General features: G+C 47.4%; 1 protein-coding gene and 1 long non-coding RNA gene across 5 annotated transcripts; one reads left to right on the plus strand and one right to left on the minus strand.

Moving 5' to 3' along the window:
* Window positions 1-2,066: 2,066 nt before the first annotated feature.
* On the minus strand, window positions 2,067-47,317 carry FA2H (fatty acid 2-hydroxylase). Its single transcript, XM_077890480.1, has 7 exons — window positions 46,979-47,317; window positions 24,041-24,133; window positions 14,084-14,226; window positions 12,972-13,078; window positions 6,622-6,794; window positions 4,948-5,200; window positions 2,067-3,555 (listed from the first exon to the last, which is right to left on the minus strand). The coding sequence occupies exons 1-7, from the start codon at window positions 47,246-47,248 to the stop codon at window positions 3,476-3,478; spliced, it is 1,119 nt and encodes a 372-aa protein (XP_077746606.1). The 5' UTR covers window positions 47,249-47,317; the 3' UTR covers window positions 2,067-3,475.
* On the plus strand, window positions 9,972-17,026 carry LOC144309427 (uncharacterized). 4 transcript variants are annotated; one of them, XR_013375428.1, is made up of 3 exons: window positions 9,972-10,150; window positions 12,913-13,038; window positions 16,732-17,026. It is a non-coding gene; the product is annotated as an uncharacterized LOC144309427 (long non-coding RNA). The 4 variants fall into 4 exon arrangements; XR_013375417.1 differs by lacking the exon at window positions 16,732-17,026 and adding an exon at window positions 15,615-15,633; XR_013375412.1 differs by lacking the exon at window positions 16,732-17,026 and adding an exon at window positions 14,402-14,808.
* Window positions 47,318-71,414: the final 24,097 nt, after the last annotated feature.

Genomic DNA, 71,414 nt, shown 5'->3' on the forward strand with positions numbered 1-71,414 from the left:
GTCCTCTGCCAGGGCACCTGGGTTGTTGCTACAGAATCAATAAGGTAAATTTCGAGGATCACTGAGAGTCAGCTTGGATATCTACACGAATCAGAATTTAAATGGTCTTTTGCCCGAGCAAGCGTTAGACTTTCTTGATGATCTGTGAGTCTTCTCTCACTATAGAAATAAACATATTCAGGGGCGCCTGGGTGGCTCAGTCCATTGAGCATCCAACTCTTGATTTGGGCTCAGGTCATAATCTCATGAGCCCCACTTCAGGCTCCCCGCCCAGTGGGGAGTCTACTCCTTCCTCTCCCTCCCCCTCTGCCCTTCTCCCCCAAGCGCACATGCACTCACTGTCTCTCTAAAATAAATAAACAAGTCTTTAAAACCAAAAAAGCACACGACCTTACCCCCTTCCCCCAAAACATAATCATGTACCTTGAACTCCAGGCTTTCCCATCATGCTGTGTTGGCATTTTGATAATGTCCCATGCTTTCTCAAGCATCTAATCTTTGACTCTCACTTACATCTTTTGCACTTGATAATAAAATTCTCCGACTCTACTAGATGGTCACCGAGTAGAGAGTGCATCGTGAATGCCAACTTGCTTGAGGTTAATGGCCTCATGGCACTTATATTCTTTTCTGTACAGTGAGGCTTACTGTCTTCCAAAGGCTCTGTGGAAATTCCCACTCCCCTGTAAAGTTCTAGTGGACACAACTAGAAGCTCTGGGGGAATCTGTCCAGTGTTCACTGAGTAGAACTTTCATTAATGGCTTGGTTTTACTATTTTTTCCCCCTAAATCTTAGTACCACCCTATAAACTCATTTAGATGTTGGCGTTTCTTACTAGTTCTGTGTCAACCTTTTTATATACAGGGTTTTTTTTCCCCCAATTTTCCAATTAATTTTTTGCTCAAACTTGACCATCTCAGACTTTTCTCTGGTGACTTGTTTACAAATGTTGACATTTACAACTAGTTAATCTCTCCCTTTGCTCCTCCTGTCTCTTCCTAGCTTGGGTGTGATGCTCTGTGGTCAGATTTCCAGCGCCACCTAGGAAGTGGAGGTTGTGACTTCTGCTGCTTGCATGGGCCTGATTCCAGCAGTATGTGGGATGGGCGGCTCAGGCCACACTTAGCTTCAGGCTGGGAGCCACATGGATAAAGCCACCACATGGGTGCTGGAGCCCAGACAGGCAGCAAGGGGCCAGGGCTCCCTCCATGTTGTCAGAGCCTCACCAACATTAGCTTCCTTCCTCTTCTGCTTCTGTATCTTTGGGCAGGCAAATCCAGAGCCCATCTCCATTGGACCTGTTGAATTAGACCTTGAGTGTTGAGGATTGGATCTGTATGTCGACAGGTTCCCCAGGTGGGAAATGACATGGCTGAGAAGACATCTTTAAGAAACTATTTTATCTGGACTGAGCTAGCCTGAAGTTCTAGTCCTCACAGCGGGCATTTGTTATTACAGCCTTCCCCCTTTGTTTCAGGAAAGTCCGTTGGAATCCCAGTTGGGATCTGGTAAATTTCAGAAGAAATGACTCCCCAGGGGTGCATCAAGGCGATTGGCGCAAGTGACAACCCTCCAACCTCTACCCTGCGTGCCAGCAGCAAGGGGAGATGTGGTCTGCAAAAAATTTTATTTTTATTTAAGATTTTATTTATTTATTTGACAGAGACAGAAAGAGCACACAAGCAGAAGGAGCGGCAGGGAGAGGGAGAGGGAGAAGCAGGCTTCCTGCTGAGCAGGGACCCTGACTCAGGGCTCAAGGGTCATGAGTTCAATGTGGGGCTTGATCCTAGGCCCTAGGACTCCGGGATCATGACCTGAGCCAAAGGCAGACACTTAATCGACTGAGACACTCAGGTACCCCTACAGAGAATTTTAAAACAGTAATAAAACCGAGAAGAGGATAGGGGCTGCTTTTTATCATCATGCTGCTCTGCAGGTCTACACAGCTTGATCAGTGATAAAATAAATACTCCTCCCTCCTGGGCCAGCTACTCCCATCCCCCACCTGGCTGCCCCTCCCCAGCCATGAAGTTTGGTGAGGCACCATCAACAAACAGCAGCAAAGTTTTGTTGACTTTTTCAGTGTTTTTATTTTTCAAAATATACAATTTATTTACATCTTTATTTCACAATTGTAGTTTGTATATTTATTCTGAAATCTTTAAATAGCTCCACAGTAAACAATACAAATCACAGGATCCAACACACTGCTTCTTTTTAGCCTTTACACTCATCGAGTTTTCAAAAAAATTCAAGTAGTAACGGTTTGTGGGTAAGAAGGGAACAAAAAGAGGACGCATTTTTTTTACATAAGCCTGACATGCAGGATTAGATAGGGCAGTCTGAGCAGCTACTTGGTCTGGGGCCAGACTAGGGACATTTATGTAGTTTATAAATAAGACCCTCTTATGAGCAGTGAGGGTTTTGGTTATGAGGAAGAAGGGGCGGGCACTCTTCTGCTGGTGGAGGTGCAGGAAAGCAAAAGGGGAGATAAGGCACCGTGTGAGGCTCCTTCTTGGCGTAAGGAGGCAGTACTGGAAGGGTCCTGAGTGAGGGGGGCAGAGGCCTACCTATGCCAGGTGGAGGTCAAGAATGGCCAGATGTGGGGTGGGGTTCCTACCCTTGGAGAGGCCTCTTTAGCCTCCCTTGGGGGAAAAGCTTTGTGATTCTAATGGCAGGGGAGGGGAGGGCCAGAGAAGCTGGTGTTTCCTAAAGAGAGGAACCTGGGCTCCCATCAGCACCCCCCACCCATCTGCACAGGCATGTGAGGGCCACGTGTGTGGGTGCTGGATGTGTTGCAGCCTGAGGCATCTGGCGGTACAGCTGGCATTTGTGATTGGCGGGTCCAAAAGCACTGTCCCGGGAACTGGAGGTGGCCTATGGGAGGCATCATGTTGTCTCTTCTCGCGAGAGCACTTCATCCACCTCTGTGTTCTCCATTCATCAGAACAGCAAAAGCCACCAGATTTCCCCAGGAGAGGAAGGTGAGGAAGACGAGGGACATGGGCCCTGCAGACCCGCTCGTTGCTGTTAATGCTGGCAGCTCCACTGTGGGGGTGTGTCCTAGGAAGTCCAAGGTGCTAAGGCATAGGTGGGACACAGGCCCGGCCCCAGGGGTCAGTTTCCTTCATTCCCCTTGGGAAATTCCCCATTGGCCAGGTCCTGCGCAGTCCTGTGGGCTAAGGCTCAGGTCAGGGATGCTAGTGGAGAGGCCAGGATGACCCAGGAAAGTGCTAGTCCCTGAGACCTACTTGGCTGCTTAGTGGATGTGACCCACCTGTGGTGGGCCAGGATGGCAGTCTCAGGGTCAGCCCCAGTCTTCCTGGTTTCCCCAGCATTCCCCACCAAGCACAAAGGCCTGGCCAAGCCTGTCCTGCCTGGCCAAGCAAACCTCTTTGCAGGGTCTGGATGGGGGCGGGGGTGGGAAAAGGGGCCACGGCTGGGCTGAGGGCCGGACCAGGGGGCTGGGAGTTGTCACTGCATCTTCAGGTGGGGTTCTTCCGGTATAAGGGTGTGGAAGAAGTGATCCCACAATTTACTGCTGATGCCAAATCCTAGAGAGGGGAACAAATGGGAAGAAGATGAGGCACCAGTAAAGATGGGGGAGCGGTTTCCTCAGGAAGGGAGCCTGGGGAGGGCCAGCGCACAGGCAAGGTTTGAACATCTATCCCCACTGGTCTTCCCAGCATTCAGGGCCATCCTGGCAAAAGTCAAGAGCCCGATATTTGTGTCTCTAGTCCCCCAAGGATGCCATTGGAATATACCCAAGTTCCCTATCCAGACTGAGTTCCTGGGAGAACCTGGTCCTGCCTAACTCTTCCCTTCTCTCTCACGCTTTGGCCTCTTCCTTCTCTTTGGAGATGCCAAGTTCATTCCTGCTTCAGAGGCTGGAACAGAAGCTCTGCACCTGTTGCTCCTGGGATGCTCTTTCCCTAGACGTTGGATGCTGGCTGTTCTTAGCTGATGCCCCAGGCTGTAAAGGCACCTTCCCGGACCACTGTCCCTAGTGCTGCGCTGTCTGATGCGGGAGCCCCTGGCCCGTGTGGCTGCTGAGCACTGACCATGTGGCTAGAGCTATGGGGGCACTAGATTCTTAATTTCATTAACTTAAATTTCAGTTTGAAAAACGTACAGTTGATTGAGTTGCCGGAAAACTTTTAAGCACATTTAGGACAACTATGTGAATCTACTTTTTTGGGCTTCTTTTATAGTCAATTTTTATAAACTCTAAATATAGATCAAGTATTTCTAATGAAAACTTAGCACTTGAGTTGAGATGTGCTGTAAGCGCAAAGTACACATCAGATGTCAAAGACTTAATAGACGAAAAAGGATGTACAATATCTCCTTAGTGATTTTTTTATATTGGGTACAGGTTGAAATGATAATATTTTGGTTGTATTTGGCTTAATAAAATATATTATTAAAACTAAATTATATCTGTTTAATTTTACTTGTCAATGTGGCTGCGGGAAAATTTAAAATCACATCTGTGGCTTGCATTATATTTGGTTAGACAGGGATGGATCCTGCCCCACATCCTGTTGGTTTTTTTTCTCTGTGGAACTTATCACTGTCCAATATTATCTTTGCCCAGGGCATCTGGGGGCTCAGTGGTTGAGAGTCTGCCTTCGACTTAGGTTGTGATCTCGGAGTCCTGGGATTGAGTTCCTCATTGGGCTCCCTGCATGGAGCCTGTGTCTCCCTCTGCCTGTGTCTCTGCCTCTCTCTCTCTCTGTATCTCCCATGAATAAATAAATAAAATATTTTTAAAAATTATCTTTGCTCATTACTGGTTTCTTTGTCTCCCAGTGATCAGGGTAGGAGGCCCAGACTTTACTTGCCCTGTATTCCCAGTACCCAGAACAGTGCCTGGCCCTGGTGAGGGGCTCCATAGTGGCTGCCAAATAAATAAACAAATTGAGGCAGGGATGTATTGACCTCACCTGACTTCTGAAATGCAAAGTGATGCTTGGCGTGGTGGGCCTTCATGTGGTACAGGTAGGAGCCCTTGTGTGGCGAGCCGAAGTGCAAGTAGTAATGGATCATGTCATAGATGACATAGCCCAGAAGGCCCCCGACAAACAGAACACCCCCCACTGCCTCGGGCAGGAGGAGCCGTAGAATAAGGTAGAATAAGGCAATCCCCAAAGAAGCTGGCACAGGGGGGAAGACAAGGCGGGAATCATCAAAGGGTGCCTGTGGATAGAGAAGTTCAAGGTCAGAAGATAGTCGGGTCCACCTGTCTGGAGTCACAGCATGGCAGCGGATGGGATGGAGCAGTCCCCACACATCCCAGCATGGTGACAGCAACCTGTCGTGGGCGGGCTTGGCACCTTCAGTGGATTTGGGGAGGGCAGGCCACCACCCCTGAAAGCCCTTGAAAGACTGTCCTGCTCTGGATTTCCAAACCAGGATGGGACCTGGAAGCCTGTCCAAGAACATGGTGGTGGATGTGACATGGGTGGGGTGTTCATGGCTCAGAGTCCTGCTTTATGCTCACGAGGCTGCTTTGGCTCTGGAATTTGTAAAGTGCTAGAGAGGAGCCCCAGCACCAAATACCACCAGGGTCCCTGGACTGAGGCCTGATGTTGACTGGGAGGGCAGCACAGCAGCAAGCTGAGGGGAATGCAGGCTCACAGGGTCGATGCTACTGGGAGTGTTTCTGGATACGCTGCTCTCCTCATCCCCACATCCTAATAGGAACCCTTCTTGGTTCCGAGGGGGTGTGGTCACAGTGAGCCAGACCAAAGAGCCAAGTCCAGGGCTCTGGAGCTTCAAAAGCTAAGGGCCTGGTATTAGAGGCAAGATTTTAGAGATGCCTTGGTGAGTATTCTAAGAGATAGGCCCTCTCTGGGCTTAGGGGGGAGAGAAAGCAGGTGATAGCCACAGAGCAATGTGCTGATGCGTCCCACCCCCCAGCAGCTCCTAGCAGGAAGCAGGAACGGAGGGAGGGGAGGAGGGAGGGAAGAACAAAGGGATGCCCTGGGAGAGGTTGAGAACTGCATGGTGCAGGAACGGAGAAGCAGCTGGCGGGGTGGGGGGTGGGGTGCAGCCTCCTGGGTCAGCCCTGGCTTCTGCTCCCAGCCTCTGGGTGGCATACTGTCTCCGAAGAGCCCCAGGGTGGTGGTGGATGGCTGAGAGCACAGACTCTGGAGTTCATAGAATGGGGCATGACCTCCTGGCTGTGCCAGGTGTGACTTTGGGCAAGTCCCTCAGTTACTTAATCTCTCCAAGCCTCAGTGTGCCGCTCTGTGGAATGTAGAGAACTGTAGCACCATCTTCAGAAGGAAGCTGCACAGGGGCAGTGACTTTTTTACTGTTTTGTTCAATGCTGTTTAGAACAGTGCCTGCACATGGTGAGCACTCGGTGGTGAACACTGGTTGAAGAGATGAATAAATGAACTCGTTGCTGTGAAGATGAAAGATGACTCTGAAATGCACCTGCAGCAGGCCTGGTGTGCGGGCACGCACCCTCACTCTGTCCACGCCCAGTTCAGATTAGGATCCGGTCACCCCTCTGAGCAACATCGAATGCCCCAATTGCCTCCTGTTCCCACCCCGACTCCCACAAAGATCAGCAGCCCCCCTGCATTGGTTACGGAGCCGGCCCTGCTCACCTTGTGGTGTTGGCCATGCAAGACGAAGTGCAGCATGATGAGGTAATAGCTGTTGCTGGGGGGCTTCATGTGGAACAGGAAGCGATGGATGAGGTACTCTAAGAGGCTCCAGAGGAACAGCCCCATTATGAAGAGGCCCGGGAACACAGACTCAGGCATGGCTACTGAGTACTCTGCAGAATGGCAGGAGAGAGGCCAAGTCAGGGCGGCCCCCCATGGGCAGCGATGCCTGGTGGCTCCAGACGTCCCATCTTGCTGTCTGGTCACCTTGGGAGCTGCTGCTCTACATCTAGCAGCTCTGGGGCTGGCCACACTGATGGGGCTCTTGGGTCAAAATGGGCAGGAGGCTGTGAGGATCTGTGCTAGGCTTGGAGGGGTCCTCTCGGGGAACAATGGGGCTGCTGGCAAGAGGTCTGAGATCTCCCTTAGGAGGGCTAAGGGGAGCAGCTGTTGCCAGTGCTGGAACTCTCCCCGGTGCTGGTCTCAAAGTGTCCGCCTCCAAATTCTTACATGAACTGAAACCTCACTGCCAATGTGAGGGTATTGGAACATGGGGCCTTTAGAGGGTGATTGGGTCATGAGGGTGGAGCTGTCCTGAACAGGACCTGCGCTCCCATAAAAGAGACCCCGCTGAGCTTCATGTAAGGATACAATGAGAAGTTTGGGACCTACAGGGGGGCCCCTCACCGGACCAGGATGGCATCCTGATCTTGGACTTCCAGTCTTTGGAACTGTGGGCAATAAATTTCTGTTTTTTATAAGCCACTTGGTCTGTGATGTCCTGTTAAAGCAATCCAAATGGCTGACACGTCTGGTGGGGGGCGGGGACCTTGCATCAGTGGCACAGGAAAGAGGGAAGGATGATCCCAATGAAGCGTAGAGCCAGAGGATTATTGAGGAAAATGTCAGCAACCAAGGATGGCAGAGGGGGCGGGCAGGAAGGACAGAAAAATCCAAGTAGAGAAACATTAACAGACAAGACTTGAAGTCATAGCGTAAGAGGGACATGTGAAAACCCTGAAGATGATTCTTCAGAGACCAGAAGACCGGAGACATGGGATTGTCATCATGTGTGAGGTTACCCACCCCACCCCTCTGAAGACAGCCTGCAGTCTTGGAAGCTCTCATTTCTTTTCCCCATTCATTCTTGGCTTCATGGGACGCCAGCTCTGGTCACTGTTTTCTCCACACCTAAGCTGTATTTTTCTCCACAAGCCATTGCTCTGGCCAGACTTCCTCTCCATTTTGAAAAATAACAGCTTTATTGAAATATAATTCACATATCCTAGAATTCACCCACTTAAAGTATACAATTCAGTGGGTCTTTTTTTTTTTTTTTTAGTACACTCACTATTGTGCAACCAATCACCAGTCAATTCTAGAACATTTCTATCACCCCAAAAAGAAACACCTGTCTCCGCTAGCAGTCACTCATCTTTCCCACCCTTGCTGCTTTTCAGCCCCTGGAAACCACAAATCTACTTTCTGTCTATGGATTTTCCCACTCTGGATATTCCATATAAGAGGAATCCTACAACATGTGGTCTTTATGACTGGCTTCTTTTACACGGACTGTTTTCAAGGCACATCTGTGTTGTAGCATGTGTCAGGAGGCTGAATATTTTTCCCTTGTACGGCTGTACCACCTCTGTTTATCCATTCATCAGTTGATGGACATCTGGGCTGTTTCTACTTTGGGGCCATTAAGAATAATGCTGCCATGAGCATTCGTGTACAAGTTTTTGTGGGGGTATGTTTTCAGATGTCCTGGGGACAAGCCTAGGAGTGAAGTTGCTGGTTCATATTGTAACTATATTGCATCTTTTGATTTTTGCGGGATGTTTCAAGGGAGCAAGTCCATAGCTTCAGATTCTCCAAAGCTCTACAACCCACATGGTTAGAATACACAGCTCGTCTCCCTGCCCACTGGGTCACTTAGCTTTTCTCCTCTTCTCTAGATGCCCCTTGTCAGGTACCATCATGGAAATGCTGCTTCTGTCCCCAGCGTCAAAGCCTTGACTCTCTACTTCCACACACCCTCTGCTGGTGGAAGTCAGTCACACCAAGAGGCTACCCCCCCAACCCCTGCCCAGACTTCCACCTCCACCCCGGTCCTGGACAGCCACTTGCTACAGGGCACCTCTATACGGCTAACCACAGGCCCCAAAGTCAACAGCTGCCAAATGAAGCCAATCCTCCTCCTCTTCTTCCTGCCCATCCTGTCATTCCTAGGTTGCTCCTCATGGGTTCTTTCCTCAGCCAGGGTTCCGACATCCACACATGACCTAATGCTTAGCTGATCCTTTTCTGCATCCATCCAGATGGCACCAGGCTCTGTAATTCCTCCTCTTTAACATGTCTTGGCAAAGTAAAAGAAGCCAGATACAAAAGTCGATGTGTTGTATGAATCCACTTGTATGGAATGTCCAGAATTGGCCAATGTATAGAGGCAGAAGTTGTATTTGGTGGTTACCAGGGGCTGGAGGAGAGAAAAATGGGGAGTGACTGCTCAATGGGTTCGGGATTTCCTTTTGGGGTGATGAACATGTTCTGGAACTAGATGGAAGTGGTGATTGCACAACGTTGTAAATGCACTAAATGCCACTGAAAGGCTCACTTTAAAATGGTTAATTTTATATTAGGTGAATCTCATCTCAATTTTAAAAAATCTGGTCCATTTGCTGCTTTTAATCCCCTTACCACTTTATCACCTCTTGCCCAATGAGGCATCTGCCTCCCATCCCAATTCCCTGTTGCCATATACTGTTCAAAGCCTTTTTTGGGACCTCATTACTGTTAGGTAAAGGCCAAATCCCCAGCAGTGCACTCAGAGTCCCTTGAGACCCGTGCTGCCAGCCACGTCCCTGCCTCGTTTCCCTGTCACCTGTACTGAAGGGCTAAACCAAAGCCCTGTGGCTCCTTAGATGTACTCATCCTCCCTTTTCCCCACTCCTACTGTATCCCTAATTTTGCTCATATTTTCTTTACTGGGATCCCCTCCCTGCCCCTTTATCCTTGGAGATTCAGCCCAGGTGTCTGGTGCGAGAAGCCAGATGCCCTCATTCCCACCTGGGCTGGTTTGGAAGCACCGGCCCCACCCCTCATGTCCCACTTGTCACATTGCCCTGTGGCTGCTGTTCTACCATCCGTCCCCGTCCCCAATGCACTGGCCATGGGCCAGTGGGCCGAGTGTGGGTGACCACCCATGGCTGCTGAGGAAGGAAGAAAGCCCAGGACAGCAAAGGGGCAGGGAGGGACCTTCCGGCTCTTTGAAACAGAATCTGGGCCCAGCCCCATTCTGACAAAACAATCAAGGACCAAAGTGAACTTGACCTTTTGTACCAGGTCAAGCTGGGGTGGGGGGGGTGAGCAAAAAGAGAGGCTTGAAGGCTTCTCAGATGGGACCATACTGCTGACTGCAACCCCGCCCGACCCTGGGCCTTCCGGGGCCGCGGAGCAGTGATGTACAGCTAGATCCCTAGGAGTTTGCACCAGAAGGTGGCTTCCTCCTAAGGAGTAGCTCTGCCAGGTACTGTCCCGGGGACTGTACTAAGCTCGGTGGGTGGATGTTCACCAGGATGTCAACCTAAGCTGAGTCCACGTTTGGTACAAGACGCTTGCCTGACCGCAATGTGAGGGGCCATCTGGCCCTGGCGGGGCTGCTCTGGGAGGCAAGAGGGCCTTGCTTCCAGGGAAGCTCTGACACCTCTTCCCTGGGTTCCTCAGAACCCTCTGGTGGAGTACAGAGAGCACGTATTTTGGATTTGTAGCCCTGGGTTCAAATCCTGGCTCTGCACCATCTCAATATTTTCTCAACAGTAAAACTAATCCTACACGTCATGAAAGACTGTTGTTAGGAGGGAGGAGTCACAGAATACGTGACTATATGATAAGGATATATATTATACAGTAAGACTAATATAATATTATCTATTAATACTAATGATACAGTGATCTTCATATATAATAAGTTGCTACCACGATTTTTAAATGGAGCCATTTAAATTTAAGTATGAGGCAAAATACATCTAAGTTCTAACTTGCGCTCCTATTGTGCTTATCTTGTCTTGATTCTCCTTGTAGAGTTCTGGAGGGTCACTGGTCGAGGGAGAGGGTTCCCAGCCCAGCCCCTTGTCTCCCCTGCACAGGGCGCAGGAGCCCTACCTTGCTGCTTAGCTCTCCTGACAGCAGGGAAAGGACTGGACACACAGGAACATTCCCTGGCCACGGATTTTGGTCTTGGCCCTTGCTGGGGGTCCTGCAACAGAGTCCCCATGGAGGCCAGTACCCCTAGGGTGCTGCCTGGCAATGGTTCTGGTGTGGTGCGTGCTCTAATCTGCTCCCAGGAACTGCTCCAGGGGCCATCCTAGGTTTGCAGAACTGGTGTCCCTGTTCAGCCTCCATCAGGTGCTTCTTGGCACCCTGACCTTTCTGCCTTTGTTGTGGTGTATCCTTTGTCCAGCAGCTGCATTGGGACCCTGCGAGCATTCCCTAGCCTCACTCTGCGGCTCTTATGTCCTCTGCCTGGGGCCTGGGGCTCGTCTGATGAGCTAGGGGATGAGGGAGGGATGCGGATGCATCTCTCTTGTGCCATCATCACTGGCACTGTGGTCACAGACTCTACACTGGCCCTCTCTCAGATGGCACATTTCAGCTCTCTGCGGAGGCTGTGTTCGGACCCAGCCCTCAGATCACCCTCCCTGCCACACAGAAGAGTCCCCTCCTATAGGTCAGGTCTCTGCCCGCCCTGTCACCCCAGCATCACCCCTGTCGGCCCATCCGGCCGGAGCTGGTACTGAGTGGCATCTCTGGAGGAATCCTGCAGAGGGACCTCGGCCAAAGCGCCGGCATCCCCTTCCCCCTCCGGCTGCCAGCCTTGGCGGCCCTGCCACTGTTGCTGATTGTTAGGGGAGCGCCGGGTGGACAGTGGGCGATTCAGTGAGCAGGCCTTCTGAGCAACAAGCCCTGTGCTGTGCCTGAGCTATTCAGCGTGGGCAGAAAAGGGTAACCGCGGCTTGCAGGGTGTGTGGGTTAACCCTCAGTGAGCGGGAGCGGGTCCGGGCTCTGGGGGACTTCCTACAGCCTGTTTAGCTCCCACCACATCCGCCTCTGCCCCGGGCCAGCTGGGGAAACTGAGACCCTGGTCGCTGTGGTCCTGGCCCCTCTCCTCTAAGCCATTCACACCCTCAGCTTGCCACTCCCAGCAGAGGCAGGCAGGAATGAAGCCTCGGAGTATAGGGAGAGGGAGCCCGTGTGTGGCAGAGAGAGGGAGGCTCTGAAGAACATGATGTGGGATCAGGAGGGAAAAGCCCACCTCAACTACCCCCAGCAGCCATTTTCCACCTATCCCCCAACCTCGCCTCGGTTGGAGCCACCCACCAGGGGCTAGTACCTCCCAGAGGCAGGCTGAGCCAGGTCAGAAGGCCATCAGGGCAGGTGACTTGTTCCTAGAGGTACCTGGAAATCAGTAAGCTTGGGAGGCAGGCTGGCAAAAGTGGCAACCCCCAAACCTGTCCCAGCCATGGGACCCTGAAGCACTCGATTGACTTCCCTAAGGCACCATCTCCTCATCTCTAAAAGGGCATGATGACAGTGCCTCTCTTGTGGGAATGCTGGGAGGAGTAAGAGAGATGGTCCCCGGAAAGCAGCAGGCCTGGCGTGTGCCAAGCGCTCAGCAGTGGCTAGGGGGTTGGTACTCCAAGTCAGGGGCTCTGCTGTGCAGGCCTGTAGGGACACTGCAGGGCACTCCCCCATCCTTCTCTCCTACGTTCTAATCTGTGCTGTGTTCTTGGAGCACCTGGGGTCCAGCTCTCAGCTGTGCACCTACTGAAATGATTTTTTTTTAAAGATTTTATTTATTTATTCATGAGAATGCACAGGGAGGAGAGAGAGGGGCAGAGACAGGCAGAGGGAGAAGCAGGCTTCATGCAGGGAGCCTGATGTGGGACTCGATCCAGGGTCTCCAGGATCACACCCTGGGCTGCAGGCGGCGCTAAACTGCTGAGCCACCAGGGCTGCCCCTACTGAAATGATTTAACTCAGTTTCTTGACAATCCCAAGTCACACATTTTCCAGCATTAGACTCAGCAAGAAGCCTTCTCCTTTATGGCTACATCTGACAACATGATTCCATTTAGTGTCTGCTAACATGTTGCTGGTCTTTTTTTTTTTTTCTTTATCCATTTGGGGTTGGGGTGAGGGGAGCCTGACATTGTTCTCTGGAAGTCTATTGCTACAGAGAGGCCTCATTTACAAACGTTTATGATGTTGTTTGGGGTTCTATGTTCTTAGAAACTCAGGACCAGAGACAGCACTGGAATCTCCTGCTCGCGAAGAGGAACCAACCTTACCTGTGCTGAAGGACTCGAAGAGTCGAACGTTGCCCTGAGCGAGGGTTTGGTAGTAGGACCAACTGAGGTACAGCATCAGGGGCATCCAGATGACAGGGACACTGTACCTGCAGGAGGGCCATCGGGGTAAAGAGAGAGACATACACAGGCGCTCGACAGTGTCCAGCTTCCCCAGAAATGCACCTCTCAATGATAGGAAGGAATAAATGAGACCAAAGCATGTACGGGAAGCATATGGAGACACAGGGCCAAAGGGACACTGCTTTGGGGCCAGGGAGGAGAAAAGAAGAGAGACACTGTAAGTCTATTTGCTTCCACCTCTGAGATAAGTTATTGGCAGAAAAGAACTGCATCCCTGTGGCTAGACTCTGTGCAGCTGGATAGATGCTGACCTCTTGTGGCAAAGAAGCCAATTGCAGGCAAAATTATTCCTTTGGGCTTTAGAGGCTGGAAAATCCTCAAAAGAGTCTAGAATAGAACAGGGGTGACATTATTTATATTATTTATATTCCTCAAATGAATGAGAACATATAATGTTTGTCCTTCTCCGATTGACTTATTTCACTCAGCATAAATAATAGTGAATGGGAATAAAGGGGAAAGGAGAAAAAATAAGTGGGATATATCAGAAAGGGAGACAGAACATGGAAGACTCCTAACTCTGGGAAACGAACTAGGGGTGGTGGAAGGGGAGGAGGGCGGGGGGTGGGGGTGACTGGGTGGCGGGAACTGAGCAGGGCACTTGACGGGATGAGCACTGGGTGTTATTCTGTATGTTGGCAAATTGAACACCAATAAAAAATAAATTTATTATTAAAAAAATAAAATAATAAAATAAACAAATAAAAGCTGTTGGAGGCAGCTAAAAAAAAAAAAAAGAACAAGGGTGACATTTAAAGTGGTTTCTGGCTACATGTTCAGTTGCCACTCACTCAATGGACAAACCATGCAGAGGAATGGATTGTGTCTATGGCATGTTCCACTATCCCCAAGAGCTTACAGGGTAGCTCTGGGCTCTGGGGGAGGGACCCAGTTGCACCTTCCCCTTCTGTATCTGACTGGCAGCATCAGGAGAGAGGAATAGCCCACCATGGGCCCTGAGCAGGGCTCACCAGACACTCTTGGAGAGGGACTCGATGAGGTCAGAGTGGAAGAGGCGGATGGGCCTGATCACTGGCTGGTGGACCCACTCATCGTACTTCTCTCCCAGGTGGCCTACTTGCCACAGTAGGGGCTTCCGCCAGTCTACCAAATCCTGCAAGAGACAAAGTCAAGTGGACCTGATATTCATACCTGTGCACACTCATTCTTCCAATATCCTGACCCCCATCCTCCACCTCAGCTCTTGTGGTTTGAATGGCACTAGCCACCCTTCCATTTCAATGATCCCAGAACTGACCAAGCCCCTCATCTCAACCTCCTGGTCACAGAAATGTGATCTAGGACAGGCCCATGACCTGAGCTGGAGCAATGAGCCATCAGACACTCTTTCTTTCTTCCTGCTGGAGTTGCTACGTTGGCAGGGCAGAACCCTGGAGTTGCCAGCAAAGCCTACTTGAGGACTTGGTTAACACAGAGGATGGCCATGCCGGGAGTCAGAGACACTGAATCTGGGAGATGACACCTGCACAGCCAGATTCAGCCATGCCTGAAGCCTGAAGTCTTTCTCAGAACTCTAGGTACAGGAGCCAATACATTCTGTACTGGCAATAAAAGAGGCCTTTCCCCCTTTACCATGGGCTTTCTTCTTGATGTTGGCCTGGGTGATTCATTCATTCATCCATTCAAACTATCATTCATTCAAAAATTTTCTTGATATTTCATCTATATATGTGTTTTTAGCAAGCTGTTGAGAGAAAACAAAACAAAACAAAACAAAACAAAACAAAACAAAACCAGGAGTGTAAGAGACCATCTTTGCTTTATATAGCTTAGTGCTTAATCAGAGTTGAGTCTAGACCTCAGGCCAGGGTACAAATCCATCACTTAGTGTGTGTCTTTGGAAATTTACTTGAACTTTTTGAGCCTCAGCTTCCCCAGCTATGAGATGGAAGTAATAATAATGGTACCTGCATAAAGTGCTTGGCAAGATTCATCTAAACATGCCAGGTGAGATAGCTTAGTGGTGATGCAGGCAGGCTGAGATTCAGAGGTCGAACAATTGGCACGAATGCTCAGGGTCAAAGAGAAAGACTTTGCAGAAAACCTGGGGTTTGTGCTAGAGCTCACCCAGCATGGAGGACTTAGAAAGGAGGAGAGGGGAAGGGTGTAGAGGGAGATGTAGCGTTGAGAATGACTGTGGTCCATTTGGTACCTTGACACTGATCTGCAGGACAGTGGGAAGAAATCTGCTGACAGTTTTAGATGGCAAAGCGTCCCATCCTAGGCCCATGAGTTAGCACTTTATCCTTCAGGCCAATTGTTTCCAAGGTGGGGACGTATGCATATCCTAGGGGATCCACAGGCTGATCCGCAGACACAGAGAGGAAATATTAGAGACTCTATTTGGTAATATATTTATCTCATCTTGAAACCACATATGAATGAATGCTTTCTAATACAAGAGTACATTAGCATTTGCAAATAATTTATAATTAAAATGGACATACAATGGAGAATGTGCTCTTAATGTTTTACTCACAGGAATGAAAGATCAAAAAAGTCAGTAAACTAAAACTGATAAAGAACAATGAACTTGTAGTGAGGGACCATCTTGAAAGCCAGACTCTGCCATTTACCAGCCATGGGCAAGTGCCTTTACCTCTTGGAGCTCCTAGGCTCTCTCATCTATCAGGCCTGGTGCGCCCTGACCTACCATCCACAATAGGGGATAGGGTGAGGTGCGCCCAATGTGCAGTGGATGTCAATAAATCTGTGAACAAGGGAGGTAGGCAGCCACTGCGTGTGAGAAGGGAGGTAGTGTCAGGAGAGTAAAGGAGAAGAAAAGGAGTCAGCAGTGATTCAGAGACCTCTCTTCCCACATCCCCGGCAGGAATGTCATCCTTGCCCAGATCTCCAGGCCAAAGCTGGGGTGGCCTTAGCAGATCTCCCAGCCCTGCCGCTGATGAAACCAGCCCCACTATCACTGCCTTCGAGCAGGGGTGTAGGGAAAGCAGGGAATTCACTGGCTATTCTTTCTGTGCCTGTGACCAGGGGAAAACGCCCAAAGATCTTTGTAGTTCCTTCCATGTGAACTTGGTAATTTCCACATAGTGGCTGCCTTCCTGCTTCTCAGGCTGGGAGATGACTCAGGGCAGCCGAGAGCCATCCCATTCAGTACCAGTTATGCCAGGCAATCATCCAAACTCCACTTGGTGCCTGCTCCCTTCCTAGACCCGGTCCCCATACCTCCCTGACTTTTTTCCCTGGGTCTATAGCAAATAGATTCATTGGGTGCATGCTGTCTCATTCCATTTCTCTGCCTCATGTCTCTACACACGCACACACACAGCACCACCACTACCAGGAAAAGGAACTGGAGGAACCAGCTGGTGGCTTGTATTTACACCTTATCTTGCAGCAGCCTGCAGAGCCCCACCTCAGAGGAAGCTAAGTCAGGGTCATGGTGAGAGCTTGAGGCTTTGTCCCAATTGCAATAACCTTGAGAACTAACATTCACAGAGCATTTGTCATGTGCCAGGCATGGTTTTAACACCTTACATGAATTAAATACTTTGAGAAAAAAAGAAAAGAATTAAATAATTCGATCCTCACCATACCCCTAAATTAGGCAGGTCCTATTATTATTGTCATTTTGCAGATGGGAAATGAAGCTGGGTAACTTGCCCAAGATTGCCAAGTTATGTCTTTTTGGTGAGTTGTCTCCTTTATTATTCAGAAATAGCCATCTTGCTACCTAGTAATATTCCTTGTCCCAAAGCCCACTTTGTCTGATTTTAATAGAGTCACACTGGGCTTTTTTATGCTTGGTGTTTGCATGGTCTATCTTTTCCTACCCCTTTACTTTCCTCTTGTGTATGTTTTTACATTTACAGTGCATCTCTTTAAGACAGTATATTGTTGGATAAAATCTCCCTGCATGGAGCCTGCTTCTCCCTCTGGCTGTGTCTCCGCCTCTCTCTCTCTGTCTCTCTCATGAATAAATAAATAAAATCTTAAAAAAAAAAAAAAAAGAAGACAGTATATTGTTGGGTTTCGCTTTTTTTTTTTTTAATCTAGTCAGACCATATCTGCCTTTTAATTGTTTAGTCCATTTAATGCTGGGGTAGGTCTACCATCTTGCTGTTTGTTTTCTACTTATTTCCACTATCTTCCTTTCTTGTCTTGTCTGCATTAATCAAATATTTAGAAATATTCTATATTAGAAATATTCTCTATTACCTTTTGAGTTATGCCCTTTTGTATTTTTCCCATGGTTGCTGTTCTAAGGATGATAATATGCATCCTTAACTTATCACCATCTATCTTGAATGAAACCCCTGGTTTTTATATGTTCCATTTTTGCATGCTACACACAACATTCTATGCCTTTTTTCATTTGTGCCCTTAATCCAGACTTAGCTACCTCAGACAGTGAACATTTCAAGCTATAACACAGGGGTATGGCCAGGCAGGCTTCTCTCTCAGCCTAGCAGTGGTTTGTGCAAGTTTTTACCTATTGATCCATTTTGCCCTTATTTTATAAAATGAATAGAAAACAGCATAGGATTTATAAGCCTAATTGAGACACAGGAAGAACACCTAGGTGAGCAGCAAGCCAGGATTCTAGCCTGACTCTTATACCCTATTGCAAAGGGAACAGAACAAAAGGACAGAGCAGATGTGGAAAGCTGGTTTTCAGGTAGACAGGGCCGGCCCCCAACCCTCCACTCCCTTAAACATAGGAATCTCTTGTTTGATGTCCTGTGGCCCATCTAGTATTTGGACATGCTCTGTTTCCTCCCTGAGTAGACTAGTGGGCACTGGCCACTGTACAAATGGCAGATTTGCTGTCCAGATTTGGTTGCAAGGCTGCCTCTGACCTCTCACTGCCTCTAACCTGGGTCCATATTTAGCCCATAGTCTGTTTCTGTGGGGCAGCACTCCTTGGTACTAGGGAGCACCACTTCGCTCTGGAGGCTGAAGCATCACCCTGGGAAGAATCCCAAGAGGGAGGCCCCTCTGCAAACATCTCCCTCAGTCCTCAATGGCTGACACCTACATTTCCACTACTGCAGCCTCAGCCCACTATTCTATGGGAAGTAGAGTGAGACTTCCATGCTAGTACCGAAATCCAAACTTGCTGACTTCCCCATTTTATAGGGAAGAATATTGAGGCCCAGAGGGGACAAGTGACTTTTTAAAAAAGATTTTACTTATTTATTTGACAGAGAGAGAGAGAGCACAGGAGAGAGCACAAACAGGGGGAGCTACAGAGGGAGAAGGAGAAGCAGGCTCCCCACAGAGCACAAAGCAGGGAGCCTGATATGGGGTTCAACCCCAGGGCCCTGAGATCTGACCTCAGCCAAAGACAGACCGACTGAGCCACCCGGGTTTCCTGAGTGATTATTAAGATGGGACTGGTTGGTCCTGGAGTGGGAGCTCTCCCCACTCCTACCCCCTACCCAGGCTTCCTTCCCCACAGTCTCCTGGGGGCTGGGACATTCACCATATGCTCAACCTTGATTTAGAGAGTATGCACACCAACAAGGTGCCTTTTCTCAATTCTCTTCCAGCCCTGATCACTGACAGAGAAAGTCTCAGCTTTGTACTAATACATCCAATACCTCTCACTTACTGGGTCACTTCCAACATGGCAACTGGCTGGGAATTGGTCTTGAGAAGGGAGGGTGGTAGGAGAGGACAGCTCATAGCTACCTTCTCAGTAGCAAATCCTCCTTTCACAGATGGTGGAGTTTGATGCTCAGAGACAACAAGTGATTCACTCAGGGGTGCCCAGCTAAAGCTGACTGTGTGGATGAAGGTGAAGATATGCCCAGAAATGGCTTGGTGGGGGTGGGGGTCCTTTTATGAACTCAAAAATCCTGCACAACAGGCCAGGCCCCAGGAAACACATGCAAATTGGGGTAAGTTTGGACAAAGTCCTACTCCCCTCCCCCACTCAGCTCTGCCCCTGACCCACGGGAGCAGGGAGCCCTCCTGGGCTATGTCTGGAATGCAGCTGCAGCCAAGCCTGTAGGGGGAAAGGGCAGCCTGTGGCTCAGAAGGAGCATGGCAGGGCTTGCATCCTGGCAGGGTTGGAAGGGGGCCTCCTCTGCTCCCCAAGTCCCTCCCTCCCCTCCCCTGGCAGCACAGGGGCCAGGAGGCACAGAGCTCTCCCCGGGGGGCAGCCCCAGCTCAGGAGTGGCGAGCTGGGAACCTACTTTTCCCCAGACACGGCACCTGTGAGGAGAGGGGGCAGCTGCTCTGTGCCAGCAGTTCCTCCCACCTCCACAGCCATGACGTAAGGCAATTGTTTAAAGAAATGTCCACCAAAACCACAGAGCCCATAGCTCCAGGGATGCCTCCCAATGGGCTTCCAACCAGCAGTGCCCAGTGGGGAGAGGCGTGAGGCAAGAAGCTCGACAGGGAATCCCAGCCCCTTTGTCCTTGTCATAGGCCCCTTGGGCTCAGACTTCATGTCCATTATCCTACATATGCTGTGACTTGGAGCGCTTAAGACTGAGATGACCCCATTTTATAGATGAGGAGACTGAGGTCAGATGCTCAATGGTAATATACGGCAGACAGGACTTGCACTCAAGCCAGCCCAGCTCCAAGATCTCAACCACAACCAGGAGGCCTCCTATCAGCTGGCTCAGTCCCCCCACAGCTGTGAATTCCCTAGCACAGAGCTTTGAGGTCCCACAGGGTTCTTACAGGGGGGCTGCAGGCCCGTCCTGTACAGTCTAATGGGCTGGACAAGCTCAAGTCCACAGAGCAGTTCTGGACCACCCGCCTCCTCCTTGTACCCAGGGGAAGTGGCAGTCTCAGGCCTCCCCCTAGGGGTTCAGAGTTGAGTGTGGCCAGGGAGCAAGGGTGAAGGGCCAGACCCCAGGGAGAGAGAAGGTTTGGCCGTGTCACACAGAAAGTCAGTGGGAGCTCAGTCCTCAGGGCTGAAGAACAGTAGAGGGGACCTGCCCTGACTCCCATCCCAAAGCAAGGCTTCTGGTCTTTTGCCAGCAGCACACCTTCCATACCCTTTCCTACGTTTCCAGATCCCCCTGGTATGGGGTGGAAACAATTTCCTCCATCTCGCAGATAAAGAGACCTGGAGCTGTCTGTGGCCACCCAGGCACATCTCCTGTCTCCTGGGCTGCCTTGGCCACCGCCCCTGTAGGGATATAGAGGGTGGTGCCCACCTAGCACACCTGCCTGTTTTCTTCCCGGGGGCAGGTATTTTCTGAGCACTGCTGAGCATTTTGGAAGAGAGGCCAGGAGCTCTGGGCCAGGGGGTGAGCAGTGAAGAGACTCGGGAGACCTGGGCCCTACAAGGATAGCCCGGGAGGTCCCTGTGGGAGGTCCCTGTGGGTCTCTCTGGGCAGCTGGACCTTTTCAACCATCGCCTACTCTGTGGAGGGTCAAGGTGAGAAAGGAGGCCGAAGGAGACCCAAGGTGACTGGAGACAGAGTGCTGGCCTGTACCCCACAATGTTGAGGATGACCTGTACCCACGATGTTGAGGATGACCCTTCTCCAGATGTGGGCTGGCCAAGAGGGCCCTTGTTCTGATCCAGGGTCACTGAGAACTTATCTGAGGCTCCCAAATGGTTAAACCCATGTAGCCAACATCACCATCTGTGTAGGCCGTGGGTCTCCCCGGAGCAGCCCCGGATGCCAAGGGTTATGTGCATGGGGGATGTGGGCATAGGGACCTGGGGTTGCATATTGCTTTGTAAGACCTTTGGCTGGATGACTCTACCTGTTTCTTAGGGGAAGAGAATGGGCCTCGCCATTGGTAGCCTGCGGAGCTGGAGCAGTTCTGTGGGAGCGGTTCTGGCTTAACCCAAAGCAGGACGGAGAAGACTCTACCTCCGCCTCCTCCCTGCCTCCTGCCAGCCCCTCTCCCAGGACAGGCTGCAGGGTCTTCTTGGCCAACTGTCTGGGTGGAAGGGTTCTAGGATCCACAGCAGGGCGGGAGGCTCAGCAGTCACCACAGGCTGGGCCGCTAAGGCAGCTAGCAGAGTCGCTTTGGGCAGGAGACTTAGGCTCTTCCTCATTAGTTAAATCAGGATCATGCTAATCTTTATCTTGTCCTGCTATTGAAAGGATTAAATCAGATAATAGATAATATACATAAACTGCCCTGCCCAGTTTGGCAGGCATGCCCAAGTCTGGCATGTGGTGAGAGCTCACTAAAAGAAGCGTTAATTCAACGCTAACTGAATTAACCAGGGGGTTCTGGGCAGAGAAATTCTGCAAACTCCTCAGATCCCAACAGTTCTATCCAGTTACTGGGAGGCTGGCCCCCAAAGTTGGGAGGGTGGAGGAGGACTGGGGGCGGGGCTCTGAAAAGGACACAGTCAAGTGGTGAAAAGAGGTAGTGGGACAATTAGGCCATGTGTGCCTAGAAGCCAGGGCAGCTCTGGCCACCTCTACTGGGGCAAGCTCCAGGCTGGCTGGGTTCCAGAACATAGGGAGAGGCAAGTAGGGCACAGTGTAGGGTGAGGAGCTACAATGTGGTTTCTCATCCCACAAGGAAGCTTAGATCCCGCCTGGCCCAGTGACTGAAGGAATGATTTAGAAATTGTTCCAGTAAAATCCCACACAGAGCCTGAAAGTCAGATCGCATTGCACCTCCAAGCAGGGCAGGGCACCCTGGCCTTGCTTCCTGGCCCTTTCTGCTGTCTTTTTAGAACATTCCATCCTTTGCCCCGGTACCCCATCTCAGTTTCCCCTCACGCTTTCCAGCACAGCCGACTCCTCCAGCATCTGGGGCTAGGGAGGCTGGGTTCTGGAAGCTAAGACTCCCTTCATTGGCAGCACCCAGAGGGGCTCCCCTTGAATGCAAAACACTAAGGGTTAACTTTGGCAAGTTCTGTCCCAGAAGCGGTGTGTAAACCCGGCCCAGGCCTGGGGAACCCCGGCTGAGGCAAAGCTACAGCCCTCTTGGCCACAGCTCCTCAAGGTCCAGACCGACAGACCCACCCAAGCCCGTGGCCTGGGGCAGAAATAGATGTAAATCAGACCAGGGGCTTGGGGGGTCTCCCAGCCTCTCGGCTCCCCAAAAGGGGCTGGGATTGACCACGTGGTAGATGAATTAAAAAATTAAAAAAAGCTAGCAAAGCACTGTTCCTTCTCCTGGGAAGCTCAGGTCCTCTCCGTGCTGACCCCCAAGTCCCCAGTAGGGCCGGGGGGGGTACCCCTTGCCAGAGCAGGTCTCCAGGCTGTCTCTCAGCCCAGAGACCCAGGAGGAGGGGGGAGGAGGAAGGAGAAACTGTGTGTGAAAGAGAACCACAGAGGAGCAGGGAAGGTGAGTCAGGCTGTGCTGGCGAGGAGCCAGGAGTTGTCTCTGGGAGGGGAGGCAGGGGGCGGGGTGCAGGGGGAGACCCCTCTGCCCCTCTCGCATGGGGTATTGGCAGGACAGGACTGGATTCCTCCTCTCCCTCCTCACACAGTGACGTGGCTGGGATCATCCTAGAACCTGAAGTCTGGGGAGCCTCAGAGGACCCTTCCCCAAGGCAGGGCTGGCCATGCAGGAGCTTGTCCCCAGCCAGCCTCTATGACAGCCCCCTCCCTTCCAGGATGAATCCTTCTTGCCTCTGCACCACAGGACTGCCCATATGCATCCAGCCCTGGTCAGCAATCTCCTTAGAGTGTTTTCTTTCCAACACTCAATCCCCAGGCCAGGCCCACAGATGCTGGTCCCAAGGATCCCTCCTTTAGTACCATCCGCTGGCTACTAAGCCCCCAAGCCTGATACCCTGCAGCTCACCCTCTGGTCCTGCCATCCTCCCTAACCCGTCCTCATCTCCTTGCACATCCTCCTTTTCTAGGTTGAGGCCCTGACTCCACAGCCTCCAGGGTCCTTGTCGCATTTAAGCTGGTAGTTTCCGCCCACATCCTATCCACCTGCAGAACAAGCTCAAGGTCCTGCAACTTCCAGAGAAGTCAGCCACTTGTACCGAGACCCCTCCAACCTCAGATCTTGGCAGTTGTGCCAAGCCTAGGGGCTGAGGTCAGGACACTGAGTTCCGGTGAGCCCTCTGGACACGCTGTGTGACAAGCCTTCCCTCCCGCTGGCCCATCTCCCTTTTGGTTTCCATGCTTCTCTGAGGGGGATGGGCCCCAGAACAACTTGTCCCGACCTCTCTAGTAGGGCACCCAAAGGCGTCTTTGCTGTGGGCTGATGGGCTCCCCCAGAGGCAAGGCAATTCTCATGTGACAGACACTGTCTCTGAGTTCCTGGGGTCCCGGCCAAAGGGCTCCAGAAAACAGCTTTGTGGAGTCCTCCCCACATCCGGCCACCTGTGTTCTCTGGGTGTGCTTCTCGCATCTCCCCATGTTGTAATAACTTGGTGGGGGAGGTCTGTCCTCCCTGCCCCCCTCCCTGGGGGCCAGGGCCTGTCCTGTTTGTCTCTTGTCCCCGGTGTCCAACACAGGTAGGATACATGGGTGGAGGTGTGTGGTAGTGTCTATTCCAGTATTGGGACAGTCCCCCCACCCAGGCTGGAGGGAGATGACACTCAGGTCTGGTCCCCCCTGGTCTCCCAGGCACCTGCAGACCAATGTTGTGAATGGCTCCAGCCTGTCTCCCCTGCCTCAGCAGGCTCCCAAGCTCGTATGGGCTCATGACTCTTGAGAGTGATTGTTGGTACATGGGGAGGGGGGCAGCTCTGCCCTGTGTCTGGACCCTCTGAACTGGTCATCATGCTCTTCTCAGCTCTAGGTCCTTGGAGGAGACCACTCTCTGGGGTGTTCGGGGCCGGGGTCTGCGTACACCTCTTTGTGCACAGTTTCCCCACATCTATCACCACCCCAGATCATGCTTGTGAGCTGTGAGCACCTGCTTCCCCATCCTCATCCCTCTTGGGAAAATGTTATGAATAACCAGAGCCTTTGGCTCCCCACCCTGCCGCCTTGGCCCCAGGAGCCCCGGATCATCACCCCACCCCGCCCTGTGCCAGCTACCTGGTCCCAGTCCACCATTTTGAGCTTTGGCTCCATGAAAGGGTCTGACTTCCGAGTGTTCACAGAGGTCACAGTGCCATTCTCCACGGAGCCCTGGGGAGAGAAAATACAGGTAATTACCCACAGTGCTGTGTGGGGTGGGGGTGAAGGGGTGGGGAGCAGGGATCCGCCCCACAGTGAGGCAGCCCGGAGTGCTGAGAGCTCCGTGCTGGGGCAGGGGGTAGGCTGTGTGGCTGGTGGGAATCAAGGGCACTGAGTGCATCTGAAAATAGGTGGACACCAATTGGGTTATTCTCTGGACTCTTCTTCTTCTTTAAAAAAATAATTTCTGGGACACCTGGGTGGCTCAGTGGTTGAGCGCCTGCCTTTGGCTCGGAGTGTGATCCCGGTGCCAGGGATCAAGTGTTGCATCAGGCTCCCCTCGGGGAACCTGCTTCTCCCTCTGCCTGTGTCTCTGCCTCTCTCTGTGTCTCTCATGGATAGATAAATACAATCTTCAAAAAAAGAGAATAATTTCTGCAAAAACAAGAGGCAGAATGATATGGGAGAGACAAGAAGCTGGCAGAGAGGCTGTAGGGAAGTGAGAGTCATCAGTGGGTACACTGTGGGCCAGGGGGCCCCCGGCCAGCCTCTCTCTGTCTCTCTAGGTCCCTGGCAGGTGACAGGCAGAGGGAGTCACAGGGTGGCACCCTGGCACCTGGCAGGCTCACTGTGCCATTCCGATGACTACCCCAGCTCCCTCCCTTCCTGGTATGGTAATTCAGAGCCTGTGGGTCACAGGCTGGGGTGACTAGGACTGTGTGCCCATCAGTGGGGAGAGGGTCCCTTCAGGAGCCCCATGCATGGGTCAGGAGCCGTGTTCATGGCGGAACTGGCAGAAGTGCCCAGATGGGCTCAAGGTGAAATCGAAGTTGCAGAGAGGCTAACTTGGAAGGAAATGGAATGTACTAGGAACGTCACATGGCTGCAGCTGGCCCTGACGTCACACAGGGTGAGGCTGGAGAGGGCAGGCCGGTGTGTAGGTGAAACTCACGTCTTTCTGCAGGGAAGGTGGGGAGAGCACTTGCTAGTGGGAGGCCTGGCCTCCGAGTCCCTATGATTAAAGGGAACTGTGGTGCTGGTGGCCTTGGCTGGGCCTTTGGACACAGGGTACTGGCAGGAACTGAGGAGCCTGTTTGGGGAGCCCTTTGGATCAAAAGGACCTGGTGGTGTCAGTATGCTGGCATTTTCTGGGGAAACTCACATTTACCCAAGTAAATGTAGGCTTCCGTGGTCCTGTCTTGGGGTGGAGATCTCAGTATTTTTAGTCTGGGCCACTATGCTGGTACCTGAATTCTTTAAAAAAGCACCAGGGTGACCTCTTAAGGACAAAGAGTGGGTTTTATAGTGCATCATGCAATGAACCTTTCTAAGTATCCAATATAAATGTCATATATTAAACCTGTCCCTTCTAGCTCTGTTCTATTCTCAAAATACCCCAGAGCACCCCTAATGACTGAGCTATTGATTATCCCTCCCTCCTGGAAAGTTATTTTCTCCTGGGCACCCCAAATCCTTTTTTCTTTTTAAAGATTTATTTATTTATGATAAACAGAGAGCGAGAGAGAGAGAGAGAGAGAGAGAGAGAGAGAGAGAGGCAGAGTCACAGGAGGGAGAAGCAGGCTCCATGCCGGGAGCCCGACGTGGGACTCGATCCTGGGACTCGATCCTGGGACTCCAGGATCACACCCCGGGCCAAAGGCAGGCACCAAACTGCTGAGCCACCCAGGGATTCCCCCCAAATCCTTTCTTAAGTAGGATAGTCTGATCCTTTTCTGCACCTACCAATCCCCCAACTCATTGCAACTCCATCAATCTCTCTCAACAAAAAGCTCTTCTAGGGGCCTGCCCATTCCAAATAGGGCAGGGGAGGGGTCACCACACGGATGATCATTTAATATTTTGGGGTTACATCTTTCAGACATCTCTGAATGGCAGACACAAATCTGTTTGGGCACATCCGTCCAATCACTGGAAGCAGAAGGGCCATCGCCTCCTGGTACTGGGCACAGAGCACTCATCTACCACCCCAGGTTTCTGCTCACTCAAGTTTGGGCTGTTCTCTGAGAGTACCAGTCCCTGGAAAAGTCTTCCTTCTGCCCACCTGGCTGCCTCTGGTTTTCCAGGGAGCGCTCCTGGTTCCTTCCCTCTAGGACTGTGCACTTTTTCTTTTTCACCCGCTGTCCTTACACATATCTGAGGACAGCCAACACTCCACCCCCCTGCCACCTGCTTTTTGTCCACGACACTCTGAGGACATAACAGGGTCTCCAAGCATAAGTACTGGCCCGCTGTTCCCCTTCCATGGCAGATGTAATGGGACCAGGACAGAACCCAGCAAGGCTTGCACCTCCCTGGTGTGGGATGTCATGGGAACTGAGCTCCCACCCGACCTTTCGGTGGCCATCCTTTGCAGTCATTCACTTAGTTCATGGCCCCTGAAGTCTTTGGCATGGACTGCTGCTGCTGGCATCGTGTGCAGAGCTGATACGGTCCAGGAGGTGATCTGGACCTGCATGCCTGTTCACTGGAGGGCCCCAAAAGATGTGTGATGACCGGACACCCAGAACAGTGATGAAGGGGGAAGAGTGGCAGGCAGTGGCAATCAGAGAAAGCCTGAAAATGAGATCTGCAAGGGGAAGTGTCAGGGGCAGGGAGCCTTGGCTCCATATGAGCTTTCTCTTTGGGGCTGATGGTCTCAGGGCAGTATCACTGCATCCCCCCACTCTTCTCCTAGATCTTTGCTCCCACACAGCTTGGATCCACAGCCACTGCTTTCCTAGATTCGTCCATCGGCACACACGCTTGAGCATCCACGATGTGCTGGAGCATCAGCCTGGAAGATGCTCTCTGACCCTGGCCTCACTCCTTGCCTCTGGGGAATGTTCCCTACTGCCCACATCATAGTCTGACCCAGGAGCCCCGCTTTCCCTCTGACGCCACTTCCAAAAAGTTAACATAGTATCATCCCCTCTGAGTCGGCTTACGGCTTACTTCCCTATATTTAGGCTCTTTCCCCTGTGTTTGCAAACTCCTCTGCTTTATGCCCTTGGACGAACCCTAATTTTTCCCTCTAGCCCGTATTTTCCTTGTTAAATGTCATCCTTCCAGGATGATGCAAAGGTTAATATTCACAAAGGCTTACTACGTACCCAGCCTGTAATCTTCATAATAACTGTATGAATTATATGATCTCTTCATTTTCCAACTTTTAAAAAATCATACTTTCCATATGTCCCACTGCCTCAGTTGGTATTTATAATTTTCTGCTTCTTGCTGTTTTTGTATGTTTGGGCAATTATCTTGTTTGTGCAATGGTGTTACAGATTCCAAGAGGGCAGGATACGTTTCCTCTTTCTTAGGGTGCCTAGGATGGCTCCTGGAAATATTAAATGCTCCACTTATTAATTCTCGAGTGGGGCTGTGTTTCAATGTTCTTTGCAACATGTCTAGGGTCCCCTGAGGCTCCTGCAGTACAGTGGGCTTGGCTGCTGGGCATAAAGCCCTCAGGCTCTGCAGGGCTCATGCTTCCTAGAAATGGAAAACACATCTCCTCAGATGAGAGAAGTGGCCCAGGACATTAGACACACCACCCTAAAGTGCCAGTCTGGACAGAACAGTGCCCAGATACAAGGGTCAAAACTACAATAATCTACGCCATATATTCTTGGTGCCCTTTGACCAAGTATAACGGGATAAGCAGAACTGAAAGTAGTGCTAGCATTTTATTTTTCCAAATAAAAATATTTTTAAAAATTACCATCAGCAGCATTTCATAAATGAAAGGAAATTTCAGTACCAAGTAGGTAGAAAACACATACTTCCAGAATAAAAGGCAGTTCTTAAGGAAGGACATTTGGCAACATTACATTGACACTTTTTTTTAAAGGGTTCTATTTGTAAATATTTTTTGATGCAGAAAGATTACAACCTAAAATTATGTCTTAAATTTTTTCTTGGTTCAAATAGCTGCTGTGGGATTCTAAAAACTACATGTAACAGGAAGTAGAGCAAATGTTCACTTGTTCCAGTGAAGTGATATTTTCTTTCTTTTTTTTTTTTAATTATGTATTTATTTGAGAGAGAGAGAGAGTGTGTGTGTGAGGGTCTTCAAGAAGACTCCCCTCTGAGCGTGGAGCCCCATGTGGGGCTTGATCCCAGGACTCCGAGATCACAGCCTGAGCTGAAATAGAGAGTAGGGATATCCAACCCACTGAACCACCCAGGCGCCCCTAAGGTTTTCTTAAAAATGACTAAAAACCCAGTTTCACAGACAGGTGTTGGCTTACAATGGAAACAGAACTTTTATTTTATTTTATTTTTTCATTCAAGTGGAAATATTCCAAGGAGGGAAGTGGAAGAGAGCCATGTCCTGCGGATGGCTCACTGGCTTGCATCCCCAGCGCAGAGTGGCCAGGGATTCACTGAGGACCAGGCCCTTGAACCCTGGGCCAGGCCTGTGTGAAGGCTGGCACTGGGGGAGCACTACCCGTGGAGGATGATGTAAAGAGGGAGGCTGGGGAGGCAGCAGGCACCACTTTCTCCCGTCCTTCTTTCCCCTCCTTCTGCAGCCCCAGCTTAATCTCAGCTTGAGAGAGCTGGAGCCAGCAGGTAGCAATGTCGTGGGTGATATGCTCTTGGCAAATAAATTTCAGACTGGCCGCATAAGCAAGGTGCTCTCTGGGTGGCCTCAGCGGGACCACACCCCTCCCCTGGCAGGAGCCCAAGTTATTAATCACAAGACTGTACACATCTCTGGTCCAGGAGGAGACTTCAAGGGGAGTGAAGGCGAGCAGCACATTGGCACCGCCAGGAGCAGACACACACAGGTACCAGGAAGTGTCCTCTAGTGTGTCTTTCATTGACTATTTTTCTGGAGTCTAGTCGTGAGATTTCAAAAGACCTAAAAGGCTTGTCCATACACAAAGAGGACAAAGACCCTCTGGAAGAAGGGCTCCCATTTCCACTGTGGAGGCCGCTCCCCTCTGACCCTGGGCGCAGGGGGTTCTAGGAATGAGGCCTCCTGGGAGCCACTGGATCGCATGCACTGGTCTGGGCCACATTTTCCAGCCTTCCATGCCCCAGTGTTTATTTTATAGTTGAGCCGGGCTCACCCTTGAATTCCACAGGCAAACACCGTCCATGAATCAGAAGTGTGTAAAGGTCACTCCTGGGAACTGGGCTATAACTCAAGCTTTAAAAGATTTTTTTTTAAAGTTTCTTGGAAACTTCCACGATGCATTATTTAAAAGACTCTCCTGATCCTGGAAGTAAGCCAGAGAGATCTTTAAAAACCAGACAGTGTCAGAAGGCAAAGAACGTGTGTGTTCTTTTCCAGTATTTGGAAATTGTTCTGCCTTCAGGTTGAATGCATTTCAGTATTTTGGTAAGGGAAGTGAGCATTCAGCAGGGAGCCTCTCACGGGCTTTTGTGGGAATGGTCAGCCCAAGTGGGAACGAACGTGGCTTGACATGGGGTGGGCCACTCACCGGTGCAAGGTGATAGCTTTCTTAGGGGGTCCATCCGAGGACACAGATGGTCATGGGGGCAGCAGGAATGGAGCTGAAGACTCACCCTCTCGTCCTGGGGCCTCCTGACCTTTCCACCCTGGGAAGGCAGGTGAGAGCACAGCTACAAGTACTTTTGTCATCAGGTCCAAGGCTGTTTGGAAGAAGCCTAACAAGTGGAGCAGGGTGGTACTGGGGCTGAAAGTGTCTTGCTCTCTTTATGCATTTCCCTGTGACTGTCTCCCAAGCCAGAACATGAGGGAAGAGGTCCCCCTATCTCGTTCACTTCTAGGTTCCCAGTAGCTGGCACAGGACCAGCACTGAATGCTTACTCGGTGATACCATAGGAGTAGACAGTGGCCTGTTGAGGCTCTAGTCACCCAGGCCTGGAAAGGCCACCAAAGCGTGGGCAGGGCAGGTAGAAAAAGAGCTGCCCAGTGCCTTCCAAAGCCTGTGTGTGTACTTGGGGGGAGAAGGTCAACGTGCTCAAGAACGGCCAATGTGCTCTGCCAAGGAGACCAGGTGGGCAGGCACTGCCCGCTCTGAGGTGAGAAGCTCTGAACTTGCTGGGCAATACAGGCGGGGTTTCTATCTCCTTGGGTGCTCTAGCCACAGCCCAAAGCTGCAGGGAGAGAAGCCAGGGGAGAGCAGCGCTGGCCCTAGATTCTTCCTATGCCATGCCAGTTCCTAGCTGGTCGTGAGGCATCATGTCCTCTCCGGTCAGCTCAAGCTACAGCTCTCCTCTCATGGAGAGAGTCCTGTGGACACCACTGTCCCCCCCGCTGCACTCCACCCTCTGCCCTCTCACACACTGAGTTTAGCACCCTCAGACTCAAACTCATAAAGGACCCAGGAGTTATTCCTGCCAGCTCCCTAAGATTCCTGCCGATGCCCTCAACACACCTGTCTCTCCAGGAGGCAGCCCTCGAGGGCAGCCAGGGGCAGGGGAAAGAATATGGAGCCAGCTTCTAGTTCTAGATGCTGCAGGTTCCAGACCCTTGACTGAAGGACATGGTTCTAGTCCAGGCTGCATTATCATCTTGCTATGTGATCCTCATAACAAGAAATTGCTCACCCCTGACAGGGCACCCCGAGTTCCTGCCCTGTTCTCAGAGGTTGGGCAGGTGACACCAATGCGTGAAGCAGGCAGGGTGTGGCTCATAATGCAGACTCACTCTGTTTGCATAATAAAGAGTAGGAATATCGTTCACGTCCACAAGGAAAGATGCTCACTCTCATTTTGGAAACACGAGATACCAAGAAACAAAAAAATAACAACCCCCCCCCACAAAACCAGGAAGCACCCTTTTGCTAGAGATGAAAGAAAAAAAGGCAATGCACAGACAGCTGTAACCAAAGGTCACTGTCACTTGGTCTTGAATGGAGTGGACTGCACTGAACCAGAGGGATCATGCCCGGTTTGGAAGCAAGGAAGCAGCCCTGACTTAGGGTCAGGTCAGGTGAGGAAGGAACTCAGTGTCGTAGACCTTCCAATTTCTAAGGAGAGCTGGAAAACCAGATTTTTACGTGAACTTTCCTGATTTTAAAATTTTCTTTGCACTTAAAACAAACAAAGGGTGTGGGCCAAACCACCCTGTCTGAATACAAACGCGGTCCTTGGTCTGCCAGTTTGTGATGTCTGGGTGAGCTGCAGACCTCCTGCCTCATGATACAGTCACAGGGGAGGAGGCGCTCGGACAGGCAGGAGCCAGAGTTCTGTCCTCTGATGCGATGCCCAGAACAGGGGGTCTAGGTGGAGCCTGGGCTGCACCCACATGGGGCAGGCCTACAGGGTCAGCTATACCAAGGCGCTGGGTGGGTTGGGTGCCAGAGCCCCAGCAAGGTTTGAGGAGGGATGACCCTCAGCCTGCTCCTCCCTCTAGTCTAGCAGAGAGGATTGGCTTCAAGAGAAAGCAGAAATGGATTGGTAGACACTCATTTCTACTGGATCTCTTTCTCCTTGTGTGACTGGAAAGGAGACAAAATCTGTGGTGGTGAAGGCATCACAGTGAAGACATAGGCCATGTGCCAAGGACCTCTCTTTCCAGCACAGAGGTCTGTAAGGGGTTGAACTATGTCCCCTCCTACGCCACCCCAAACACATATCCTGAAGGGCTGACCCCCAGTATCTCACAATGTGACCTTATTTTGAGGTAGGGCATAGATCTGATTGGTTGAAATGAGGTCCTTAGAGTGGGCCCTAATCCAATGTGACTTATATCCCTATGAAAAGGTAAAATTTGAAGACAGACACACACTCAGGGGGAACACCAAGTGAAGACGAAGGCAGAGATGCAGGTGAAGCATCTACAAGCCAAGAAACACCAAAGCTTGCCAGCAAACCACCAGGAGCCAGGGAGAGGCCTGGAACCCACTCTCCCTCACAGCCCTCAGAGGGAACTCACCCTATGGACACCTTGATGGGGACTTCAGCCTCCAGAACAGACAGCAAATCTCTGTCACCCACGCCACCCGGTCTGTGGGACTTTGCAACCCTAGCAAACTAGCAGCAGTCCTCCTGGAGTGTCCTTTGGGACGGAGACAGGGCCGCGGCGGGAGAAGGCATTCAAGGGGCAGAGACAAGCCCTGGGAGAGGCCTCTGGGGCTCATGCCAAGGAGTCGGCGCGTCCCCTGCTGAGACCGCAGAAGCCAGGGTCTTGTCAGCACGCAGGCCTGGTACTAGATGGCTGGCAGCCTGCACAGAGCCCCGGGGGGGGGGGGGGGCAGGCTCCAGGCCGCTGTCTGCTGTGGCCACGGGGCTGGCCTCCGTCCCCTTCCTCGGGGCCTCCAAGTCGCTCCTCAGTTTCCCCTGCAGCTTTCCGGGGGCACCTGGGGCCTGTGCTTGCCCCCCCCAGCCCCGCTGACACCCCCTGGGGTGGCTGGCACCTCCCCGCCCTCACGGCGAGTCTCCCCGAGCGGCAGGCAGGAGGAATTCCGCAGATGGGGGAAACAGAGGCACAGAGGGGCCGAGGCAGTGCCAGGGCTGCTGGGACGAAGCGGTGCCCCGGGTTCTTGGCGCCCCTCCTCCGCCCGCGGGGAGCACTCCCGGGATGCTCGGGGCCCAGCCCTCCTCCAGGGCGCGGACCCTGGGGTCCCCAGAGAGGGTTTGCTCGGAGGGTGCGGGTGCGGGACGGGGAGAGAAGAGAGAAGAACAACAGAGCCTGCCCTCCGCGCCACAAACAAACACGCCGACCGGAGGCGTGAAAGGAAGCAGTGTGCGCGGGCGGGGCGCGGGGGCGGGGGCGGCAAGAGGGCATAAAGGAATGTTGTTCGGGAAAGCCGGGGCTGGACCGGCCGCACAGATGGCCTTTTATCCCGCAGCCTGGGGGTGGCCTGAAAACCCTCTCTGCAGTGAGATGCTGCCCAGGCCCTGTGTCCAGCTGCCCCCAGCAGCTAGAGGCCCAAAGGGAGGTGTATGGCGCTGAGAACACTAGGAGGCACCGAACAGACAGAACAACGGCAAAAATGCACCTGCCTCACACCGGCGACTTTTTATGGATTCCAACCTACCGGTTAAAACAACTCCCTCTCTCTGTGCCAGGACATGGAATGTTCTTGAACCTAAGTTCAGGGAGGTTGGCTGGCTTGTCTGCAGCGGTATGGCTAGTTCTAGAACACAAGACTGTTGGCCTCTGAGCCTGTGTCTTCTCGTCCCCTGGTTTAACCGAATTCCAAACCCACTACTGGCCAAATCGCCACCACGAGTCGTAGAACAGGTGTCTCCCAGTGAGTGACAGCCTCTACTCCCTGTTTTATGCTCATTGAACGCTACGTTTATACTTGTCGCTGTAAGGTGCTTTAGCCCCAGGAGACGACGTCCTTGAAGAACAACCCCAGGGTAAGTTGCCCTTCCGGGTGGTCAGTGCCTCTCTGATAGAGCTCCGGATATCACTTAATACACAATCTGGTGTGGTCAAGGGCAAGAAGGAGCTATTTGTGAACAGCACTGGGATGCCAGCTTCCTGGACTAGAGTCACCAGATTAGGATCCCATGATCCTAGAGAGAAATCCCTTTCAACTCGGGGCCATAGCTCTGACCAATGCTGCCCCATAGAATTTTCTGTAATAATGGAAATGTTCTAGATCTGTTGTCCGATAGAGAGGCTATTAGCCCCATATGTCTACTGAGCACTTGAAATGTGACTCATGGAACTGAAGTACTGAATTTTGATTAATTTAAAATTCATAGGCCCATGTGGTAAATGGTTACCATATTGGATAGCACGGCGCTGGACTCATATATTCAACTACTATTTGAAAATCTCTGAGTATTTCCTTGGCATTTCAAACCTAATGTGGTCCATTTCAAACCAATAGACTCTGATTACCTCACCCCAAACCTGGGTCTCCACCCCAGTATTCATCATTTCCATATATTGAACCACCCAGTTGCTCAAGTCACCGTGGCATCATCCTCAATTCTTTCCCTTACTCCCAGCATTTAATCCATCAGCAAGTTATAGTGGTTCCACCTCTAAAACATTTCCAATTCCTATCCACTTCCTTCTGTCTCAACGGCGGCTCAGTCCAGGCAACATCCCTCTGTCAACGACAGTGATGTCCTCTTAGCTCCCTTCCTGCCTCCACTCTTGAACTCCTTCAGTCCACCCTCCACATGGCCACCAGAACAAAATAGTAAAATACAGACCAACTTTGTCAGTCTTCCACTTAAAATCTTCCAGCCCAGTGTTCTCAGAATAAAATCTAAATCCCCGAGGACCATGAGCTCTACAGAGACAAGACTCCTGCTTCCCTCCCCCGCTTCACCCCACACCACATTCCCTCTCACCTGCAATGCTCTATCTAGCAGCATAAGAGCCTCCTTTTGGGGGTGCTTGGGTGGCTTAGTCGGTTAAGCGTCCAGTGCTTGATTTTGGCTCAGGTCATGATCTCAGGGTCGTGAGACTGAGCCCTGTGTCAGGTTCCACACTCAGCACAGAGTCTGCTTGAGATTCTCTCTCTCCCTCTGCCCCTCCCCCTGCTCTCACTCTTTCTCTCTCTCCCTCCTTCTAAAATAAATATATATATTTTAAAGAACCTCCTTTTGGATTCCTAATGTCATCAAGTCCTATCATACTCCAGTATCTTTACATTTGCTGTTCCCTCTGCATAGAATTTTTTTTTACCCAGTTCTCCTTTGTGATGACTCCTTTTCATCCATCAAATATCAGCTCTTCAGAGAAGACACCTCAGACTACTCTTATCAGAAGTTATAGCTGTCACTCTGTTGCAGCCTCTTTCTAAAATATATCATCTATTCTGTTGTATAATACATCTATAGACTATTATATATACACACATATAAAAACATATATATAAAATATTCTGTTGTAACTCTTATCAACCACCTATAATTGTCCTATTTGTCCCCCTCCCTCCACACAGGTAAGCCCCATGAGGGAAGCTACAAGTTGTCTTTTTATCCCCAGCACTGAGCTCAGTGTGAGCATGAGGAGATGTCTACTATATTTGTGCTTGAATAGAGGAAGAAGCAGTGGTAGGGAAAGGTGGCCCTGTATGCTCCTGGGACCACTTGGAGCCTTTGCCAGCCTCATCTTTGGAGACTGTCTATCCCTGACTGGGGTGAGTTCCCTGGTCCAGTTCTGCCCTTGTCCAGGTAAAGATGGAATGAGGACAGCAGGTCAGAACAGACCCCATAGGCCCTAGCTGAGGGGAGGGGCAATACTGAGAGATGGGAATATCTATCTCCTTGGGGGAGGGAGGAGGGAAGGGTGTGGCTTTGCTCAAGAGGGTCTGAGCACAGAGCAACTCAGGTTCTGAAAACATCCATCTCTCACCGCTCAACAGGAATCTACCTTTTCCTAGCAAAAGCTGGGGCTGAGGGGACTTATAATCATCTTGATTCAGTTTAATCTACATGTTCTGTCTTTCAGGTCTCACATGATCTCGCCGTAGCCACATAAATCCTATAGTGATGCAGGGAATAAGGGAACCAAAGCCGGGAGAGTTTAAATGACACATACAGCGTCATCAGCCAATGAGACACACAACTCTTAGGCACAGATCTTGGGCTGCAGACCCCAGGCCCCTCCTCTTTCTGGATGGGTGGAAGGGAAGGTGGCCTGTTTGTACAACTGCTCTGCGCCAAGCCCCACGCTAGGAGCTTGGGGATACTGATTCTTCAGTAATCCTGAGAGATCTGCCCATGGAGCAACTTTTATGCCTCCTGTTGTCCATCCCATTCCCTCTGCCCTTAGCCTTCTAGGACAGTGGGCTGCAAACTTTACCGTGCTTCTGAGCCATACAGCATGCTTGTTAAAAATATAGATTTCTAGGGTCTTGCCTCCAGAGAGTTTTTTTTTTTTTAAAGATTTATTTATTTATTTGAGGAGGGCAGAGGTAGAGAGAGAGAAAAATCTCAAACAGGCTCCCTGTTGAGTACAGAGCCTGATGCAGGGCTCCATCTCACAACGCTTAGATCATGACCTGAGCCAAAATGAAGAGTCAACTGAGCTACCCACGCACCCCACTCCCAGAGATTCTAATTTTATAGATTTGGAGAGTCTCCCAGGGGAAAAATATATAAAATACACACACTCATAAATATATATTATAACATATTATGCTAATTAATTGTCCATCCCAGGACCCTAGGATCATGACCCGAGCCGAAGGCAGACTCCTAACCAACTGAGCCACCCAGGTACCCCTAAAATCACTAATTTTAAGCATATGGTTTGATAAGTTTTGACAATTATATGCCTTCTTGTAGCCAATGTCCAAATCAAGATGTAGAACATTTCCATCATCCCAGAAAGACCAGAAATGTATTTTTAAGAAGCTCCTTATTTGATTTTGATGAAGGAAGGTAGGAGGATAAGTATCCAGTTCTCTTGGCCAGAGGGACAAGAAGTGTGAGATTTATAGTGCTCTACAAGAAAGACACCAGGTTCTCTGTTAGCAAACACAGCTGCTTCACTGCTCCTCTAGCCTCAACCATAGGCTGTGGACACAATGCAGGGAGGGTACACAGGACCATCCCTGCCCAGAGTTGTGGCTTCAAGGCTGCTTCCAGGCATTCCCTCCACACACCTCCCCACTCCTGCATTCCCCGCTGAAATTGTTACCATTCCATGACCGCTTAGACACCCACTTTGTATGCCCCCCTCCCTTCCTGTCTTGGTGACTGGGGCCTGTCGCCTGCGTGGGCTTCCTTGAGCTGCTTCCTCCCTGCTCTGGCCACACAATCTCAGTGTCCAGGGCATGTTAGGCAACCCCAGCCCCTGAAAGTCACACTGTTTCCCCAAGGCCAGCAACATGGCTCAGAAATGATGTTCAGCCCCGCCCTGCCCTTTGCATTCTCTAGTGGAGCAGGTGGGAGCAGAATCTCAGCTGGAATGGAACAGAAAGAAGGGAAAACCAAAAAAACCTAAAGGCTAAAACCTAATAGAAAATGAGTGATTTCATTGGTACAGAATAAAGTCCCCAAATGGACCAAAATATTTCTAATATCGATGTGTGATAAAGGTATTTTTTAAACCAGTGGGAAATGTGATTATTCAATAAATCTATGAGGATAACCAACTGGTCATTCAGAAAAATATAAACCTAAAATAATCTCTATTTTGTTCCTAAACCAAAAAGACTTCAGGTAGATAAATTTAAGAAAAAATAACAAAAACATAAAGCATAACATTATTAGCAAGATACTTAATATCTTAAGATTTTATTTATCTGTTTTAGAGAGAGAGAGAACACCTGTGCAAACATGTGTGAGTGGGAAGAGGATCAGAGGGAGAGGGAGAGAGAGAGAATCTTAAGCAGACGCCCTGCTGAGTGCACAGCCCTACATGGGGTTTGATCCCACAACCCTGAGATCATGACCTGAGCCAAAATCAAGAGTCAGATGCTTAACTGACTGAGCCACCCAGGCGCCCTGATCCTAAAATATTTTTTATGTATAAAATCTTAAATTGGAAGTGGTCTTTCTAAGAATGATAAAACCATGTTTTACAACATGGACATTTTAAAGGTTCAGATAGAGAAAAAACATTAAACAAGTCAAAAGACAAATGAAAACTGAAGGACAAATAGTAATAGGTATGATGGAAAATGGGCTAATACTCTTTATATATAAGTAGTGATTATAAATCAGTAAGAAAAAGACCCACCTTGGTTTAAGCACAGGCCTAAGATTTGTCCCTATGTGTGTGCAGTGGAAATACTGGGTACCTGGAGACCTGTCACATTCCAGGATCTCTCAGAACTACAGGCTTCTCATGTATGAAATGGGAGAACTGATGTCTGCCCCACCTATTTTAAGGGTTCAAATACAAATCTATGAGAAATATCTAGAGAAATGTAAATCGCTATACGAACTTGGATGTGTTACTATTAGTTCTAGATGAATCATTATTATCCAAGTGTTCTTTATCGTAGTCTCTAAAGATTCAAGTTGCAAAGAACAGCAAAAATCACCGTAATGTGCAACTATTCACAAGCCAACCCAGCATTTATGAGCTTAGCTCCTGCTCAAACATTGACCACTGCCTCCCCCAACTCTCTGTAGTCTGTCTAGGCAAAGTGATGGTTGGGGTTGCTGTCATCTGACAACATACAACGTAACAAAATGCAAACTCCAGGCAAAGTGAAATTGAAAAATCAATGCTAATAATACAAAAAATTTCTTGAAGTCCGTGAAATTGATAGGAAACTGTTTTACTCACAATTCCATTGCAAAATAAAGATCTGGCAAAGTCGGGCTGTTTAACACTGAAACACAGGCAACCAGCAAAGGACGGGGCTCTTAAAAAAAATGAATAACCTGTTTATCAAAGGATCAAGAGAGATCCCCAGCTCTTAAATATTCTTGCAAAAAGACTCTTTATGATCATGCTGTGGAAAGCCAATGTGAAGTTTGGAATGTCACACTGTGCTTTCACACAGTTTTGTCAGAAAAACCATACATGTGCACAAAGCCCACACTACTTGATTTGTTACTTGCTCAATTTGAGAACCTGAATGCGATTGCAATCTCAATTTTGTTGTCAGGTTAAAATAAACTAGAACAATTTTTGGTTACGTTTTTCTTTTAATTTCCTTTTTTTTTCTTTTTTTTTTTTTAAGTAATCTCTACACCCAACATGGGACTCAGTCATGACCCTCAGATCAAGAGTTGCATGCTCTACCAACTGAGCTAGCCAGGCGCCCCTTCATTTTCATTATGAAAGATATTAAGTTCCCCTCTCCTAAATCCCTGTCCCATTTTCTATGAAATTTAGTCTTCATTTAAAGCAGATTCGTTTTAGGTGCCTGGGTGGCTCAGTCAGTTGAGCATCGCCTTTAGCTCAGTTCATGATCCTGGGGTCCTGAGATCAAGTCCCTCATTGGGCTCCCTGCTTAGCAAGGAGTCTGCTTCTCTGTCTGCTCTTCCCCTCCCTGCTTGTGATCTCTCTCTCTCTCTCACACACACACCTCTGTCTCTCAAAAAAAAAAAAAAATAAAAATCTTTAAAAAGAAATAAAGTAGATTCATTTCAAGTGAATTTTTTTCCTGGGAGTCAAAAACTTTCCTACTTAGGTCCAAGGATAAGAAAAAGCAACCACTAAATCAGGTTAGTCTGGCCTTGTGCCTGGCTTCCGGGGAGTGGTGTACAGGATCACGGAAACTGTCTCTATTCATTCCAGTGTAGTTGTTCCTTATTTCTCCATGGCAGCCAGTCTCAAAGTGTGGCCTTGAATTGACTTAAAAGAATTTGAGGCCGTCTTTCATCCCTGTGGATAAATGATGCCCATTTCATAGACTTTTGTTATTAAAGAAGACTAAGGACTAGATCTTAGTGACTAAGTGGGTTACTATGGAACATAAACATTTGGAACTTATAAAACCAAAGCTATTACTAGAGATCCACCTTCCAGTGGGAAATCTGAGCTAAGCACTGTTGGGAAGGTTCTACAGGGCACTGAAGAAGGTAGAGAACTAGAACTCTACTTCTTTTAAATTCTATTCCCTTTTTTTTTTTTAAGATTTTATTTATTTATTCAAGATAGACACAGAGAGAGAGAGGGAGGCAGAGACACAGGCAGAGGGAGAAGCAGGCTCCATGCAGGGAGCCCGACGCAGGACTCAATCCTGGGACTCCAGGATCGCGCCCTGTGCCAAAGGCAGGTGCTAAACCGCTGAGCCACCCAGGGATCCCCAATTCTATTCCCTTTAAAGAAGAAATTAAGACTACTTCACGTAGGTAATTATCAACCAAGTTTGTTGTAGATCTCATGGTTTACTCTATGTGTGTAGTCAACAGAATTTCTGGCTGTTAGTTTTCTTATGACAGGACTTTACAACATATTCATATGCATCAGAGTTCCCCAAATTTGTTTATCTGGTACCGCTATTTAAATACCTTGCAATATACTATCAAGGCAGGAATACAAAATATTTGGAGAATTGTATAAAAAATCTTGAGTATGAAGTTTATATATCATATCATCCTAGACAAGCAGCAATTAGAGAAGATTGAGACCCACTGTTCTGAAACCATATGCTTTGGAGAAATTTGCATGAAAAGACCCAGGAAAGAGTAAATAGAACTGGAAATCCAGACATCTTGGGTCCTGCCTGTGCATGTCATGCAGACACTTGGAACCATGTGGGTCCAGTCACAGCCCTGACAGCAATGAGGGCTTTCGACTGGCATTTTCCATCACTAACTTCACATTACCCCTGTAGGGGACTCATGGGCATGTGTAGCCTACATGGAAGACATTGGTCAACTCTCTGGCTGAGAATAACTGAGGGCAAAGGAAGAAATAGAGACCCAATTGATAGCTTCCATCCTTTTCACCAAATTCCCAGCTCTTTAAGCCAACAAAGAACTGGCAAGAGATTTTTTTTTTTACTTTGTAATTCTTGAAGAATCTAGTATGTGCTAAGATTACCACTTTCCTTCTCAATTATGCACAGGTCTTGGTTTTCCAAGCAGCTCACTCTTCATTTATTCAAACACTGATCATGTTGGCATACGGCACTGTGCTAGTGCGTCCTAGAGGAACCCAGATGAAATCAGATGATTCCAGTCATCAGAGAGTTTATAGTTTAGTTGAGAAGATAAGATACGTCGTGAAAACACAGTAAATATGGAAGAGCAATATGAACTCTGTAATGTAGGTATAGGCAAAGGGCAGGAAGCTCTGTGAAAGAAGTAACATTGGAGCTGGACCCAGAGCAGGTGGCAGTGGGGGGCCCTGAGGTTAGGAATACTGCTGTGATATAATAAAATTCTCTTTAGAAAAGGTCTCAGGGAGAGTCCTCTCCAGGAGACTGCTGCAAGAATGAGCTTAGTGGGGCGCTGGCCAAAGTAGAGCAGAAGTGGGGAGATATCCTGGAAGGAAGACTAAGGAAGCTCATGAGGATCAGTGTGTGGTCTGTGCAAACTGTCCTCTCTGTACCCCAGTTATTCTCCATTTTTTCCTTTCTGTAGCTCATGGCCTCTCTAGTTCAGAGCAGACAGTGGAGACAGTTGCTATCAAGAGTAAGGAAGGGGTGCCTGGGTCGGTTAAGCATCTGCCTTAGGCTCAGATCATGATTCCAGGGTCCTGGGATCGAACACCACGTGGGGCTCCCTGCTCAGCGGCCAGCGGGGAGTCTGCTTCTCCTCCTCCCTCTGCTCCTCCACCTCTCCCACTCTTGCTCCCTCTCTCTCAAATAAATAAATAAATAAATATTTTATTTAAAAAAAGAGTAAGGAAAACACAGATAATCTCCTAGACATAGTATTGAGTGGAAGAAGCCATCTAGCAGAGTACCCATAGTATGGTTCCATTTAAACTTTGCAAAATTCTCTGTGAAATGAGAAGCAAGAGAAACTAGCAAAGGAGACTGAGAACTAACTAGGGCTATAGGTGGTGAGGTAGGTGGAGTCATGCACCCACCTGCCCCCAAGTCTATGTCCCCAGGCCTGGAACCCGTGAATATGTTACATTACATGGCAAAAGCAACTTTGCAGATGTGATTAAGTTTAGGACCTTGGGATGGGGAGATTACACTGGATTAACCTGGTGGGCTTAGTGTAATCACAAGGGTCCTTAGGAGTGAAATATGAAGGCGGGAGAGTCAGAGAAGAAGGCAGCAAGGGTTGGAGAGACGCAATTGCTGTCTGGGGGCCATGAGCCAAGTATACCAGCAACTTCTAAAAGCTGGAAAAGGAGGTGCCTGGCTGGCTCTGTCGGTTAGGCATCTAACTCTTGAGTTCAGCTCAGGTCTTGATCTGAGGGCTGCAAGTTCAAGCCCCATGTTGGACTCCACGCTGGGGGTGGAGCCTATTTAAAAAAATAAATCAAAACCATAGTTTAAAATAAATTAATAAGGGCACCTGGGTGGCACTGTTGGTTGAGCGTCTGTCTTTGGCTCAGGTCATGATCCTGGGGTCCTGGGATCGAGCCTCACAACAGGCTCCCTGCTCAGCAGGGAGTCTGCTTCTCCCTCTCCCTCTGTCTGCTGCTCCCCCTGCTTGTGCTCTCTGGCTCTATCTCTCTGTCAAATACATAAATAAATAAAATTTATTTATTTATTATTTACCTTAAAAATCAAGTAAATAAATGCTGAAAAAGGCAAGAAAATGGATTTTTCCAAATGCTGACTCACTTCTGACTTCTGAACTCTAGAACTATAACAGAATACATCTGTGTTGCTTTAAGCCACTGAGTTTATGGTGATTTGTTATATCAGCCACAGAAAACTAATGCAGGTGGAAAACTAAAGGACGTGGTATCGGGAAGCCAAGTGAAGAAAGTGAAGAAAGTTCAAGGAAGGGGAGTGGGGATTGCATCTAGAGCTGCTGCCAGAGGAGGTGAGGTAAGGTGTGAACTGGTGACTGCGTTCAGTGAGGCAAAGGTCCCGATGACCTTGGTAAGGGTAGCTTCAGCGGTGGGGTGGGACCTCTGAGTCCTCCTCCACCTAGATGCTCTACTCCATCGAATTACTCAAGTCCTGAAGCTCTGCACGGCCAGACCCCCCAAAGGCTGGCAAAGCCCCCCGTGGTAGTAGAGGGGGACTTCTCAGCCACTCAGAGATGGATGCACCTTGTAGGATTAGGACACAGCACCCAGAACATCAGAGTTATCCCAACAGCAGTGGCTGGGGAGTTGGGGTTTGCCTTCCTCCAGGGTCTTCTCAATTGGAGGGCTTCTCTCCAGAGGCAGGGCCAGATGTTTGCAGGTGGGAGGACCTCCCGAGGCCTGCACGTGTGAGATGGGGGAAGGACGAGCCACCCTTTCACAGTTATTAGCCTCTTGGTGGCGGGTTTGGAGTGAGGGGAGGATTTTGGTTGGACTATGATAAAAGCTGTAGCTCTCTTATTAGACAAATGTACAACCAGGTATATTTTACACACAATTTCATCTCATTCACCAATCCCAGAAAACGATCCACAGAACACCAGGTTTAAGAAGCTCTGCTTTTTTTAAAAAAAAAAAAAAAAAAAAAGAAGCTCTGCTTTGTATGTTTTCCAAAGTATGATATTTACTCCACTGATGGTACCCAAGATGATCCTAGGGGATACAAGGGATGAGCAATTATCTTAATAGCTCTCCATCTGTTTTAAAGTGCATGTAAAACTTGTGATTGCACCGGTATTATTGGCTACGGTGTAAAAAGTGAGTCTACTTAATGATAAATATTAAGTATGTTCAAGTGGTATACCAATTCAGAAAAAAAACTCGACAGTGATTCATGGATGACCCAAGTCTGGGAAACACAGACTTGGTCCTCCCACAGACCTTGGGAGGATTTGAACCTAAAGTTCTTTCCTTTCTTATTTATTCCTTTTAAATGCCAGTTGCTGCGCAGGCTGCCTGGGTGGCTCAGTCGGGTTAAGCGTCCAACTCTTGGCTTCAGCTTGGGTAGTGATCTCAGAGTTGTGAGATCGCACCCCACGTTGGGCTCTGCGCTCAGTGGAAAGTCTGCTTGGGATTCTCTCCCTTTGCCCATCTCCCTGCCCACATGCCTTCTCTCTCTCTTTCTCCCTCTCTAAAATAGATAAACAAATAAAATCTTAAATAAATAAATGATGGTTGCAGCTCAATAAATGGGCCTCACACCCCACTAACAACATGAGCTACAGTTGGAAGAACACTGCTCTTACCTGAGCTTGGAGTGAGGAGTTTGCTTGCCCCCCCACCTCCCCCTCAAGGGTCAGGATAAGAAGAAGGCTTAACTTCTCTGCTCAGCCATAGCTCTCTCACTCGCTCTAGGCGTGCAGCTCAGCTTCCTCAAGTCCAAGACCACAGCCACAGCAGACCTTGTTTCATCCTGACAGTATGTTGGCTCAAACGAGTTTGACTTGTTTTGTGTTTGTGTGTGCCTTTGTGTGAGTGTGAATGTGCGTGCAAGAGTACCTAGGAGTGTGTGAGGGGGTGTGACAAATTGGGGAACAGGGGAAACCAAAGGCACCAGGGCTTCTCCCTGGAAATTTCACAGCAGAGCTCTAGGACGCCCCCCTCCAAGGACTACACTGGGGAAGGAGGACTCCTAGAAGGAGTACTACTCAGAAATGAACTCCAGGGGTGCCTGGATGACTCCTTTGGTTAATCATCTGCCTTTGGGTGGTCAGGTCATGATCCCAGGGTCCTGGGATGGAGCTCCACATTGGGCTCCCTGCTCAGCAGGAGAGGCTGCTTCTCCCTTGGCCTCTGCCCCTCCCTGCCCTGCTCATGCTCTCTCTCTCAAATAAATAAAATCTTAAAAAACAAAGAAAGAAAGGAATTCCAAACAAATAGAGCTGGTTCCGACATTTCCCTTTCCCGTCACCCCTCCTGGTCTTTTCATTATAGGAGCTGGGCTCTAAGCTCTGCAGATGTCAACATCTCTGATCTAGCAGGAAGAGAGAAGGGAGGTGAAGAAAGCAATATAAAGGTTGCTGGAAGGGCTTAGCCAGAAAGGAGGACAGAAATGTCTCCGGTCAGGCTGTAAGGAGAGGACTTCTCTCTGTACAGGATATCCCATTCCAGATTTCTCCTCTGGCTACCTTTCTCCCTCAATTTAAAGACAACGCTATACTAGTTTCCAGAAGAGAAATCTGTAGACAGAAGCTGACAGGCAACTGTAGTATTGGGTAAGTATGGCTACTGGTCAAGTTTGAGCCATGGTGTAGTAAATGCGTTGCTGGTTTTTAGTTTTTCCCCCACATCCTCAGATTGGGGCCCAGATATAAGGATGCCTGCAACATGGCCACATGGGGACTCTTGGGGTAACAGGTGAGTGTAGGGGTAGGAAGCAAATATGGTCTCCATATTCTCTGAGTCCTCCCTGAGGGTCAGGTAAGGCAAAGCCAAGCAAAGCCAAAGCAAACCATAATGTGGTGAGCAGAGCTGGGAGGTGGAGCCATCTAGGGCAGCTGGCCTGGGGTGATCCTCGCTATCTGGGGAGAGAAGCCACACCCTAAGGCTCCTGTTTATAGTACGCAGCTACAATGTAGGATGGTTCCCATTAGCCATCACAAGCCTGGAAATCTCTAGTCATCTGGTCCCAACGTCTCGTTTCCTGCACTCAGCTGTAGTTATATCTAAAGCTAAACCTCTGCACCTTCAGCATGACCTGAAACCAAACACCAACTTCCAAGATTAGTTGTGCTCCCACTGCAGAATGCTGAGCCCTGGCATTTTACCTATGAAATCTCCCAGTTTCAAAACCCTCTTCACTCCTTGGTCTCAGCCACCTTCACCTCTTGCCCAGGCTATGCGGTAGCCTCCTGCATGGTCTCCTCACACCCAGCTGGCTCCCTCCATTCCTTCTTGGCACTGAAGCCAGGGTGTTCTTCCAAAGATGCAAATCTGACCACAACACACCCCTGTTCAAATCCCTTCCCTGGGTTCCTGTCGTTCTTAGACTCAAGCACCAAATCCTGCCCATAGCCTAGGAGGCCCTGCATGATGTAGCCCTGGCTGATTTCTGGCCTCCTTCCCCTTTGGTTTTATTTCTGTCCCTTAACTGCCAAGTCCTTACCCTTCAGAGCCTTCTTCACACATGCTGTTCCCTCTGTCTGGAACGCTCATCCTGTCGCTCTTCACCAGGCTAACCCTCTAGTCATCATTTAGCTCTATGTGCATATGTCACTTTCTCAAGAAAGCTCTCCTTGAACTCCTCACCTCCAAATCCACATTCTGATAGTATCAGGTAATTAATTACTGTGACATTAGAATATTTCCTCATTACCCTGTTAGCTCCATGAAGACTGTATTGGTTGGCACCTAGCTCGGTGCTGACAATCATTAAAGGACAAAGGGAGTGAGTGAATAAATGATTTAAGTATTAGACAAGATGGTCCTGTGGGGAGCCACCAGGAACAGTGAGAGGCAAGTCCTTTTATCCAAAGTCTAAAAACACTTGTTGGGGCCACCCTGAAAACAGGAAACAACTGTTGGCTTAATGCCCAAGTATGATGATCCCACTATCATCAGTTCCACAGTCAAACCTGGGGAAGGAGTCAGTTTGCCTCTGGCTCAGCCTGCCTGGAGCCCTGTGGACAGGGGCAATCTCCCACATCCACAGATCTTGTGATGGACACAGCATCCAGTTTGGAGTCAGATACATTTGGCTTTTCCACTAACTAGCTCTTTGACTGGACGAACTGCAGAGCCTCCCTGAGCCTCAGTTTCCACATCCTAAAATGGGGATAACAGAACGTACCCCAGGATCGGTGGGAGGCTTACATAGCATCATGAGGCTGCCCTGCCCAGCAACATGCAGTTCACAGTGCTAATCCTCGCGCCCCCCAAACACCAGCTTACCCCTGTCACTTTGCTCTTTTGGATACTTATGCCAGCATGCAAGACAAGAAATACAGGGAGGTCGGAGGCATGGGAGGACAGAGTCCATCAGAGACACTGCCCCAACCTCTCCACCTACCCAGGGAAGTCCTAGTGCAGACTCGGACAGCACTAGGAAATCCAAACTGGCTGAGAAGGGTGACTGATCTGTGACTTTCGGGAGCAGCAGCAGGAGGGGAGGGCAGCTGAGGTTGGACGCTCTTATCCAACAGAAACGAAGAATAGCTGCAAAGAGCAAGAGGCTGATAAGGGAACAGGAAGGAAAGACTGAGAGTGTGAGGGGCTCGTAAAAGGCGATCCAAAGAGTCAGATGGCAGAGGCTGCAGAAGCAACAAGTGGGAAGGAGGGAGTAACTGGGGAGGTGTAGAAGTAGCAGATAGAAGAGGCTCAGGTCGGGAGAAACGCTGGAGAGGAAGGCCAAGTCCGGGGGGGGCGGGGGGGGGGCGGGAGGCGGGCAGTGACCTGTTACCTGGAGAGAGGGAGAAGTGAAGGTGAGAGTGCAGGCTGTCACCTTGGGCCCTCCTAGAGGGCAGGTGTACTGGCTTGGGGTGAGTGGGGGGGGGGGCGGCGGGCAGTGTGGGGGGGCGGTGACCCCGGCCCGGACCTACCTGAGGGTCTCCTTGCAGGTCGCCCACGTAGTACTGCTCGAGCCAGAGGCGCGCGTTGGCCGAGTGCCGGTGCGGCGGCCCGTCCAGGTCGGCGCTCACATCCTGGCCGGCCCGGGCCCGCAGCAGCTGCTCGCCCCCCGGGTGGTGCCGCAAGAAGCCGGTGAGGTCGTAGAGGCGGGCCCCGCAGCGGACCCAGCAGGCGCCGGCCGCCAGGCGCCGCTGGACCTCGGCCGGGGAGAAGGAGACCGCGGGGGGCGGCGCGGGGGCCATGGCGGGAACCGGAGCTCGCAGCTGGAAGCCCGGACTCCTGCTCCGAGGCCGCGCGGCTCTCCTCTGACATCCCCCGAGCCCCGGCCGCCTTGACGGGCCGGCCGCCACCGCACCTGCTCATTTGCATGCCGCGCTCCCATTGGCCGCTCGGCCGGACGCGGCCCGAGCCCGGAGGCTCCCTCTTCCTCATTGGCCGAGGGGAAGCCCGGGCCACCGAGCCGGGCGGGCCACCCGCTGCGGGCCGCCGGCCAGGTGTCCCTAGGCAGGTAGAGGGCGCGCCCGCCAGGTGTGTCCCGTCGCAAGAGGAGAGCGAAGGGGACGGGCGGATGCAGGCGGAGCAACTCTTCCTGTCGCGCGTGGCTGCATGGACGGACATCCTCGGTGGCCTGATCGCTCCTGGAGTAACTCCTGGTGCTGCCGGTTGGGAGAAACCTGAAGTTTTTGATTCTCAAGCTCCAGGAGGGGGCGAGGGGTGGGGGAGGCGGGCGAGGACTAGAGTAAGGCGAGCGAGGCTCTGGGCTCGGGCGCCCCCAAACTCCGTAATCACAATATATAATATTTCAGTGTAATATTTTAAAAATCCTATCGTTACACAACAACCTGTGAATGTACCTAAGGCCACACTGTACACTTAAAAATGGTTAAAATGGTAAAATTTACATTATGTGTATTTTATCACAGTAACAATAGTTATTGCAATATGTAATAAAAAATTTCTTTTGAGAGAGAGAGCGCGTGTGAGCAGGAGAGGGGCAGAGGGAAGGGAGAGAATCCTAAGCAGGCTCCACGACCAGCACGGGCCTTACTGTGGCTCAATCCCCAAACCTGAGCCCACCGAAGGCACAACGAACGAGCCACCCAGGCGCCCCCATAATAAAGAATTTTTTTTTTCTTCTTCTTTTCAAGAATTTTTTAAGATTATGTTTTTGTAAATAAAGGTTTATTGGAACCAGGGCTAATAATGCAAGACAAGCAAGGTGGTAAAGTGCAGGGTTTGATCTTGTCCTTAGTACTTAAAATTTTGGTGTTGTGTTCATTGTGGGTTTTTTTTTCATTAATTCTGAATTTTTAAAATACTTCATTAAAATATTCTTTATCTTGATTATGAAGTTTTTTGGTGTGGGTGTAAATTTTGCGCCCTGAGTGACTACCTCTCTTGCAAAACACTAATCTCGCCCTGGGGGGAGGACCCTGAGGGTAGAATAGAGAATCCAGCTGGGCTCTGTCTCTCTCAGGAAAAGTTATTTTAAGGGTCACTCTTGTTTACGTTCTGGGACTGGGCACCTATGCCCAGCCAGCACTGCGAGAAAGCCTGGCCAGATGCCTCAAAGGCTACCACAACAATAGATGTGCCCAAGATCAGGATGGCTGTCTCTTCTTTCACCTTCCGGGCCTCTCCTGGGGCATCCAGGGAGTAGGCAAGAGTTGGGCTGAGTCTGTGGATCTGAACGGAACTGCTGTCCAACAGGCCTGGAGGCCTTAGGTCACAAATGTTGCTTTTCACAAGTGGTGAATGCATAGTCATCCTCACCCCATACACACACCTTCTCTGTTCCAAATATCTTGCATGTGCAAAAGCAGTCAGGCACATACTCACAGGTGTCCTCAGGTACTCCTTGTTGATATCTTTGTGGAAACTCTTGTTTGCATTTCTCACCATTGCCTTAAAGTATTAACTAAAGTTGAACAAGAAGTTTAAGGCACCTATTCAGATTTATAATACATTTCTTCCCATAGTAACTTCAGTTTGAGAAATATGACCTTACAGATATACTGTAGAAGGATGTATATATAATAATATTAATTGCAACACTGTTTATATATAGACTAGGAACAACCCAAATGTTCATCATAACAGAGGACTGACTAAATACTAACTGACGGTGGATTCAGATAATGAAATGCTATGTAGCCATTAGGAAGAATGAGGTAGATCTGTGTGTACTAATGGGGAATAATATATATATATATTTTTTTTTAATAATATTTTTTAAAAAGATTTTTATTTATTTACTCATGAGAGAGAGAGAGGCAGAGACAAAGGCAGAGGAAGAAGCAGGCTCCTTGCAGGGAGCCCGACGTGGGACTCGATCCTGAGTCTCCAGAACCACATCCTGGGCTGAAGGCGGCGCTAAACCGCTGGGCCACCAGGGCTGCCTTCCAGGACACTAGAAGTGGAAAACAACTGTATATTGTGTGCTAACAATTATTTTGCTATTTTCAATTCTTTAATCTTTACAAATATTTTGAATACAAGCAAAAGAGTCTTTGTAACTTTCAAAGCAAAAATAGTCTAACTCAATGAATTTGCCTCCCAATCCAGGGGCTGGAACATTCCAAAAACTGGCACCCCAAAACTTCCATTGCTCCCACTGTCCTGACCTTGGTGCTTATCCTTCCTTTGCCTTTTATTTTTACTTTTTATTTTTTAAAAATATTCTATTTATTTATTCATGAGAGCATGAATTAGAGAGAGACAGAGACAGAGGCAGAGGGTGAACCAGGCTTCATGCAAGAAGCCCAACATGGGACTTGATCCTAGGACTCCAGGATCATGCCCTGTGCCGAAGGCAGGCGCCAAACCGCTGAGCTAACCAGGGATCCCCTGCTTTTTAGTTTTAATATTTTATCACATCTATGTATATGCCTATACTATATGTTATTTAGATTAGCTTTGTTTTCAGTTTTATGAAAATCACCCAATACTGTATTTTGTTTTCTGTAGCTTTCCTTGTTTGACTCAATATCATTTTAAGATTTATCTCTGTTGCTGAGGGTCACTGTAGCTCACCAATTTTTCAATGCAGGGTCATATTCCGCTATATGAACTTATTTACCCATTTTCACATTGATAAAGTGATAAACTAATTCTAAAATGTATGTGGCAATATAAAAGACCTAAAATATCCAGAACAATATTGAGAAAGAACAAAGTTGCAGCACTTATACTTTCTGACTTCAAGACTTAAAACTACGTATTCAGGGTAGAACTAACAAATAGATCAATGCAACAAAAAAGTCCAGAACATACAAGGTCATTTTGCTCTTTTATTGAGATATAATTTATATACAGTGAAATTTGGCTTTTTGTAATGGTCAGGTTTGCTTCTCCCTTTGCCAATATCACACTGTCTTGATTACTATAGCTTTATAATAAATCCTGTGATCTGGTAAGCCTACTATCCATACCCTGTTCTCCTTGAAGAGTGTCTTGTTTTATCTTGGATTTTTTTTTCGTGTAAACTTTAGAATCATTTTGTCAATGTCCATGAAAAAGCCTGCTGGGATTATGAAGGGAATTGCATTGACTCTATTGATTAATTTGGAGATAATATGTTTGCAATACTGAGTCTTCCGATTTATGAATGTGAGCTAAATCTGTACTTATTTAGGTCATATGTAACATTGTTCCATAAATTTTAAAGTTTTTCCCATATGGGACTTACATATGCAAATTAATTCCTAAGTATACCTTATAGGGTTTTGGTTTTTTGCTATTGTAAATGACTTCATTAAAATAAGCAGGGGCAGCAGCAGAGGAAGAGAGAGGAGCGGGCTCCCTGCTGAGCAGAGAGCCTAATGTGGGACTCAATATGGGGCTCTATCCCAGGAGTCTAGGATCATGACCTGAGCCAAAGGCAGACACTTAACCAATTGAGCCAGCCAGGCGCCCCTGAACTTCACATAATGGAATCATACAGAGTATCCTCTTTTGTACCTACCTCCTTTTACTCACATTATGTTTGTGAGGTTCATCCATGTCTTGGAGTATAGTAATCATTTGTATGTTCCTATTGCTGTAGACTATTCCACTATATGAAGATGCCACAGTTGGGGTGCCTGGTGGCTTGGTGGTTGAGCATCTTTGAAAAGTGAATTAGGTGCGTCTCTTTTTTTTTTTTTAATTTTTATTTATGATAGTCACAGAGAGAGAGAGAGAGGCAGAGACACAGGCAGAGGGAGAAGCAGGCTCCATGCACCGGGAGTCCGACGTGGGATTCGATCCCGGGTCTCCAGGATCGCGCCCTGGGCCAAAGGCAGGCGCTAAACCACTGCGCCACCCAGGGATCCTAGGTGCGTCTCTTTTATTCTAAATAGGAGCTCTTTGTCAGCTATGGTATTGCAAATAGTTTCTACCAAGTGTGGCTTCTTTCTTTCTTTCTTTTTTTTTTTTACATTTTTATTTATTTATGATAGAGAGAGAGAGAGAGAGAGAGAGAGAGAGAGAGAGGCAGAGACATAGGCAGAGGGAGAAGCAGGCTCCATGCACCGGGAGCCCGACGCGGGATTCAATCCCAGGTCTCCAGGATCGCGCCCTGGGCCAAAGGCAGGCGCTAAACCGCTGTGCCACCCAGGGATCCCTCTTTTTTCTTTTTTCTTTTCTTTTCTTTTTTTTCTTTTCTTTCTTTTTTCTTTTTTTCTCCTTTCTTTCTTTCTTTCTTTCTTTCTTTCTTTCTTTCTTTCTTTCTTTCTTCTTTCTTTCTTCTTTCTCTTTCTCTTTTTCTTTCTTTCTTAGATTTTGTTTAAATTCAAGTTCATTAACATATAGTGTATTATTAGTTTCAGGTGTAGAATTTAGCGATTCATCAGTTGCGCATAACACCCATGGCCTTTTTTCTTTCTTAATGGTTTTGAAGAACATGCATTTTGTTTTATCATAAAGTAGTTTGATTTATCAGTCTTTTATTTTATGACTGGAGCTTTTTGTATCTTACTTAAGAAATATTTACCTGCCTCAAATAATAAATACATTCTTCTATATTATCTTCTAGAAGCTTTGTTGTTCTACTTTTCATATTTAGATCTCTAATCAACTTGAAATTGATTTTTGGAAATGGTATAAGATATGGGTCAAGATTCATTTTTTTCCATATGGACATTCAATTTGTTCAACAATGGCTATTGAAAAAAAAAAGCAGGAACGCCTGGGTGGCTTGGCGATTTGGTGCCTGCCTTCAGCCCAAGCTGTGATCCTGGAGTCCTGGGATCAGGTCCCACGTCGGGCTCCCTGCATGGAGCCTGCTTCTCCCTCTCCCTCTGCCTCTCCCTCTGCCTGCCTCTCTCTCTGTGTCTCTCATGAGTAAATAAATAAAATCTAAAAAAAAAAAAAAAAAAAAAAAAAGGAAGAAAAAAAAGCAGTCTTTTCTCCATTTCTCTGTGGTGTCAGTTTCTTAGCTTTCAGATCTATGCCATTAATATATTTGGTCTATTCTTTTTTTTTTTTAAAGATTTATTTTATTCATTCAGAGAGAGAGAGAGAGAGAGAGAAGCAGAGACACAGGCAGAGGGAGAAGCAGGCTCCATGCAGGCAGCCTGACGTGGGACTTGATCCCGGGTCCCCAGGATCACACCCTGGGCTGCAGGCGGCGCTAAACCGCTGCGCCACCGGGGCTGCCCCCCCCTTTTTTTTTTTTAATAAAGATTTTATTTATTTGTTCATGAGAGATATACAGAGAGAGAGAGAGAGGGAGAGACATAGGGAGAGGGAGAAGGCGGCTCCCTGCAAGGAGCTAGATGCGGGACTCCATCCCAGATTCCGGGATCAGGACCTGAGCCAAAGGCAGGCATTCAACCGCTGAGCCATTCAGGCGTCCCTATTTGGTCTACTCTTGAACCAATACCATACCACTTTAAGTATTATATACTTTTAATAAATCACAAAATCTGGTAGGATAAATCCCTCAATTTTGTTCTTCTTGTTCAAGATTATCTTGACTGTTCATGGCCCCTTTAATTTCCATGTAGATTTTAGAATCAGGTTTTTCATTTTCATTCTAAAAAGCTGATGGGATTTTGGGGCAACTGGGTGGCTCAGTCGGTTAAGCATCTGACCCTGGAAGTCAGGAACATGAATTCAAGCCCTATGTTGGGCTCCATGCTGGGCTTGGAGCCTACTAAAAAAAAAAAAAAAAAGAAAAAAAAAAAAGCTGATGGGATTTTGATTGGAATTGCACTGAATCTATAGGCCAGAGAGAATAAATAATTTCATGTTGTTGAATCTTCTAATCTGTCAGTGTGGTATATCCTTACATTTATATTAGGCTTCTTAATTTACCTCAGTGTTTTCTGCAACTTTCCATTTAGAGGCATGTACATTTTCTCTTAGATTTATTTACAGGAATTTCACAGGTTTTTTGCTTTTATATATATATATAAGGCTCCCTGCAAGGAGCTAGATGTGGGACTCGATCCCATATATATATATATATATATGTGATTATATATATATATATATATATATATACACACACACACACACACTTTTTGCTATTTTATATATATTATGTTACATATATTATAGCTAATATAGCTATATATAACATATATAGCTACATATAAAATACATAATGTAAATTAGCTAATATAGAATATATAGCTATATATACTATGTAATATATATCATACATAATACTATAATACATAATAGCTAATATTATAAATATATTATGCTATTATAATAAAAGTTGGCTATTATTATAATATTCCTGATTTGGTAACTTGGCTTTCTTCTTTTATTGACCAAGATTGCCAGAGGTTAATGAATTTTATTAATATTTTCAAAGAACAAAATTTTGGCTTTCTTGATTTTATAGATTATACCTTTGTTTTTTATTTCTTAATTGCTCGTTTTTTTTATTTTTAAAGATTTTATTGATTTATTTGAGAGAGAGGGAGAGTGTGGGAGCCAGGGAGGGAGCAGAGGGGAAGAGAGAGGAACAAGTGGATTTCCTACTGAGCAGGGAGCCCTGACATGGGACTCAATCTCATGACCCTGAGGTCATGACCTGAACCAAAACCGAGAGTCAGATGTTTAAGCCACCCAGGCGCCTCATTGCTACTTTTACTTTTATATTCCTTCCCTTCTATTATGTTGTGTTTGGTTTGGTGTTCTTTTTCTAAGTTCTTGGGATATATACTTAAATTATTGATTTTCAGCTTTTGTTCTAACATATGCATTTAAGCTATATATTACCAAAGTTGGTAAAATCTTCTACCATCATTGTAGGTTGTCTATTTCTCCTGTGGTTCTATAAATATTTGCATAACATATTTTGAGGCCACATTATTGAAAAAAATTCAAAGTTATGTCACCTTCCCAGTGAATTTGATCTTCTGTCATGAACAGAGTAAAACCTCTTCATCTCTTAAAATGATTTCTGCTTTTACATATATTTAATATTCCTATACCAGCTGAATTTTGGTTAGCACAAGCCTAGTAAGTGTTTGCTCCTGCTCTTTTTTTTTTTTTTTTTTTACTTTTACTTTTTCCATAAACGTATGTTTAGGCTTCTCATAATCAGTTAACAGTGGGTTCTTAAATGTTTTCGACTGACAGCTTTTGTCTTTTAAAGATTAGGAAGCTTAGGGGCACTTGGGAGGCTCAGTCAGTTAAGCATCTGACTCTTGATTTCGGCTCAGGTCATGATCTCAGGGTGGTGAGATGGAGCCTTGGGTTAGGTCCTACACTCAGTGGGGAGTCTGTTTGAGATTCTCTCTCTCTCTGCCCTTCCCCCTGCTCACGCACACATGCACATGTTCTCTTTCTCTCTCTCTAATAAATAAATAAATCTTTAAGAAAAAAAATCAGAAAGTTTAAAAAATTATTTCAAAGAAAAGTTGAATTCAACTTTCTGTAGATCAGTAGCCCCTTCCAGATTGCCTTATTTCTGTGAATGATACTACCACTTATCTAATCCCTACATAGGCAAAACCCTAGATCACCCAAAACCTATGCCTCAGCCTCCTCCTTGAAAAGGCATCTCCTGTAATTCTCATTTCCTTTTCCTTTTATTTTTTATTTAAATTTTTTTAAAGTTTATTTATTTCATTTGTTACGGAATCTCTATATCCAATGTGGGGCTCGAACTCACAACTCGGAGATGAAGAGTCACAGGCTCCTCAGACTGAGCCAGCCAGGTGCCCCTCATTTCCTTTTCATTTCAGAAACATTAAAGTTAAAAGTGACCCAAGAGAAGGAATATGGCTCTATCTTATCCTTTGATAGATGAAGAAAATAAGACCCGAGATCACACAGCTAGTGAGGAGGACGGCTGGGAGCCAAGTTCTCTCCCTCTAAACTTTAATATCCATTCTTCTATTGCCACTAGGTGTGAGCAATTCAAGGAGCCTTGTTGCCTATATGGTTGTTGCTTTGCTCCTAACAGAGCTTCCGACACTGGAGGTGCTTAGTACATATTTGTTGAAATTGAACTTCTTTCTGTAACTCGGATGTTCCCCTCCTGCTGAAACTAGTGCAATGTCCCTGACATTCTCTCTTCCTCCAAGCTCCACCCCTTCCAATTTATCTTCAACTCAGAGATTGCCAGAGGTTCCCTCTTGCAAAATCGAGGAGCTCCAAATTCAGTCTGGGATGCAAGCCCTATTTACCTCCTCAAACTCCTTCAAATGGCAAGATCCTTCTATCTCTCCACCTGGTTGGTCTGACCCCTACATACAAGGGCCACCTTCCCCTCGAGTCTTCTCGACATACAGTGTCCTGTACTGCTACCCAGGTCCTAACTAGACCTGAAGTGCTTGAATCTCTAGCACTTAGTATATAGGAAAGATCAACAGATATCTGCTAATAATTATGCCAGTAAAATATAAACAGACATTTGCCTCTAGCGTATGTGTGCACATAGAAAATATACACATACACACCCATTTTAAGCACCCATCTGAACACTAAACTGCTGATATTAGGATATCTGAAGATAATATCTTTTTATTCCACATGTCATTGAATACATACCTCATTCACTCTGGGACAAGCCCTAGGTTTTTTGTTGTCTGGTTGATTGGTTTGCTGAAGGCAGCATTGTGTCAGATGAAGCCTTATGTTTGGGTTTCGTTTCTTTGTTTTTTAGTTTTATTGAGATATAATTGATATATAGCTCTGTGTGAGTTTAAGGTGTCTGTATGATCTCACTTATATGTAGAATCTAAAAAAAAAAAAAAAAAAAAACCCAAGCTCAGAGAAAAAAAAATCGGATTTATGGTTACCAGGGCTGGAAGTATTGGTTTGTGAGTCAGAAGCCCTGAATCTACTTTGGGTCCTAACATTGGACCCAGTGACATTAGCCAGTTTCTTAAGCTACTGAACACTGAGCCTTTAGCTCGGTCATGACACCAGGGTCCTTGTTTATATTTCCTGCCCTTTTTTTTTTTTTTTCCTGAAATGAGCATGTATGGATAATGGGTTGAGGAAAAATAACCTTACTTAGATTAATACGTTTATTTATACAAGTGCTACACAGATGGGTTATTACTATATAAAAGTTTTGCAAGGGATAAAAATCAGATCAAGGGCTGGGGATGAGGGAGAGGACTGTCTATAGAGGGTCAAGAAAGATCTTTCTGTAGTCAATAGAAATATTCTAAGTCTTGATTTCGGTGGTGGTAACATGACTGTGTTTGTCAAAACTGCCTAGGGGGGGTGAATTTTACTGTATGTAACTTGTATCCCAATAAACCTGACTTTAAAGAGTTATATAATATATAAGTTTATACATTGAGTCAGGTAAGCCCTGTTTCAGTCATCACACCCCCAGCCCAGGCCCCCAATTCTATTTCCCGGACAAGAGGTAGCCACAGTCCACAATTTGGCATATTTCCTTCTGGTTCTCTCCCCAACCCCACCCTGTTCCACATATACTTCTTTTTTCTTTTTCAGGTTTTGAAGATTTTTTTTTAAGATTTTATTTATTTATTCATGAGACACACACACAGAGAAGCAGGGACACAGGCAGAGAGAAAAGCAGACTCCATGCAGGGAGCCCGATGCAGAACTCAATCCCAGGACCCCGGGATCATGACCTGAGCTGAAGGCAGATGCTCAATCACTGAGCCACCCAGGCATCCCAGGTTTTGAAGATTTTATTCATTTATTTATTTTAGAGAGAGAGAGAGAGAGAAACTGGGTGGGTAGGGAGCAGAGACAAAGTGAAAGAGAGAATCCCAAGCAGACTCCTGCTGAGCACAGGGCCTGATTCAGGGCTCTATCTCATGACCCTGAGATCATGACCTGAGCTGAAATCAAGAGTGAGACACTTAACTGACTGAGCCACCCAGGTGCTCCTACACTTTAAAAAACTCAACATATAACATTGTATTCATTTCAGTTATATGTCATAATGATTTGACATATGGGTATATTGTGAAACAATAAATTTACTTAATATCCATCATTGCATGTAATTACATTTTTTCCTTGTGATAAGAACTTTTAGGATCTATTCTCTTAGCAAATTTCAAATATATAGTATAGTATTGTTAGCTACAATCACCACGCTTTACATTATACCCCCAGGACTTTTATTTTAATCTTATAACTGGAAATTTGTACCTTTTGACCACCTTTACCCACTTTACACACTCTCCCCTCTCCTGCCTCTGGCAACCACCAAATCTATAAGTTTGTTTGTTCTTTATGTTCCACATAGAAGTGAGATGATACAATATTTGACTTCTCTATTTCACTTAGCACAATTCTTTAGGGTCCATTCATGTCACAAATCGCAGAACTTCCTTCTTTCTATGGCTGAATACTATTCCATTGTATTTTTTTCCCTAATATTTCACACACACACACATTTTCTTTATCCATTCATCCATTGATAGACACATTTTATCAACAGGCTGTTTCCATATCCCCACCTTTTTTTTTCCTAGCTAACAATGTACTTTAGAAATGGAGGTGCCCGGCTGGCTCAGTCAGAAGAACATAAGACTCTTGATTTTGGGGTCGCGAGTTCAAGCCTCATGTTGGGTGTAGAGATTACTTAAATAAAGAAATAAACTTAAAAAAGCAAAAAACAAAACAAAAACAAAAAACTATAGCTTAGAAATCACTCCATTATCAACTTGTAGAGATTTTCCTCATTTTCTGTCACAGCTTCATAGTATTTCAGTGGGTGGATATAACACAATTTATTAAAAGTCTCCTTTCTGTATATGTACATTTAGATTATTATTATTTTTTTAATTTATGATAGTCACACAGAGAGAGAGAGAGGCAGAGACGTAGGCAGAGGGAGAAGCAGGCTCCATGCACCGGGAGCCCAACGTGGGATTCGATCCCGGGTCTCCAGGATCGCACCCTGGGCCAAAGGCAGGCGCCAAACCGCTGCGCCACCCACGGATCCCACATTTAGATTATTATCAGTAGTTTGCAATTATAAATTATTCCAGAATGAGTAATCATATACATATTATTTTTATATGACTTAGATGAATATTTTCAGGGTAAATTCCTTAAGATGAAATTGCTGGGTTAGGTGGTAAATGCACTTAAAATTGTATTAGATAGGGTCAAATCCTATTCCACAGACACCCTGTTGCATTCCTACCAGTAATACATGGGAGTCAACAGTGGGTGGTCAAACTTTAGAATGCTTGCTGAGGGGAGAAATTGTGTAGTCAATTTGCATTTCTCTTAGTAGGAATCAGCGCAACTTTTTAAAAGCCTTTCTATGCAAGTCTCTTCCAACTTAAATACTCCTTACATACTGACTGTTGCCAAGTTAAAAATCTTTTAGCGTGCTGCTAAAGCTCGCGTACTATAACTTACACTCCTCTTCTAGTATGCAGTGCTTCTGCCATCAGTCTCAATCTACCTTTCATCTGTGTCTCCAATTCTTATCCATCTATCAGAAGAGCAGACAGACTGGATTCATTAACCCTCTTCTTCTCCTTCTTGTTCTTCTTTTTTGCCTCTAAGGGTTTGCTCATTGTTGCCCTCTTTGGGGGATGGCAGTTATTCTCTTTCCATGAATTGATATATTTGTCTCTACCTCAGGGTCCAGCTTAAATATCCACCCTAATTTCCCCCATTCAAATTTACAGTCTTTATTTATGACTGTCATTATTTATGACTGTTCATAAGTCATCCTCCTTACCAGATTATAGATATTAGGGATGCCTGGGTGGCTCAGTGGTTGAGTGTCTGTCTTCAGCTCAGGGCGTGATCCCGAGGTCCTGGGATGGAGTCCTGTATGGGGCTCCTCATGGGAAGCCTGCTTCTCCCTCTGCCTCTGTCTCTCTCTCTGTTTCTCATGAATAAATAAATAAAATCTTTAAAAAAAAAACAGATTATAGATATTATACCAATGACTTTCTCCTGAAGAAGAGGGGATATATTGAATCATCAGAGGAGGATTTTTCTTAACAAATATATTCATATGTTGAGCTCATCACTGAACATTAGGTATGAGAAATTCTGGAGAAATTTGACATGTTCTAGGGGATTTGGATACAGTGGTGAAGAGGACAGGTAAGTTCTCTCTCTGAAGGAGTTTACATTCTGGTGGAGACCACCAAATAATAAATCACTAAATAAACAGAAAGTCAGAGAATCAAAAGCACCAATCAGAGAATTAAAACAGGGTGATGTGAAGACATCCTCTTTCATTCAAGATGGAATAAATCAATGAAACCAAAGTTGGAAGATCATCAAAATTGATAAATCTCCAGCCAGATTGATAAAGGAGAGAAAAGAAGACATACGTTAACAATATCAGGAATGAGAGAGGTGAGCTTAAAACAAATTCTACTGCTATTAAAAAGGTTAATAAGTGTAGGGACGCCTGGGTGGGTCAGTGGTTGAGCGTCTGCCTTGGTCTCAGGGCGTGATCCCGGTACTGGGATCAAGTCTTACTTCGGGTTCCCCACTGGCCGTCTGCTTTTCCCTCTGCGCATCTCTCTGCCCCTCTGTGTCTCTCATGAATAAATAAATAAAATAAAATCTTTTTAAAAAGTTAATAAGGGTATATTACAATTTTTTTCCTAACAAATTTGACAATTTAGATGAAATGGACTAATTTATCCTTGAAAGACATGAACTACCAAAACTTAAGAAGAAATAGATCACCTGAATAGCCTTGTAGCTATTAACAAAAGAGCATTTGTAGCTTAAAACTTTCCCATGGGGCGCCTGGGTGGCTCCGTTGGTTGAGCCTCTGCCTTTGGCTCAGGTCATGATCCTGGGGTCATGGGATCAGCCCCACAGCAGCTTCCCTACTCAGCAGAGGGCCTGCTTCTCCTTTTCCCGCTCCCCCTGCTGGTGCTCTCTCCCCCTATCAAATAAATAAAATATTTTTTTAAAACCCCAAACTTTCTCATAAAGGAAATCTTAGACCTAGATGGCTTCACTGGTTAATTCCACCAAACGTCTTCACTCATTATCTTACTGAACATTTAAGGGAAAAATAATGCCAACTCCACACTAACTCTTTCAAAAATCGAAGAGGAGGCAATCCATTAACTTACCCTTTGAGGCCGACACTACTGTGATACCAAAACCGGGTTTTATAGTCCAGGGAAGCCAGGGCCTGCGAGCGAAGAGGGGCAGGCGCCTTGGAAAACCCGTCGGGAGAACGAGCAGGGGGCCCTGGGGCAGTTCTGAGGGGTGGGGAGGTGCGGGCAGGGGCCCCGGGGGCACAGGCCAGCCGCGCTGCAGCCAGGCCCGGGGCCCGCGCGGCGCCCCGCGCTCCGGGAGAGCTTGCGCCCGGCCGAGGAGGCTCCGGCCCCTGAGGACCGAGGGGCGGCCCCGACTGGCCGACCGCGGGCCGCACCGCGACGGTGTCACGCGCGAGGCAGTGACGTCACGCGCAGAGGCAGTGACGTCACACCGACCAGGCGACCGCATCACACAAGAACGCGATGCCGCACGGACGCAGCACCGACGTCACGCACGCGCACGCGCACGCCTCTGCCCAGCCCTTGCCGCGTGTCGTCCCGCTTCCACGCACGCGGGCCCGGGCGGGGGCGCCCGTCTGCGCACGCCCGTGTTCCGGCCACACCGCGCTCCTTTCCTCGTCCTCGGACTCCCCGTCCCCAGGGCGCCAGGCCTAGGGAAGCAGGAGCGGAAGACGTTAGCGTCCGACCCCGAGGGACGGTCTCCGCCCGCCGGCCAGGCCGCACCTGAGCCCAGGGCAGACGTCGCCAACGGCCCGTCAGAGCCCCTCCCTGCCTCTCCGCCACACCTAGCCCGGCCTGCGGCCCCTCTACATGCCAGGGGCACGGAATACATATTACTGATTCCTTAAAAAAATCATCATAATAAAATCAAATCATAAGAAAATGATCACCGCAGGCCAGCATTACTCATCAACATCAGTGCAGAAAAATCTTAACAAAATTTAAGTCAATTAATTAAAAACTTAAGCAAATTAAACACAGCAATCCATTAAAAAATACATCAGGACCAAATGGAGTCTATCAGGAATTCATGCTTAACATTAATAACTCAGTCAATAACATGACCATACTATCAAGTTGAAAAATGCAAAACCATATGATCCTTTCAGTAAATGCAGAAAAAGCACCTGACAAAATCAAATATCCATTTCTCATTTTTTTCAATTTCTAAAATTGTAGTAAAATACACAAAATATAAAATTTACCATCTCAACCATTTTTAAGTGTACAGTCCAGTGGTATTAAATACACTCATAATGTTGCATGACCATTGTCACCATCCATCTTCATAATTCTTTTTGTCTTACAAAACTGAAACTCTATATCTGTTAAACACAAATCCCCATTCCTTCCTGCCCGTAGCCTCAGGCAACCATCATTACTCTTTCTGTCTATAATTTTGATTACTCTTAAGTACTTCATGTAAGTGGAATCATAAGTAGTTGTCTTTTTATTTATGTATTTAAAAAAAAGATTTTATTTATTTATTCATTAGAGACACACACAGAGAGAGAGAGAGGGAGAGAGGCAGAGACATAGGCAGAGAGAGAAGGTGGCTCCATGCAGGGACCCCAATGCAGTACTTGATCCCAGGATCCCGGGATCACAACCTGAGCCGAAGGCAGACCACTGAGCCACCCAGGCGCCCCAATTCATTCACATTTAATGTTATTTTTGATATAGTTGGAATTAAATAACATTTTACTTTTTGTTATTTACATGTCTCAGAGTTTTTTTGTTCCTCTATTCCTTCTTTACTACTTTATTTTGCATTAAGTGAATATTTTTTAGTGTAACATTTTATTTCTTTTAACAATTCTTTTTCAGATTTCTGTGTTCCTTTTCCAATAGCTGTTCAAGGGCTTACAGATACATCTTAATTTATCAGAGTCTACTTCAGATATATATTAACTTAATTGGAGAAAGATGCAAGAATTTACTCTTATATAGTTCTGTTCCACCTTCTTATTTTTTGTGCCATTATTGTTATACAATTATCTCTGTATGTGTTAAAACCCTATAATATATTGTTATAATTATTCCTTTATATAATTTTGTCTATTGAAGAAGCTGGAAAAAGAAAGGAGGGGCAGCCTGGGTGGCTCAGTGGTTTAGCGCCACCTTCAGCCCAGGGTGTGATCCTGGAGACCTGGGATGGAGTCCCACGTCAGCTCCCTACATGGAGCCTGCTTCTCCCTCTGCCTGTGTCTCTGCTTCTCTCTCTCTCTCTCTCTCTCTCTCTCTCTCTCTCTCTCTCTCATAAATAAATAAAATCTTAAAAAAAAGAAAGGACAGAAAATATATTTATAGACTTATAGTAACCTATTTACCATTTCTAGTTTTTCTCTTTATTTGTTCCTATGAATTGTGATTACTGTCTGGTATCATTTCCTTTCTCCAATATAGCTTTGCTTCTATCTGCCTCCTTTGTACTGTTATCACATGTATATTACATTTCTATAATGTTATAGGTCCAATCATATATTTGTTGTTTTACATTCATACATATAAATATATATAGATACATACGTGTGTGTATATATATATATATATAGACTATATATATAGTCTCTATATATATTATAGACTATATATATTGTTTTAACAAAGGAAAGGCATGGCCTGTAATAGGAATAAGGATGTTTCATCCATGGCAGAGAGAGTCTGGCATGTAAGCAGATGATTTGGATAGCGTGGCCATAGAGTCATGTCTAACATGGTTACTTTCTCAATAAAAGATGAAGTAAGACCCCAAGTAATGGTGGAGCTTGGAGCCAAAAGGAAGGGGTAGGTTACCGATGGTGCTATAGATTATAGGCCATCCACTTAGGCAGATCTGTACAGCTGGCTGCTAGAAATGCTATTTGTTGGGTGGAGTCCCAAGTTTATTAGTAGGTATTATACAGATTTAAATAATCACATGTAACACTATGTTTATATACACACACAATGATGACTTTAACCAGAGACAAGCCTTCAATGGTCTAGTAAATCTGTGAATATCGTAGCACTTTCCAGTGACTGACACAGTCCAGTAGTGACTCTAGGAATGTTGTTAAATTGATTTGGATACAGAATATATATTTCCTTGCCTACAGAGAGAAACTTCTGGTGGACTATCAGAAAACAGACCTTGAGAAGTATTCCAGGGGTCAGGATAACTTTCTGGAGATCTCTCCACATACTCTACCCCAAATTTATGACATACAGTAGGGACCTAGTTTAAGTTAATAAAACACTATCAAAATAAGGGCAGAGGGGCAGCCCAGGTGGCTCAGCGGTTTAGCGCCACCTTCAGCCCAGGGCCTGATCCTGGGGACCGGGGATCGAGTCCTACTTCGGGCTCCCTGCTTGGAGCCTGCTTCTCCCTCTGCGTGTCTCTGCCTCTCTCTCGCGCGCTCTGTGTCTCTTGTGAATAAATAAATAAAATTAAAAAAAAATAAGGGCAGACATAAGCTAAGTGGAATGACCTCTTAACCTGACCCCTTAGCTCTAATCAACTGGGCAGGCACAGGTATAAACATCTGCCTATAAACTTCTGTCTAGGGGAAAGGAGAGAAAATGAGTGGGAACTATCAGAGAGGGTGACTGAACATGAGAGACCCCCTAACTCTGGGAAACGAACAAGGAGTAGTGGAAGGGGAGGTGGGCAGGGGGATGGGGTGACTGGGTGACGGGCACTGAGGGGGGCACTTAACGGGATGAGCACTGGGTGTTACACTATATCTTGGCAAATCAAACTCTAATAAAAAAATATACAAAAAAAAAGAAAATAAGGAACTCTGAAATAAACTGGCAAATATAAAATGGGCTATCCATAAGGCAATAAATAACTGGATTTTAAACATAAAAATAAACATCTGTCTACATAGCTATACCCATTATTAAAGATAAATAAAGCAGGACATTAATTAAAACAGTGCAAATAGAATTTACTCAGTAATTACTGATCATAGGAGAAAGGGCTGAGCTCCATTCTGATTTGTGCAGACATGACCTGGTATTTTATTTTATTTTAAAAGATTTTATTTATTTATTTCACAGAGAGAAAGAACACAGCAGGGGGAGCAGTAGGCATAGGGAGAGGGAGAAGCAGGTCCCCACTGAGCAGGGAGCTCAAGGTGGAGCTGGATCCTAAGACCCCGAGATCATGACGCTTAACCAATTGAGCCACCCAGGCACCCCTTGACCAGATATTTTAAAGGGAGATGAGGGAGAGAGGAGGGAAAGAAAGTAAGGCTCTAGTAAAAAATGGCAAAGGGTTGGTCAATGTAAATATGATGAGGCTAGCTCTGTTACCTGGCAATTATCGAAGTTAGGTTCCATTTTCCCGCAGAGACCCAGAGACAGAGACCCTATCCTTTACTATCAGAATCACTTTCAGATCCTTGAGGAAGACACTCCTTAGTTGCAGGAGATACATATACATCTCAAAAGGACAGAGGAAGGATTCACTGTTTTAATTGTAAGCCCTTTTTAGTAAATGCTCTAAGTACTGTTTTTTGTCAAATGCCTAGAACAAACTGTAAAATTTCCTAGCAGACTTGAGCTTTCTTTGGCAGGTGTTTTACAGGGCAGGAGCAGGGAGGCACACTAATCCTAGGGAACATGGCCTGAGGCCACCAGAAGCCATCCTAGAATTTAATGGAGTCCTTATATGCTGAGAGTTCTGCGGTTTTCCACAGAAACCCACATGCACACACACACACACTCCCATTCAGTACCTTAGTTCACTCTAATCTCTATCAGATCCATATTGAAATTCTTTTTCTTCTCTCTTGTGGAAGTCTTTTTTTTTTTTCTTCCCTCCTTTGGAAGTCTTGTGGTTAAGTCTTGAATGGATCAATGTGTAGTAGCTCTGAGGGCTGAATCCCAACACAAACACTATGGCAGGGTCCTGCTAGGAAGGGAATTGTCTACACAGTTAATTTGTGGGGAGGAGGCCCAGCAAGTAGTTCCCTCCTGTCTGCTATCAGACCCAGCTTTATAGCTTCCCTGAGTCCAACCACACATCCAGGGAATATATCAAGGGGCTTCTCAGTTTCAGCCCGGGGAAATGAGCTTGTAGATCTAATTGGGGAAAGGGAGAAGTCCTCCAAAATGCCCATCAATAGTCAGAGCCTATTCCTCCCGCTTTCAGAGCGCCTAACCCAGGACCTGGTGTGCACAGCTGGTCCCTTAAAGCACTACCGCTGAATGCTGAGATGCCACCAACTTCTCTGCCTTGCTCCCTGTGTCCCCCAAAGGGAGGTTCAAGGGAGAAAATTTAAATTCAGGGCCCTGCACAAGTGGTGGAGGAGCCTGTGTGTGGCCATCTGGAGTCCTGGGGGTGGCTGGGCCGCCCCTGGGCTGGCTGCAGACTGTCGGTGGGGCGCCTGCCCTTGTTGCCCCTCACCACTAGGTGGCGGACTCATACTGGCCGCCGGGAACAAGCCACGCACTTGGCCTGGCCTGACCTGCCCAGGGACTCTGCGGGAGGAAGTCAGTCTCATTCCCCCTCAAAACCAAATCCCAGACAACAGGAATGGATCTAGAGGGCATAATGCTAAGTTAAGTAAGTCAAACTGAGAAAGACAAAAATCATATGATTCCATGCATTCGTAGAATCTAAAAACAAACTACCAATGAATAAACTAACAAAAGCAGAATCAGGTCTATAAATACAGAGAACAAAATGATGGTTGCTAGAGGGAAGGGTGGTGGTGGGATGGGCAAAATAGGTGAAGGGTTGCGGGAGATACAGGCCTTGGGGTATGGAATGATTAAGTCACAGGGAAAAAGAGGCAGATGATACTGCACAGTCAATGATACTGTAGTAGCCATGCAATGGGACAGGTGGCAGCTACACTTGTGGTGAGCATCGCATAATGTACAAACTTGTCAAATTACTATGTTGTACACCTGAAACTAACCTTAACATTGTATGCCAACTCTACTCAAATAAAAGAAGAAAATAAAAACAGACAAAACAAACAAACAAAAACAAATCCCAGAGCTACCTGGTGCACCAGAAAATGAAAATGATCCCGATTGGGGATTCTTTGCCCATTTTTGTGCTTGGACTCCTTTAGAGGCCTGGCGAAGCTATGGCACCCTCCCTGAATGGATGTTTCCAAACTCATAAAATATATAGGAATAAATAAGAAGATCTAGGAATTTCAAAAAAGCGGCATAAGCAACTTTTCTAGATCTCTGCAATGACGAATACGACATGAAAATAGCTCCAATTTCTGCTGGTATTGCTGATATCAATGTGGTTTATTTTTTGTGTATATCCATCATGGAAGAAAATCTTAAATATCACGTAGAGGTTAGTAGACTAAAAACTCATTTTCTCATATGGGTGTAAGGATTCCATGAATTCTATCTGCAAACCCAAGGCTAAGAAGCCCTTAGTGAAAATAAAGATGGTAAAGACGGGCAAAGCTTAAACTGAGTGCCTTAAATCGTGTGTGCAGGGACACCTCAGTCCCTCTGCGTGGGACATGCCAAACATTTTTTTGTCCTGTCACAGCTCAGTGCTCAGTGCTTCCTCAGCACTGACCCCATGAGGCTGGCTGTGAGCAGCACTAGACAAAGGCAGCATCCAGCCCACCAGGGTCTCAGGAGACACTCCTAGAAAAAGTGAAGATTTCCAGGAGCCTAAAATAACATCCAGGCACACTCATTCAGTTGCCAGACATTGGGACCAGGAGGAAGTAAGTGCCCAGCATCTTACCACTCATTCAGGGCAGAGCCAAAGGCCCTTCATTTCCATTTCCCCACTTGGGCCTAGAGGACAAAATGAGAGGGACACAATGAGGGAGATCTCCTTAAAGCAGACTAGGGGGCTCTCTAGGGCCTTATGAAGTCACCAAGTAGCCATGGTGGGGAGCCATTTCTTTGGGAGTAGGGATGCTCTGAGTAAGCCTCCCTGAGAAAAATGACATTTGAGCCAAAATGTGAAAGAGGGAAGGACTGGGCCAGGAGGATATCTGAGGGGGAGGGAGAAGCAGAATCCCTGCTGAAGAGACCCCCACCCCCACCCTATGTGGGGCTCGATCCCTGGACCCCGAGATCATGACCCGAAACAAAGGCAAACCCTTAACTGACTAAGCCACACAGGAGCTGCTCAAAAATTACTAAGAATTTCAAGACAAGGATGGCAGAGCATTAAACCAAGTGCCAAGCCTTGCACAATCACACAGGTCATACATCCACGAAGTCAGCCCTACCTATAACTGAAAGATGTTTCATAACCACTTCTGGACACTGGGAGTGACGGTCATAGGGTATGTAAGAAAGGGGAAGACATGGAAGCCTAGGTTCACAGAACTCTGAATTGCAATTCCGCCCCCACCACTCCAGCGGCAAATATTTATTTTTGTCTAATGGACTCCCTGTTGAAAAAAAAGCATTAAAATGAAAGGCCTACCAGACCCAGTGGGTTTCTAGTCTCAGTTGCTGGATAATTTAAAAATTTGGAGCAAATGATCATTTTTGATAAGTCACACACAGATGGGGGGTGGGCATGGAAAGAACCTGCTGGAAGGAAATTGTTCTTGGTGGGAGGCCAGAGACAAACCAAGAGAAGTCACAGGGTAAAGGGCCAGTCAGTGGCATCACAGCAATGAATAAAGTGCCAGCAGTCCCCCACAGTGGACTAACCAATCTGGTGTAGTGCCCATAAGTCTGGTGAGGCCTAAGTGTGGAGGTGATGCACAATGACACAGGAAAGTAGAAATGAGGACAAGACAGGTCCTACCACACAGGTCCAGGGGCGGGTTTGTGGGGATGCTGCCTAGGAAGAGGTTGAGGAGACAAGATGAGTTGGGGGATCTTCTAGGGAATTTGAATAGGTAGAAACAGTAATTCTTCCAGATGCTCCCCACAAATCAGGTGAGGCTCCCAGCCAATCAAGACTGGCCTTGATCTTTGCCTCAATCTATCTCATTAGATCTGAGCTCCAAAAAGTGTTTCAATCTTTAGCAAGACCAAAAATCAGGGTCTATTTAGGAAAACAGCAACCACACTAGTTATTTCAACAGAGAGAATTCAATATAGGGAATTCAGTAGGTACTGGAGCAGCAAAAAGGTGAAAAGGGAATATAGACATAACATAGACATTGAAACTTCAGGACGCAGCTCCCCATTCCAAGGGCTAGGAGAAAAAAGGAGAGACATAGAGTCTATTAGGATGTAGAAGATTATAGGGAGGGGTCCAGGGTGCTACAGCTCAGAAGTCTGGGGGACAGTCCCCACCAGTTTAAATGTGGTACCTCAAAGGCTGAGGAATGGACCCTCCAGAGATGGGCCCCAGATTTCGAGGGAGTAGGCTGTTATCTTTAGGGAGTATGATGAAGCTGGTTTGGGAGATGTAGAAAGTGCCCATTAGGAAAAGCACAGTTACCATGGGGATGCTGGTAGAACAGAGAGTGAACAGGATTCCTTCCCCATCCCCGCATTTCTGTCCCCTTTTGCACCTTAATTGGCAGATCTCATTGTGGAGCCAGCTGGCAAAACAGAAATATGGACATCAGAGTCTCAGCTCAGCACCACAAAGCAGAGCAGGGAGGGTAAGTTGGAAGAGGTGAAGTAGTAGACTGCACCTACCAAGTCACAAAGTTGGACAGACCAGAGTGGTCCACCACAGGGTGGAAATGGTATATCTAAACCTGAGTTCCTGAAAAACCAGAGGACAAAAGTCAGCTACGTAGGCAGGAAACCCAGACCTGCATGCCACCCACCACAGTCACAAGTGTCCCAGCTATGGTGCTCTGAAATCCATCACTGTCATTGCACTGAGGCCATGCCTGCCGTGAGCTGTTCTCCACCGTGATCACACACAGCACTACACTGAGGCAGACCTGTTCCTAGTGAACACAGAACTCCTGTGGCCACCAGCTTTGGCTCAAGAACTTTCTGATGGCTTGGCTAAACCGTCCTCAGATGCCTGGCAGTCTAGAATTCTTCCATCCATCTCTGTCCCCACTTGGGCTCGGACTTACATTGGAGTCTAATGATTCCCTCAGCCTCCTTATTTTCCTTCATAAGGCACTTCCCCCCTTTATTCATATCCTTTGGTCAGGTACCCAAGTTCACAAAGTCACTATTAAATGCTTTTAGGACCATCTGAGTTTCTCAGCACCATCAGAAACAAATCCTCATAATGGTCTGCATCTGCTCCAGCCCCAATTCTTCTGGCCAGGGAGTGGGCAGGAAATCCCCCATTTCTGCTCCCCAAATTTCTACTAGAAACAAATATGTTGAAGCCAAACAGCAGCCTCCAAAGAATCTGCAAAAGACTCCACATGCCAATACGCAAAAGCTCATAAAGTCAAAGGGATAAAGATGCAAACATCATTGGCACCCTGAAACAGCTCAGGCCTCAGGATTGCCCAGAGAGCCCCAACTCACTTTGAGGGCATGGAGCAGGGAAGGGGAGTTGTGAACTGGTTTAGAGGAAGTGAAGGAAAGGAGACTAATGGTTGTCTGGTGCTGTCCTGGAGGAGAGCTGGACAAGAGCTAAATATTAGAAACTGGGAGCTCCTCCTTGATCTGGATCCTCAACCAGAGGATTGTGCATCTTTCTGCCCTCTCAAAAGCTGGGGCCACACCACCCCCATCGCATGACCCCAGAAGTTCCAAATAGTACTGCCTGCTCTGCTTCAGGGAGTGGAGCCACCCCTAGGAATCAGGCGCAGAGCTCCCATCTGTACCAGACTCTGAGTTGTTCCAAAATGGATCACGGGGCATGAGAAATTTTCTGCCCTCCCCACCTGCTCATTCTAAATCAAAAAAGTCCATTTTTTGGCTAAAAGCCCATTTCCTTAAGCAACTTCCTCTACTCTATATGTGCATGCACACTGATAAGAACCTTTTGTCCTTCATGGTCTTGTAACATCAAGATGAAATTTCCCCTTCATTTTGGTAAGTTATCGCTAAGACAATTTATCTCTCCCTTAGGAATAATGAGGATGTGGAGTAGGAATGTCTGGGTGAACAATGTCAGGTACTCCGAAGACTAGTCTGATTCTTTGTGACAGAGTGATTGAGAGGACTGAGGCTTGATGTGGTTGTTCGCTAAGTGGGACTCTAGCAGATCTGTTGGTGCCCTGCCCAGCTCCCCTAACTGGCCCTGGGCTCCTCTCCTCCAGCTCCTGGGTATTGGCAGCCAACAGCCACACACCTACATTCTTCTCTTGTCCTTGGCCAGAGCTTCCTTGCTGAGAGATGCCCGGAAAGTTATGTTCCACCCTCCAGGGGCAGCCTCTGGCCAATGACTAATGGATAAGAGTGTAAAACAGCTCAGACCCCCTTACCTCTGGGTATGTGTGGGGATCTCTGAAAATTTTGTTCCTCTCCTGGAGTGTCAAAATTCATAAAAAAGTTTCTGAGAAATCCTGCAAAAAAACAAACAAAAGAACCCCAATTAATCCTGCTAGTACCTACTCTAGCATATCTAAGCAATGTGTCCCAAGGAGGCCAATCAGGTCCAGGAGTAGGTTGGGGGTAGGAAAAGGAGGTTAGGAAAAATCATTTGGATTAGGAAAAACATCTAGAATGTTCTAAGACTGAGTCAATTGTGAGGCTGGCTTAAGGGTTTGGGGATTAAAGAGAGGATTTGTTCTGTGACTGACTTGTAACCCTAGGAAGCTTCCAGACCAGTAGCACCCCAATCCAACCCTAAACACAAATGACAAGGCTAAAACCAACTCAAACCCCAGGACACAGGTGCAGAAGCATCATTCCTCTTGCCTTGCTGGCTCCACTGCCATGACGCCTTTGTGCCTTGCTTTACTCAAGGACTGCACCAGGTGACCATCTCTCCTCTTTTCACTGCTAAATAGAAAGGGTATTATTTGACTATAAAAAACTCCTTTTAAGTCAGCTCCACGCCCAATGTGGAGTGGAAGCAGAGAGTTGTTTGTTGTGGTGGGGGCCTGTGTAATGTGGGCATAAATGGCTGTGTCTACCAGAGGAGCAAGGA

The sequence above is a fragment of the Canis aureus genome, chromosome 3, assembly GCF_053574225.1.
Source record: "Canis aureus isolate CA01 chromosome 3, VMU_Caureus_v.1.0, whole genome shotgun sequence".
NCBI lineage: Eukaryota > Metazoa > Chordata > Mammalia > Carnivora > Canidae > Canis > Canis aureus.

Excerpts from the sequence above, each read along its gene's own strand:
- FA2H (XM_077890480.1), bottom strand. The coding sequence starts at position 47,248 with ATGGCCCCCGCGCCGCCCCCCGCGGTCTCCTTCTCCCCGGCCGAGGTC. Across the intron at positions 14,227-24,040 it reads AAATGGTGGACTGGGACCAG|GATTTGGTAGACTGGCGGAA; the intron begins GTAGCTGGCACA and ends TGTCTCTTGCAG. Across the intron at positions 13,079-14,083 it reads TCCCTCTCCAAGAGTGTCTG|GTACAGTGTCCCTGTCATCT; the intron begins GTGAGCCCTGCT and ends GCCCTCCTGCAG.